Source organism: Peromyscus leucopus, chromosome 4 (assembly GCF_004664715.2).
Source record: "Peromyscus leucopus breed LL Stock chromosome 4, UCI_PerLeu_2.1, whole genome shotgun sequence".
Classification (NCBI taxonomy): domain Eukaryota; kingdom Metazoa; phylum Chordata; class Mammalia; order Rodentia; family Cricetidae; genus Peromyscus; species Peromyscus leucopus.
The window spans coordinates 125,038,692-125,109,881 of record NC_051066.1 but is presented as its reverse complement, the minus strand read 5'-3'; the positions used below and the strand labels follow the sequence as shown (position 1 = coordinate 125,109,881).

General features: G+C 43.2%; 4 protein-coding genes, 1 long non-coding RNA gene and 1 pseudogene across 6 annotated transcripts in view; 1 reads left to right on the top strand and 5 right to left on the bottom strand.

The window, feature by feature from the left end:
- Positions 1-10,595: 10,595 nt before the first annotated feature.
- Positions 10,596-14,778, top strand: LOC114701675 (annotated as a pseudogene).
- A 5,257-nt stretch (positions 14,779-20,035) lies between these two features.
- Positions 20,036-22,960, bottom strand: LOC114701685 (cystatin-9-like). The gene is made up of 3 exons (XM_028881827.2): positions 22,608-22,960; positions 21,007-21,120; positions 20,036-20,324 (listed from the first exon to the last, which is right to left on the bottom strand). The coding sequence occupies exons 1-3, from the start codon at positions 22,788-22,790 to the stop codon at positions 20,247-20,249; spliced, it is 375 nt and encodes a 124-aa protein (XP_028737660.1). The 5' UTR covers positions 22,791-22,960; the 3' UTR covers positions 20,036-20,246.
- An 8,608-nt stretch (positions 22,961-31,568) lies between these two features.
- On the bottom strand, positions 31,569-43,081 carry LOC114701684 (cystatin-13-like). The gene is made up of 4 exons (XM_028881826.2): positions 42,922-43,081; positions 39,276-39,628; positions 34,239-34,352; positions 31,569-31,734 (listed from the first exon to the last, which is right to left on the bottom strand). The coding sequence occupies exons 2-4, from the start codon at positions 39,501-39,503 to the stop codon at positions 31,651-31,653; spliced, it is 426 nt and encodes a 141-aa protein (XP_028737659.1). The 5' UTR covers positions 39,504-39,628; positions 42,922-43,081; the 3' UTR covers positions 31,569-31,650.
- A 2,907-nt stretch (positions 43,082-45,988) lies between these two features.
- On the bottom strand, positions 45,989-51,266 carry LOC119087796. The gene is made up of 2 exons (XR_005091275.1): positions 51,132-51,266; positions 45,989-46,171 (listed from the first exon to the last, which is right to left on the bottom strand). It is a non-coding gene; the product is annotated as an uncharacterized LOC119087796 (long non-coding RNA).
- A 4,946-nt stretch (positions 51,267-56,212) lies between these two features.
- Cst8 (cystatin 8) lies at positions 56,213-64,212 on the bottom strand. The gene is made up of 4 exons (XM_037205274.1): positions 64,074-64,212; positions 62,377-62,697; positions 57,667-57,780; positions 56,213-56,390 (listed from the first exon to the last, which is right to left on the bottom strand). Exons 2-4 carry the CDS (start codon positions 62,605-62,607, stop codon positions 56,307-56,309), a joined length of 429 nt encoding a protein of 142 aa, XP_037061169.1. The 5' UTR covers positions 62,608-62,697; positions 64,074-64,212; the 3' UTR covers positions 56,213-56,306.
- A 3,955-nt stretch (positions 64,213-68,167) lies between these two features.
- Positions 68,168-71,190, bottom strand: part of LOC114701676 (cystatin-12) — a 3,574-nt gene continuing 551 nt past the window's right edge. Inside the window, exons 2-3 of one of the 2 annotated variants that reach the window (XM_037204406.1) lie at positions 69,110-69,195; positions 68,168-68,361 (exon numbers count right to left, since the gene is read on the bottom strand). In XM_037204406.1, coding sequence (XP_037060301.1) covers positions 68,331-68,361; positions 69,110-69,195 — 117 coding nt within the window. In that variant the 3' untranslated portion in view covers positions 68,168-68,330. Of the gene's footprint in view, positions 68,362-69,109; positions 69,224-71,190 lie in introns of both variants that reach the window. The other variant, XM_028881821.2, reaches the window with a different exon arrangement.

The following is a 71,190-nucleotide window of genomic DNA, read 5'->3' as shown; positions in this document are numbered from 1 at the left end:
CAAACCCATCTTGCAGCTTAGATGCTTTGGAGCCATGATCAACTCATTTGCCATCTACCTGATGCGGATTATAATAGCCATGCTTGATTGCATGCACTAAGGACAATTTCCCCATAATCAACAGTGGGGATAGGTATGACAGGTGCTGTTTATGGAGTGTCTGTCCTGATGGGCATTCTGTCAGTGCCATGCTCACCACAGCACCTTCATTTTCACAATTCCCCGAGGGAGATAATTCTAATTTTATGGCAGTGGAAACTGAAGTTAACATGAAGTAAAAGACTCGAGAGATAGGAGTGAGGCTTGAACTCCAGTGCCTCTAACTCCAAAGAACTCCTCATTGTCTACTGTGCCTCCTGCTATGGCCTCCAGAAACTGCAATATATTGACCAGAAAAATCACCTAAAAACTCCAGTCTCTACAAATGGATGCAGTGATAGATATAACAGTTTTCTTCACTGTCAACACAAATCTCTCTCACCAGTTCCCAGGTCGACACTCCTACCCGCTCATAAGAGGTACCCCAATATCTCACCTCACACTCCAGAGTGAATGACTTGTTTGTAATTTCAACTTTCCAAAAAGACAAATGCCCTGAAAAAAAAAACACAGGTTCATAAAAGGATAAAAGACTAAACCTCATGTGCTATAATGTGCATATGGCTTGTCCCCAGCACGGCTCACATTAAGACTCAGTTTACAAATATTGGGAAGTAATGGGACTTTTATGGGGTGATTAGGTCATGGGGCTTCACCACCACGGAGGAATGGAGTTCCAGTGAGAACAAGTTCAACGGGCTAGTTACCACAAAAAGGGCTGGTTATAAAGGAGACCAACCCATCTACCAGTCTGTCTTTCCTTCTCCATGTGACTACTTACCTATGAGCATAATGGCTGGCTGCTGTGAAATCCCTGCTAGAAGTTGAACAGAATGCTAATGTCACATTTTTTGCACTTCCAAAGCTGAATTTTCTTTGAAACTTACCTAGCCTTGTATATTTTGTTGTAGCAACAGAAAACGACTAACACAAACTTGTGTTTCCAAATAATGAAAGACTGAGGTCTATCGACAATTGGGGAACTTGAAATAATTCTTATAGCATCAATTCCAATGACCAATGCATGACATACTGCCTAAAACCTGAGATCCAAATTCAAACCTCAAAGAGAGGACATGGCACAGAGATCCATGCATGAGAGAGTATGGCCAGGAGTCGTGGTGGCACCAGGGAGCAGGCGCCACTGGCAAGGAGGCCCAAGCCTACATTTTTTTCCTGGCATTTCTCTTTTTGAGTGGAACGGAAAATTATAAGCTCCTTCATTCCCCTGGCGAAGCAACCAACACGCTTTTAGGAAACTGAAATACATCAGAAATCCTAGTGGAATTTACCTTTTTCCATTTTCTCTTGATGGTAACAGCACCACAGACAGAGGGTGTTGTAAAAGAGGTTTATTTTACTCTGCAGTTGTGGTCCAAGGAGGAGGGGAGGACACGTACTGATGGCAGAGGCCTAAATCCGTACATATGGATGGAAAGACGTGCTCCAGAGACCAGGCAAGCAAGGTGGCTTTCATGGCAGATCCACTCTCAAGATCATCCATTGACCTATCAATCACATAAACGTTTAGTTCATCCACAATAGCAGAATCTGAATTCCTTTAAAGGCTCTACCTGGTGCCTCTCTCTCTCTCTCTCTCTCTCTCTCTCTCTCTCTCTCTCATTTTGAATTCAGGATTTATCATAAGCTAGGCAGTCATCTACCACTGACCTACATTGCTTGCCTAAATTCTACCTCTTAATATCTCAGAATATGGATTTAATTTCAGCATATGCTTTGGCAGGGACAAGCCATATTCAAACATTTCAGAATCAGAAGCTAACAAAAGTGATTCCATAAACAATCCAGAAAAGTAAGGTCTACATCTGAAGGTGGGCATCCATCTCCCACAGTTGCCTCCCTCCCAACACACATACATTCAGACTCCACATGGAACACACACACACACACACACACACACACACACACACACACAGCAATAAAGCAAAACAACTCCTAATGACATATTGTTATATCCAGAAATCAGTGCATGGCTCAACCCTCACCAGAGAAGCTTCTTCTTGCAGTAGATGCTAGATGGTAATTAACACAGAAAGTCACAACTGGACAATGTACACTCATCCCAAAGTGGGATGTCATCACACCTGAACCCTCCCAGCTCACAGATCTATGCAGGAGAGGAGGCAGAAGGAATGTAAGGGCCAGACATGGTAGATGACGCAAGGAAACTGTTTTCTAGACACAATAGAGCTGGTGTACTTATGAACTTACAGACACTATCACAATATGCATAAGACCTGCATAAGTTCAAGACAAACAATACTCCAGCATGCGGAAGGGAAAGTGGACACCAAGTTCCAATACCAATCGAGAAGCTATTTGCAAATGATAGTTGCTTCGAGAAGGAAAACAAGTTTTCTTCAGTGGAATGACACTGGGTGTATCAACCACATTCTAAGACAGGGCTTGTCCTTGGGAGCAGTTAGCCAACATGAATCAGACTCCATGAAGTGATTGTGTTTTTGTAGTTTTTGTTGTGGTTTGTTTGTTTTAGAGAGAAAGAACGTTAACTTAGGTGGGTAGGGAGAATTGGTGATGAGTTGTAGGAGTGGAAATAATATCAAAATATATTATATGATATATTTTATAAACTTGCTTTTAAAAATAAGTAAATAAAAAGAAAAGAAAGTATTTAGAAGAAAATTTGGAAAACAAAGAAAAGATTTTTTTTAAAAGCTCTAAACAAATTATTGAAATGTTGAACTGTATTTGATCTGTGAGTCTGCCCAGAAAGAAACATCATTAACACAGTGGTCCCTAATAAAGCTAAAAAGGAGGGCCATCCACATCCTTAAAGCTCCCCTATGCCTGCCATGAAGAAACACATGCATGCACATGGATAGTGGGCCAGGGTGCTCTGCATTCAACTCTAAGAAGAAAGGAGTAGAATCCAGGCAACAGGGAATGAGGCAAATGGCTAACCTGCTAGGATGAGGTCCTAGGGAACAAGCAGAGCAAGGATAATGAAGGAGTTCTATCTACAGATGCTGGCATGGTGATTCAGTCATGAGTTGAGTAAAGTATCCAAGCTGTAGGAAACTCAGCATGATTATTTATGCAAATGTTAAAGGCATAAAACTTAATTATGAACACCCTAAGTATTACTTATCTCCAATGCTTGGGACCAAAAGTCTTTTGAATTTGGGGCTGTTGTGGATTCTGGAAAATTTATAAGCACTAAGGTATCTTAGATATAGAATCTGTAAGCTAGGTCACAGTAAAGAAACCACCAAAATGGTTACTCCATGATTTGAGGGGAAGGATTTGTTTGTTTGTTTGTTTGTTTGTTTGTTTGTTTGTTTGTTTTTGGTAATTAAGAAAGAGAGAACATCTAGAGGCAGCTAGAAGTGTTCAGAGTAAAAAGAAAAAAAGCTGATTGGACATGGTCAGGGCTATCTGAGAAAAAAAGTGAGGATAGTAAGAGAGAGAATAGTGGGGACAGGTTGGACCGGATCTTATCATAATAAGGGAGCAGGAAATTGTAGCAGGAATCTTAACAGTTCTTATTAATAAAATCAAACCTGAGGCCAAGTATTGGGGTGTACACTGGAAGATCAGAAAAACAGAACAAGCCACAGCTAACCTCACCTGGCCAACTTCTCAGCTGATCTTGTTTCCTCAGACTGGAAGCCTCTGTGTCCTCATATCCCAATGGCTCTCAGCTGAACTGTGCTGCTCAAAACCTAAAAGCTTAACCAGCCAAAAGCTTAACCAGCCAAAAGCTTAAACAGTCAAATGCTTCTAGTTTCTAGTCTCTACACCTTATATATCTTTCTGTTTTTGCCATCACTCCCTGGGATTAAAGGCTCACTTCTTGAGATTAAAGGCGTGTGTCACCATGCCTGGCTGTTTCCCATGTGGCCTTGAACTCACAGAGATCCCAGATGGATTTCTGCCTCTGGAATGCTAGGATTAAAGGCGTGAGTGCCAACATTTTCTAGCCTGAGTATCTAGTGGCTGTTCTGCTCTCTGACCCCAGATAAGTTTATTAGTGTGCACAATATTTTGGGGAACACAATACCACCACAGGAAATGAGCTGTAATCTGGAACAGTCTAGGAGCTAGCATAGCACAGGAGGAGTGGAGAAGGTGAGAAGAGTCAAGAGGCTAGTGTGGACTTTGGGATGCTTAACAAGCACATGTGAAGAGGGACCAGGGGAGTCTGGAGGCTAGCATTGTTTTTGATACACATGCCAACAGGCAGCCACATGCTTCATCTACCAGATGAAGGAGAGATAGGGAAGTGTCTCTTCCTAGCAAACAGAAGCCTAGAAACAGAAACAACCTGAGGAATGCTGAAGCATTCTCCTGCAATTCTTCTGTTTTTCCTGCCAATGTCCAGTCTGAGCTGAACCCAGGCTGCCATCTTGGACATAGTCAGTGGACCTGTCCTGGTGCTTGGAGATTTCCTTCAGACCTAACAGAAACCAAGTCTAAAATTGAAAATCATTTATACTTCATAAATACCTAATATTCATTCCCCAAGAGTAACTTGATATCAAGTACTAGTGCCCCTGTATTTTGGCCACGGCCATCACATGAGTCAGAGCTGGAATTTTCCACTGTGGCATCATAATGACACTGAAAGTTTCAGGTTTTGAAAAATTTCAGACTTTAGACTTTCAGATACCTTATGCTGCCTGTCTGAAACATTGGTTGACCGTCTCAAGGCTTCAGGAAGCTGATGGATGTGGAGTGCTTAGCCACAGTGCCTGGCAGAGAAGTAAGGCCTAAGGGAGATGCTTCTTTTGGCTCTCTGCCTAGAAACATCATCAGCATAGTGGACCCTAACAAAGCTAAGCAAGAGATGGCTTTACCCTCAGAATAAGACACAATTCCCTGGCTGGATGAGGCCTCTGTAATTTAGATTTTCTATTATAGTAAAACCTATATTTTAATCTAGAAATGTGGCACTGCAACACTTTGGAATTGTTTGTTTGAAACAGAGGTTTGGGGTTGTTGTTATTTAGTACCCAAGTGCTGAGAAAAGAAAACCATATTCGACATGAGGAGAGAATTTGGTCTGGCAATGCTTCGTGATCCACACAGTAAACACTGGCCTGTGTACAGAAAGGCCACCAGGCTTTTGATTTCTGGAAGGGAGGAAAAGATATTTTATCCTTTCGTGCAGTACTAGAGATTGAGTTCAGGGACATGGGCTGATGCCCACAGCAAGCAGCCGACCATGGAGCTATACCCTTAGCCTTAGTTCTTTGAGACTGAGATTCCTATGAAGCCCAGGCTGGCTTTGAGCTCCCAAATCTTCTGCCTCATCCTCCTGAATGCTGGGATTGCAAGTACATGCCACCACTTGGCAAATGTCATTTTAGGAGAAACCTACAAGCAGCAACAAACACATTTAAAAGAGGAACATCATGTTTATATCAGAAAATAGTTTTTACTCTCTCCTCCTTCTAACCATCCTCAAATCCAACTTGTCCACACAGAGCAAAAGTTAAATAGAAATCTTGGTTTCTGTGTAAACGAACACCCAAGAGATGGAATTGTCAGTTCTGAGCAATTGGACAGAAAGGAACAGTGTCCCCAAAATGCATCACTCTTCCATTTGGAAGGGAGCTGAGGCATGGACACCCCATTTACAAGTCAGGGGTGAGGAAAATGTGGCAGGGGAGTAGGAATGGGATCTCCAGGACTTGTGATTTGTCTGAATGATGATTGGTCCCCAGCTGAGGGTTCACATGCCTTTGACTATGTAGTATAACTCCCTCTTGCCATCATTACATGCAACCATTACAAAAACAAAGGGGTGGGGAATGTGGTGGTATTGTGTTCCCCAAAATATTGTGCACTCTAATAAACTTGTCTGGGGTCAGAGAACAGAACAGCCACAATATTAAGCATAGAGGTTAGGCAGTGGTAGCACATGCCTTTAATCCTAGCATTCCAGAGGCAGAAATCAATGTGTTCAAGGGTACAGCCAAGCAAGGTGACTCACAACTTTAATCCCAGGAAGTAATGACAGAAAGCAGAAAAGTATATAAGGCGTGAAACCAGGTGCTGTGGGATGGTCTGTATGTCAAATTGCTCTGATTGGTCAATAAATAAAACACTCATTGGCCAGTGGCTAGGCAAGAAGTATAGGCGGGACTAACAGAGAGGAGAAAAGAAAGAACAGGAAGGTGGAAGGAGTCACTGCCAGCCGCCACTATGACAAGCAGCATGTGAAGACGCTGGTAAGCCGCGAGCCACCTGGCAGGGTATAGATTTATGGAAATGGATTAATTTAAGCTATAAGAACAGTTATCAAGAAGCCTGCCATGGCCATACAGTTTGTAAGCAATATAAGTCTCTGTGTTTACTTGGTTGGGTCTAAGTAGCTGTGGGACTGGCAGGTGACAGAGATTTGTCCTGACTGTGGGCAAGGAAGGAAAACTCTAGCTACAACCAGGAACTAGGCTGGTTAAGCTTTTAGGTTTTTGAGCAGTACAGTTCAGCTGAAATTCATTCGGGATGAGGATTGAAGGCTTCCAGTCTAAGGAAACAGGACCCACTAAAGAATTGACAGGGTGAGGAAGCTGTGGCTTGTTCTGCTTCTCTGATCTTCCACCATTCACCCTAATAACTGGCCTCAGGTTTGATTTTATTAATAAGTACCTTTAAGATTCATGCTACACATTACCCTCTTTTTAGTTCAAATTTACTGAAAGTCTATGTAGGATTCATCGTTTAAATTATCAAAACCGAAGCCACCTGAAGCCTGAGGTAAGAAGGCCACAGATGGAAGAGCTGAGGCAAGGGTGTGCATGCAGAAAACTCCAGAATCTGGGAATCTGGGCCAGAGAGAAGGCTAAGTGGGTAAAAGTGCTTGCTGCACAAGCCTGGTGACCTGAGTTCAATCACTGGAACCCAAATAATTAGCTCCTCAAAGTTGTCCTCTATCCCCTACATAGACCACACACACACATACACACACACACACACACACACACACACACACACACACACATGCATGCAAATACAAAGCAAAGAATCCTAGAATCCCAGAGCATCTCTTGCATCTGTGTCAGAGACCCCTCTGCTCCAGACATACCTCTTTTCTTCTTTTACATTCATGGATGCTGCACACCATCTTGTGTTTCAGCTTGTGGGAGACCCGGAGGGGCTATTTGATGGGGCTGTTTGAGAATTCTCTAAGGGAAGGCAAAGCAGAAAGTACAAGGCCCTGAAGAAGTGGCCTGGAAACCAAGAAGGAGATCCTGGGACCTAGCAGGACCCACAGAACCAGGAGCAGGTGTGGGAAAGCTGGAGTGGGATGCTAAGAGGATGAGGCAACACAAGCCAGGCTGGTAAGACTGGGCCAGGGATGTGCTCAGAACCAGGCACTCTGCCATCCCACTGGAACCCATGAGAGGAGCTTTTTCCCTCCTGAGATGGAGAGCTAGCATTCTTTTCTTTTTTTTTAATTAAATGTCTTCATTTATTTTACATACTGACCAGTTTCCCCTCTCTCCTCTCCTCTTGTTCCCTCTCCCCTGCTGTGGGATGGTCTGTATGTCAAATTGCTCTGATTGGTCAATAAATAAAACACTGATTGGTCAGTGGCCAGGCAGGAAGTAGATGGGACAAGGAGAGAGGAGAATTCTGGGAAGCGGAAGGCTGAGGCAGGGAGAAACTGCCAGCTGCCACCATGACAAGCTGCATGTGAAGACACTGGTAAGCCACAAGCCACGAGGCAAGGTATAGATTTATGGAAATGGATTAATTTAAGCTATAAGAACAGTTATCAAGAAGCCTGCCACGGCCATACAGTTTGTAAGCAATAAAAGTCTCTGTGTTTACTTGGTTGGGTCTGAGCAGCTGTGGGACTGGCGGGTGACAAAGATTTGTCCTGACTGTGGGCAAGGCAGGAAAACTCTAGCTACACTCCCCCATCTCCCACCTACTCCCAACCCCATCCTCTCCTCCATCTCCATTCAGAAAGGGACAAATGTCCCATGGGTGTCAACAAAGCATGGTGCGTCAAACTGAGGTAACTCCTCCTGCATCGAGGCTGGGTAAGGCAACCCAGCGTGGGGAATAGGTTACCAAAAGCCAAGAGAGCTAGCTCTAAAGAGGTTCTGATACTTGGTAATTGCACATATCTACAAATGATGGCTGAAAATGCCCCACTTCATAGAGAAGGTCTGGCAATTTGATCTTTGTCATTGCTAATCCTTTTTGTTATTGATGCTTCCAAAAACAGAACCTTGGTTCTAGAAGTCCTGAGAAAGTACTTAAACTTTACTATGAGACCCATATGGAATATTCAGTGCCAAAAAAATACTGCCTGCCCCAGAGGGAAAGTCAACACCTGCTAGGATATAACTTAGTGAGCCAGAACTCTTACAATGTGAGTCACAGGAGCTTTTATGAAAAGAGGTGATGTTCTTTCTTTACTTATGTCTTGAGAGACCCAAGTCCAGCCAAAGAAAGGAGGCCATCCCAGACCTCTTTTTTTTTTTTTTTTTTTTTTTTTTTTTTGGTTTGGTTTTTTGAGACAGGGTTTCTCTGTGTAGCTTCATGCCTTTCCTGGAACTCGCTTTGTAGACCAGGCTGGCCTCGAACTCACAGACATCCGCCTGCCTCTGCCTCTCGAGTCCTGGGATTAAAGGTGTGTGCCACCACCGCCCGGCAATCTCAGACCTTTACACATACAGCAAAATGTAGACACGTGCTGGTTAGAGTCAGAAGTACCCAGCACAGTCAGTCCGCAAGCATTACACGTAGATGCAGGTCCAGGCTAACAGCAGGAATGTGAACATATGCTGGTTAGAATCAGAAGTACCTACACAATCTCCAAGCATTACCTGTGGATTCAGATGCAGGCTAAAGGCACACTTCACCATGGGGACAAGGCCTCAGTCTTATTCAAAAGAAGAGTGTGGTTCAGATATGCCAGTCCAATTTGCTGCTAGGATTGGAGGCTGTGACCATCTCTCCAGAGCCCCACGTAGAAACCAAACTTTCTGAGCTGTAATGATCCAGGCCACAAGAGGGCACCAATGGCCACCGAACAGGCACATCCCTTATGGCCCTGAGGCACTTCCTCTTCTCCCTCGCCTTTTCAGATTCGCTTGTCCCTGTACTCTAGGGTGCAAATGCCCGCCCCTCTGTAGAACCCCATGAGGAGATTGCTCTGACATGACCAGTTAGGATGCCAGCAGAGTGCAGTGTGGGGCGGCACACTGCTGGGGCTAAGAAGCTGGACTTAAGGAGTGCGCTCGAGGTTGGATGCCTCAACTCTGCACACTTTCAAGGTCGGCACCATCTTCCAGAGGCCTACACCAGAATGCCTGTTCCTGCTGTGAGATAGGTGCAATGCTGAGGCGCAATGAAACATTCCTGGGAACAACAAGCCCAGAGCAGAGACAAGTGCCTTCCTCCATGCGGCGCTGCAGCTCTAGAATAAATAGACATCCAATCAACCGGCTCCAATTCTCCTGAAAGACCCTAGCCCTTCAGGCTTACACCCCCAAGCCTCCGGAAAAGAGAAACTTCAAGCACCAGGAAATGAGAAACTAAAAATCTAGTTCCAAGGGCAACCTGACTTAGCCATTGTTCAATCTCCCCTGCAACCATATAACAATGTAAAAAGATTTCTGTTAAGAGATGTGTTCAACTGTGACTGGGATAGTTGCAGGTGTTCCAGGAAGGACCACTGTGACCTGTGTGTAAACTCCACTCCCGCTCTGATACCCCCCTTGAAGTTTCAGGAAGAATGTACCTGCTGACGTAACTGTACCCCCTCTGTGATCACTCTGTGATCAGACCATGATCTTGTGAAACGAAATTGTATGGGAATTGTAATCTTGTGGGTTTTGTGGGGTTTTCCTTTAAAAGCCTTCATGGGGCTGCAGTAAGATGTGGCTCTTGCTCTTAGGAGCAGAGTTTGCCCTTCTATATAGAAGCTTAATAAAATCCTCATGCTGTTGCATCAACTGGACTGGAGTCTGGGTTCTTGGGGCGCCCACTTGAGGCCCTAAATCTTGGGGTCCATCACTCCCTTATCAAAATGCTCATTCTTCCCACACATCTTTAATTTGTCTTTTTCTGAGTTATTGTCTCCTCTAGTGTCCTGTCCAGAAACTACCTTACACTAAAACCTAGAGCCAGTATAAATCTTTCAGCATCTGACTGTGGAACAACCCTATGAAGGCTCGTCTGTACACTGAGGCACGAGAAACAAGCGTGGCTAGACTCAGATCAGGGCCCCCTCTGCCTCCCTGCTTGCTTGTTCTCCCCAAATCGCCTGTCACGGTCCTTTTGCTCCATCCAGGACAGGAGGTGAATGGACAGTTTTGACTGGGGGAGGTGGTACCAAGTGTGGAAGGAACTCCTTGTGATGATAGAGAGGAGACCCAGAGGGAGGAGTTTGGAGCCCAGGAAATGCACTTTAGGGTTAGACCTAAGCAAGTAGGGCTGTAAGGACTAAGGTAGGAGGCAGAACCTGCAGCATACTGTGCCTAGCTGGGAAAATGACTCCTCCTTGGGCAGTATTGCTGGTTCTCTTGGGTTTCCAAGCCCAGGGAGCTCATACATAGTGTTCTGAAAAGAATGAACCCTACATTGATAAGCCAGTCAGTGACGCTGACATAGTGAAGTTTGCTTTGAGTACATTCAACAATCAGAGCAAAGGACGAGTATGCCTACAGAGTGGTTCACTACACTTGTGTTGTTTCCTGATGAAGCAGACAAGACAGATAAGTTAGTCTTGGTTAGACATTTGTAGTCTGTGGTTGAGTTACATATAATAAATCAGTTGGTTTCAGTGGTTAGAATGCTTTTTAACTTATACTGTCATTTAAATTATGTCTACTTACATAAAAATTACTACTCAACATTATGTTTTATTATAGTACTTAATTAACTAAGGAATGAACTTTAGGTAGGGCATGGTGGTATATACAACTGTGGTTTTAGCAGTTTGGAAGCTGGGACAGGAGGATCTGGATTTATATGTCAAAATAATAATAATTAATAGTAATAATCACTTTAGTTTTGTTTTTGTTTTTCCAGAGCTGAGGACTGAACCCAGGGCCTTGCGCTTGCTAGGCAAGCGCTCTACCACTGAGCTAAATCCCCAACCCTGAATAATCACTTTAGAATAGATATTTCTAGGGAGATATTTCTACTGAGCAAAAAAAATATTTATATAAAAATTCCACAGACAAAGACTGAAAATATGTCAAAAACACATTTTAAAGTTTTTGCTAGTGTATATTTATTATGCACAATAATGGGCTTTTTATGACAGTTCATAAATGTATATAGTGCATTTTCATAGGCTTCCCCTCCCATTACTCTCTCTGTCCCTCTTGTCCCCCTCCCACTCTTGCTTATTTCTTTCCTCTTTCCAACTCATACCTTTCTACTTGTCTATCTCTTTTCATTGTTAATCATATGAGTTTAATTAATTAGAGTTACTTACAGGAACATGGCCGCCAGGTTTTATTTAGAGGCGCATGGGCAACTTACAATGACGTTCAAATATTAAAGCAAAAGGAGCTCTGGGGAGATGGCTCGGCCAGTAACGTGCTTGCCACACAAACATGAAGACCAGAGTTTGGACCCCCGTCACCCATGCAAAAAGCCCGACTCTGGGATGCAGACCTGTAAATCCTGGTGCTGAGAAGGCAGAAACAGGAAGGTCTGGAGAGAGCATGCTTTTGACCAGCCTAATCTGAGCTTCGGTTTCAGTAAGATATCCTGTGTCAAAAAGTAAAGACAGGAGCTGCTGAGGAAAACTCCTGGTGTTACTCTAAGCTCCATGCACTCACATGCATGCAAACAAGCAACTGGAAAACCTGAGAGAGTGGATGGAAGAGAAACAGAAGAGTAGGCATTGAGGACTCGCCAACTGTCTTGTGGCCAGAGACAAGCTGATTGTCCTGAAAGTGACCTACCAACTCAGCTTCATATCTTAGTTTCCTCCTACTCTGGACCCCTGGCAGACTTCACTCAGCTCATTGATCACATCAAACCATCTTCTTCATCCTAAAATGCTCCCTGGTGATGGGATACCTACAGAATGTCTTCAAGATGTCAATACCCATCTCCTAATATCACCCTGTAATTATGGGTGAGGAATACTTTGTTCCTCCTTTCTCAGCAGAGGAAAGGCAGAAGGGTTTCAGCCCTGCACAGCGCTGGGACATCTGGGGATCTCTGCAGAGCACTAGTTGACCCTGTTGTCTGAGCTTATTTTGGGGGCTGGAGTCTCACCTGTGAGCTATGGCTATGGTTTTGCTAGAGCCAGGGTTGGCCTTGTGGGAAGAAAGGTTGAGAAAGGATGAGACTATGAGAAGAATGAGGGAGAGAAAGTGGAAGAAAGCAGGAGGAAGATTTCAGAGCACACACTATAAAAACTTATCCATAAAGCTACCATTCCAATCCTGTGTGCTGGTGCACAGTGACTGAAGTATCTTCTTGATGTAGATCAGGTGACAGTTGTGACAGTATACTGCAGATCTGGCTTCATCTCTTTGGATTGAGTGTGGTGATATATTGTGTATCAAATAAAACTTGCCTGAGGATCAGAGGACAGAGCAAACCACTAGATTAAACACAGAAGCCAGGCAATAGTGGCACACACCTTTACTCCTAGTCCTAGCATTCAGGAGACAGAGATCCATCTGGATCTCTGTGAGTTCAAAGCCACCCAGGACTACATGAGATTGATTCAGTCTAGGAGAGAAACAGAGCTAGGCAGTGGTGGCACACACCTTTAATCCCAGTCTTGGGAGCCACACACCTTTAATCTCAACACTTGAGATCTCATGGCCTTTGCTAACAGTATTTAGGAAGCACACACACCATTACTCCCAGCACTATGAAGGGCGTGAAATGGCTTGGCGGAGAAAGGCATATAAGGCATGAGGAGACAGGAAGTAGGCAGCTTTCAGCTGAGGACTCAAAGGCTTTCAGTGAGAGGATTCATGGAGATAGAATCTTGGCTCCCTTTCAGTCAGAGGATTAGTGGAGTTGGTGAATCGAGAAGTTTCTCTAGTGGCTTGTTCCTTTGTCTCTCTAATCTTTCAATATTTACCCCAATATCTGGCTCCAGGTTTTTATTATAAGACCATTTAGATTTCATGCAACATCCAGCATCTAACTTTTGGGGTACAAACCCACAACCCTGGAATTAAGAGTCCCATGAGCAGAACCACAACCCTCCCAGAGCCTGCCCTCTAGAAATGCAGGTGTTGGTGAAAGCAGCTATTGAGAGTAAAGCCTAGGCCTGACTTGGTAGAGCAGAATATGGAGACTTGAGGTAGATGATGTACTAGTGGTTTATGACTCAGCCTGTGGCTTCCTCTAGCAGACTTCCTCTACCAGACTGCCACCTCCTAACTCTTAACTCTCCAAACTAGAGACCATCCTTTTAACTTTAACCTCCAAGAAAGAGATGCCAGGCCTTGGAGAAGCTCCAAACTCAGGAGAGAGTTTGAGTCCCTCCCCATATTGACCACAGACATGATGAGGCCCATCTGTGAACAGGCAGCAAGAAGAGTCTGCTCACTTCAGTCTTTTTCTGTCTTCAGTAAAAACTACCAGCAACATTCTTCATGAAGCTGAGGCTGAGAAGGACCATCTTTAAGAAATTCGAGGAAAGTCTAGACATCTGCCCCTTTCAGGACAATCTTGAACTGGAAAAATGTAAGGCAGGACACCAGCATCCACCTTTTTCACAGTTGTGGGTGCTGACAGAGGATGGGGGGGTACAAGAGCAGGTGACAGAGCTATGCTTAGAGACCAAAGGAGGTACCAGTGGCAAACTTCCCAGAATTCCTTCCTAAGCCTTAATGGGGAAAGAGTCCCAAAGAGCAGGCAGCCTAGCTGCAAGCTACAGAGACCTGGTCAACCTGTGCCCCCAAATCTGTCCACTCCCAATAGCAGCTGCCTGCTCCTTGAGTGTCATGACCTCATAAATCCCATGTCTTCTTTGATCCTGAATCCTGGACCTAAGTAGCAACTGCTCATTGTTTGGTCATCCTCCTCTTCCCCTGGAATCAGGGTAAAGAGCCTAGTGAATTCTGATGTTATATGTTAGAGACCCTTCACAGATACACAGCTCGAAAGTGAGTGAGAGAAGGGGCCCTACTGTCTTCACTACTGGAATTATGTCCTGCAGAAGCTCCAGTATCTTTTCTAAGGGACAAGAAAAAGGGCAGCCTAATTCTTGGGACAATCCCCCAGGGCTAGTAGACCCCTATAAAGAATAATTAATAACTTAACTAATGACTTAAGTCTGACAGTAATCAACTCCTTCTTGGACAGACATCCCCTGCTATTCCTGGGAGCTTGCATCACACAGTGACAGTCCAAATGTTCTTCTAGGGGACATTTATTGGGTAAGGACAAAAACACAAATGCCTCTGGATCAAGAGGAAGCCCAGATAAAGACAGCTCACCACTCAAGCAGAGTTAGTGGTTATACCTCTAGACCAAAGACCAAAGTCTTCCAACTGCTGGCCAAGAAAGGGATAAGGTTGATTAGACATTGTCCTGACCATAAACCACAGGCTTCCTGAGCCTCTTCCATCCCCTGTCTCATTTTGATTGTTCCCTTAGATCTTTATCTACTCTTTCACCATCAGCATCCCACTCTCAAAACAGTTCAAGATGTTGAAAATGACTTGTTCTATGGGACTTCTCTGACTGGAATCCACCCCCAAAGATCTACCCACAGGCCTGTTCCTTTTTATGAAGATGCCTGTCACTCATAGGAAGAAGCAATTACTGGCTTAAGAAGCTCTGTGATTCTTGCAAGTGTCTGGGGTTTCATGTCCTGGCATTTTAGAAAATTCTCTTTGTACATATTCATCATATAGAATAGATCATTAAACACCAGCATGTAATAACCTTTGTGGGCTATGGGCATGAGGGTGGAAGCTAAGCACTTAAAGGAGTTATCTCAGCAGGATAGCCTGGGGACCCTTCATTTTTATAGACCTTAAGAGATGTCCCAGATACATAACTAGATCCATCTGAGCTGTGGTCTTATGACATGACCCATGTGGCCAAAGATAAAATGATTGTTAGCATCTACCTCCACCAGGGCATCCCACATACACCATAGAGAAAGGCCAGCCCCAAGCCCTTGTCAACACAGATGGTCTTTGCTCTTTAGGAGATTTCCTCACATAGTTTTCCCCAGTTCTCTAAAGTTGATAGATGAAGGGAAGACTGTAGTCTCACTGTCCAGAAGGAGGTCCCCCCACAAAAAACAGCAGCAGAATCTTCTTGGCACCACTTAAAAATGAGGACAACCCTAGGAACATCTGCTCTTGGAAAAGGACCCACATCTCATAATCTTCAGGGGACACATTATACTTAATATTTGAGTAACACTGATGAACCTGAGACCACTACATCTGATCTGGACCACTTGAGTAAGGGCCCAGCATGCATTCCAAAGGAGCTATAGAATTCTGACCTTTTGAAATAGCTGATATCCTTGCCAACTATCTTCATGTTACCTTTGTTTCTTGGGAATCATAGGCTATGTGAAAACTGATGAAAGTGGCCGTGTTCCAATAAGACTGTTGAGAAGTGGTGACTGGTTTGGCCTTTGGCCATAGCTGTGCCTATTTGCAAGTGTTGATCCCATGTAAAGCACCTGTACCTGAGACATGAAATAATATCTTTGGGGGAAGATATAATCATTTCAATGACAAATACAGCAGCTATAGATGCCTTCCCTAGGTCTACACAGGTGCAAGCCCATCAGCCCCGGCATTGACAGAAGGACTCAGAGGTCCTACTCCTCACTGATGAACTATTAGGAGATGAAGAATAATTGCCTTTAGTTGTGTACCTACTGATGACCTTATTAGACTCCAATAGATAGTTGCAACCCAATTGTCATACAAATGTCCCTGGTTAAACTAGATGGGTCACAAAATGAAACCAGAAGTCATGAATCTGATAAAAGGTGGGGATGGTGGAAAGGTGGAGGGTTGACAGGGATGAGAGGAAGAAAAGGACAAAGAAATCAGAATACACCAAACACATGTATAAAAATTTTCAAATAACAAAATCAATAAAAAGAAAAAATATTGTAATCTACTCTATCAACAAAATAAAAACCAGAAATTACCTCAATACATTCAATGAGGTTAAACCACCTTGAAAATAAAGCTTTTCAGAGATTAAATAAATAAATAAATAAATAAATAAATAAATAAATGCCTAGCACATCATGCCATATCAAGTCTAAATACTGCAATTGCCTAGAACCTTCTATTACACCCTAAGACAAACACTTAGGCCCACCTTACACATAGTGGACATATAATCAAATACTTAGTCATTGCAAATTCAGTGTATCTTCAGCTTTCTTCCCCTTTCAGTCTGTAAAGTCTTGTTGGTCATGATGATTATGCTAGCTAGTTTTTTGTTAACTTGACAGAAGCTAGAGTCATTTGAAATGAGGGAACCTTAGTTTAGAAAATGCTTCCATAAGATCCAGATGTAGGGCATTTTTTAAATTAATGATTGATGGGGGAGGACTCAACTCATTGTGAATGATGCCATCACTGGGCTGGTGGTCTTGGGTTTTATAAGAAAGCAGCATGAAGCCGAGCGGTGGTGGCACATGCCTTTAATCCCAGCACTTGGGAAGCAGAGGCAGGCGGATCTCTGTGAGTTCGAGGCCAGCCTGGGCTACCAAGTGAGTTCCAGGAAAAAGGCACAAAGCTACACAGAGAAACCCTGTCTTGAAAAACAAAAACAAAAACAAAAACAAAAAAGCAGGATGAGTAAGCCAAGGATATGCAGCACCCATCCACGGCCTCTACAACAACAGCTCCTCTTTCTGGTTCCTTCCCTGTTAGAGTTCCTGCCTTGGCAGAAACTTTAATGGACTGTGACATTGGATATGTAAGCCAAATAAACCATTTCCTCTCCAAGTTGCTTTTGGTCATGACATTTTATCTCAGCAATAGTAACCCTAATCAAGACAATGCTGGACCACAGCTTTGTCATTGAACATTACCTGATGCATATACATATATTCTTCCTCGCCCAAACGAAGGCTATGCATTTATTTTTGTCTAAACGTTTTCTTTGTCTTAGTTTTTGTCAGTTCTGAATTATCTTGCAGGAATTATTTTAAGTAACAGAATTGCCCAGGACTACCAAGAGTCAGGAATCCCTGAACTGAGACAGTGCATCACTGGTAATTATAGTGAGAACTGGCAATGAGCTGGCATTTGAGCAAGTCCCAGAGCCACCCAGAGGGCTCTTATGAAGGTTTTGGCAACCATGATCAAGAGTTACCTAAGCCACAACATCCTCATGTCAATAGCACATCTTGTTGAAACACAGCCATTCTTCCTTGATCATGATCTATAACTTCATTCTACATATGAGGTCAGCTTAGGGAGATGAGAGGGACACCAAATGTTGACAAATTTTGCTAAGCCATGGTCTGAGGTGGGGCCGGGTCACTAGTTTACTAGTTGTTGGAAAGTACCACAGTTCATACTGCAAGTAAATATGGACTCTGTGCTGTGGGGGTCCTTTCTGGGCTTATCTTGCATATTCTTAAGTCTGGGTGATCACAGATGCATGACAGTACTAGATCTTGCTGCTGAGGTCTGTTGTCCTTGGTGCTGCCTTGGACACTCTCAAAGTTCCTGTGGCTGTAGAAAGCTTTTTCTTCATCACAGAACCACAAGGACCCTAAGCAACTGGTGACAATACAGGAATCGTGTTGTTAGGACTAGAGAGGTGGCTCAGTGGTTAAGAGTACTGGCTACTCCTCTAGAGGAACTGGGTTCTATTCCCAACATCCACATGGTGTCTCACAATCATTTGTAACTCTAGTCCTGTGAGATCAAAAGCCCTTTTCTAGCCTGCCCAGGCACCAGGCACACAGAATGTTATACAGATATACATGCAGGTAAAACCCATACATATAAAAATAAATGTAGCAAAACAAAAACAACAATAAAGGAACATGCTGTCCTTGAGGCATATGTGGTGTTCTCTTGGCCTGAGGTCCTGGTAATGGTGAGGAGTTCATTGGCTATGACTGAAGATGTTTTGGTGACACAGCTGGCCTGGTGGAGCACTATTTCTGACTCACAGGTGATGAAGATACACAAAGATTAGCCAGCTTGTTGTTGCTTTGACACAATAACTAAGCAAGTCAACTTCAAAGAGAAAAAAAGTATTTGAGCTTAGAGTTTTGAAGGTTTGGGTCCACAGTTTTGTTTTTGTTTTTTGTATTTGTGGGGTTTTGATAAGGTAGTACATCACAGTACTTGTGTCTAAACAGGAGTTTGTGTCTAAACAATGCCTCTAAATTCAAAGGAAGTTAGGACACAAAAAGAAAACAAAAAGTTGATGCCCAGATAGCTCTTAAAAGTAAGTATTCCCAGCCGGGCAGTGGTGGCGCACGCCTTTAATCCCAGCACTCGGGAGGCAGAGGCAGGCGGATCTCTGTGAGTTCGAGGCCAGCCTGGGCTACCAAGTGAGCTCCAGGAAAGGCGCAAAGCTACACAGAGAAACCCTGTCTCGAAAAACCAAAAAAAAAAAAAGTAAGTATTCCCATGACTTAGCTTTCATCAGTAGGTTTCACCTCTTAAAGGTTCTACCACCTCCTCACCTAAGCTTGGGACGAGCAAGGTAGAACAGGTGATGGTCTAATTACTGGCCTGAAAAGCTGGGCCTAGTCCATGTCCATATGGTCATTCTGGAATCAAACCCACTGACATGATTGGACAATGGAATCTACTAGGGTAGACCCAGCCCCTATCTGCTGGAACATGATTAGACCTATGATTCTGGTTCTTCTAGGGCCAGGGTAAAGCTTAGATCATGAGCAACAGCCTAGAAATTGAGAAAGATTTGTAACCAAGATCACTAGGGCCAACCTGGTTGACATGATTGGCTAGATTCTTCGTGGGTTGTCCTAGACTCTATAGCCAATAAAAACCATCCTTACTCAGAGTGGGGTTAGAGTTCCAGACTGTGAACCAGTTTGGTACTGAGGTTGGTGTGTAGTATATCCTGGCTGTACTTGGGAGTCACCAAAACAAATCTAGTATTGGCATCCCAAACAGACTCTAGTCTTTTTTTTTTTAATCACTGGAGAGAATGTCTGTTTCCTGAACATGGGGACAGTTGAAAAAGGTGATGTAAAACTGTCCTTCCTGGTCAGTGTGTCTTCTTTTATTTCTGTGTTTACCCTAGATATTGAAACCTCACTTGATTTTTGAGAGTTTGTGAGGATATGTTCATGTGTAAATACTTGCTCAAATTGAGGTTTATATAGATCAATACTATCAAGTCCTCTCCCACCAGCTAGCTGATGTCATGCAGACATTATTTTAAGATTCATTTTATTTTTAATGGTGTGTATAGGGGGTATGTGCAGATGTGGGTACAGGTGCCCACAGAGTCCAGAAGGGGGCCCTGGCTCCAACCCACAGCACAATGATTTTTAGTAAGCATTTAAATGACCTTGTTACTAATCTTGGCAACTGAGTTGTTCAAATGCTATATTTTTAACTATTTTATGAACACCTTGACGGATTAAGAAATTAAGGAATCAGCAATTCTTTAACAAATCTAAGCCCTACTGGTTCCTTTTGTCACCAGGGAAGCAAGAAAGTCACTCTCTGGAGATCAGAGGCTGCACACATATGCTGGGGTAAGAGAGGCAGACGCTCTACCTGGGCCCTGTCTTGGATATTTGATACCCTGGGGGACCACAGCCATTGTGCTTCTGGACTTGTGTGACAACAATTCTCATACATCTTACTTATTTATGTCTCTTCTGTTGCCCTCCCCCCACCCCCCACCCCCCACCCGCCACCTCAGGAACTTCAAGGTAAGTGTCTTAGAAACTCAAACTGTCCCCACCACCAGCCCATGGTACTTCCTCTAAAAATATACATGACAAGTGTTCAGAAATGCAATATTTAATGAACTATTCTAAATGATGAAACAAGAGCAATATGAATTTTTCCTGGTTATTATCCACATACCCAGGCTTGACACTACACAATGTTGCAAAACAAGGAACACGAGCGCATAGAGACCCTGCCAAGGGTAACCACTTCATGGATGCAGAGAGAAGTGCAGGGCCAGTCCATGGATGACTCCAGTCAGAGGAATTATGAGCACTCATGCTTGTAGAGCTTGAATACTGTTGCCCAGGTAAAGGTACCAATACTGAACAGGCAGGTGTAGGTCTGAGGGAAGAGAATAGGAGAGGACGGTGAAAGGAGAAGGTGCAGGAAGCTTGTGGCTTGTGCTCCAAACTTCACCTTTTCTCTTCCATAGACCAATAGGTAGCAGAAGGAGACAAGGGCCTTCAGACATGACTACCCAGTGAACCCTGGGCAAGTCTTGAGCTGTGTCTTGATTCGAAGCTTTGAGGTAACCCAGGGTTTCAACCCCACCCTCAACCCCACCCTCAGCAGACAGACCCTCTAGAGAAATATTTAGGATATCCTTATGTGATGCACATACCTAGCAGTGGGGGTAGAAAGCACCCTGTCAGGATTACCTGCTGTGGCAGTTAATTTTAACTGTCAACCTAACCCAATCGAGGATCATCTGGGAAGAACATTTCAGTGAGAGATGAGCTAGATCAGGTTGGCCTGTGAGAATGTCAGTGGGGGGGATTGTCTTGATTCCATTCATTACAGGAAGACCCAGCCTGCTGTGGGTGGCACCATTCCCTGGGTTTGGAACCTGAACTGTGTTAGAGTGAGAAAAGTGAGCCAAGTACTAGAAACTTGCATGCATTCATTTTTCTCTACTTGTGACGATGGAAGCGGCATGACTAGCTGACCCAGTTCCTACTGCCTCACCCCTGTCCCTAAAGCACCCACAGCTGTAAAAACTATGGAGACTGGGGTCCTGCCTTACATTATTTGCACTGTTGCCATCCTGAAAGGGGCAAGTGTCAAGGCCATCCTCAAACTTCTTGCATATGGTTCTACGCAGCTGAAGCGTCATGGAGTAAACAGCTGGAAAAACCACCTGCAGAAAGAAAAAAGATGAAAGTGAACAGAGACTTCTTGCTTCTTAAGGAGCTCTGCGACTGTGCTCAGTGTGTGAAGAGATCCAGATTCTCTTCCATTTGGAGTTCTTCAAGGCCTGGCGTCAGCTCTGTGAAGACAGAAGCCAGGGAAGTCATCTCTAGATTAGAGAGTTAAGAACCAAGAGTGGGGACCTGCTGGAAAGCAGGGAGGGCAAGGCTAAGTCCACTCCTGCCAGTCCTTGTAGCGCACATTCGACCATAGGAAAACCCAGACATCACCCTCAGCAGATCGGAAGCCACACCTGCATTCCCAGAGAACACAGGACTTGTTCTGGGAGGGAGGTGGCTCTGCCAGTGTTGGCGGGGAAAGTCAGCCCTAAGACCTGGAGCCAGATCTCCAGATACTTCCTCAACTGAGCTACTAGGAAAACAACTGAAGTCCAAGCACAGCCCAGAGCGGTGTTTCAGGAGAGGCCTTGCTCCTTTTACAGTGTGTGCTTCTGGACATCAGCTGGGTGCTGTGCAGGGATCTCAGAGGCCTCAGCACTAGGCAGAGCTAGAGTCCCTCTGCCTTTCCTTGCCAGGGAAGGAGGAACTGAGTGCCCCTCCCCAACGACCAGAAGTTCGACATTGGAGATGAGCATTGCTATACTGACTACATTCTGTAGGGGCATTATAGGATGATGAAGAGGGTCTGATGTGGTCAGTGGGGCGGAGTGGGGCAGCCGGAGGCCCAAGGCAGGAGGGAATAGAGAGGAGGAGCTGCCCAGTGCTCTCAAGACAGGTAGTGGCCACTCTCTATGCTCCATGAACCCTCAGCATCTTTTCTGTTTATCTTTGTTTTACTCTACCCATTTTTTTTTTTTTTTTTTACCAATTACGACTTCATTTTGTTTGTTTTAAACTTTGTGTCTGACATATTTTTCAGCTTCATCTATCGGCACCTTTTCGTGTGTGAATCTTTTACTTACCATATGGTTTTATCTGCTTGGAAATGTCTGTTCTGGGGCCAGTGAGATGGCTCATCAGGTAAAGGCACTTGCCACCAATCCTGGTAGCCTAAGCTCGATATCTAGTATCTCCATGGTGGAAGAAGAGAACTGCCTCCCCAACTGGTTCTCTGATCTCTGCATGTGCCAACACACACACACACACACACACACACACACACACACACACACACACACAAACACATATACACACACACACTGAGTGAATGAATGAATGAATGAATAAAATATAATAAAAAATCTTTAAAAAGAAATGCTCACTCTAAAATTACTCATTTAAAATGTTTCAAAGCAATAAGAATGACATATGTATACTGTATGTGATAGAAAATGATCTAATTTTAAAAGAACTTGTAAGGAAACCGAATGAATTAGGTTATGTGTAACTTGCAAGAGAGGTAAATTGCCCTCTCATGTCCCTCACTGAGTAGCAGGTACATTCTGGCATGACAGATGTCGAGGATGTGGTCACTTACCTTCTCCTCCCGGGAACTCAGGATACGTTCCAGCCTGAAGGCGTATTCATCATGACTTTTCTGGTTGAATGTTTCCACAGCAAACTCCACTGTGGGAAGGAAGTAAGTAGAATAATCATTTTCCTCCGTGGCCTTTGAAATGGGAGTGATGAGGAACTGGAGGCTTAGGAAAAGTAGCAGCATGGCACAAGGCAGAGTTTTCCTTCCCTGGGGCCAGGACGTGGTACCAGAACTCCACAACCACTGCTTTGCCTGTCTCAGCCTGTCAGCCCCGCAAGAGTTTATCAAGTCCCTAATCTCTTCAGCTCAGACACAGACTCCACCTTCTCAGTTGCCTCTCTGATTTACACCCTCTCCTATTCTTGCTTGCTCCAACAAAGGTTTTTCTTTTTAATTTGTTTTTGCTTTTCTTTGTTCCTTTGTTTGTTTTTGAGATGAGGTTTCTCTGTGTGCCCCGACTGTCCTATGTGCCTACGACTGACTATGCAGACCAGGCTCACCTTGAATTCAGAGATCTGCCTGCCTCTGCCTCCCGAGTGCTAGGATTAAAGGCGTGTGCCACCACACCCATCGTCAACAAAGATTTTTAAATCACCCCTAGTTCTGGAAAGAGGAACAGGACACCAAACAGAATGTACTGGAGAGAATCAACCCATGGGGAAGATCATCCTCTTATGTGGGCCAGTCATGTCTGCTCCTGATCTTCAATGAGACAGAGGAGCAGTCATCAGAATGTTCCAGATTCACATGCTAAATTGAAAGCACAACCCCACACATGTTAGTGGAAGACAGTGAACCAAGGAGCAACTGAGATGCTAAGAATCCGAGAGAAGAGTAAGCTTTGTGGCTGAGGAGGCACAGCTGCTAGAGGCTCATGGGACATGCTCAAAGCCTGCCTGAGCACCACTGGCCTGGGGCCTATGAGATTAGGCTGAGAATGAAGACCACTCACTGTCCCAAACTACTTCCTTGTTGCTTCATAGCTTTGCTCCAACTACTGGCAGAGCAGTTGGTGAAGTGGAGACAAAGGACAGGAGCTTCAGTGAGAGACCCTGTCACAAGAAAATAAAAGTAAGTGATAGAGAGACACCTGGTATTGACTATGGCCTCTGTGTGCATGTGCACAATCATACACACACACACACACACACACACACACACATACACACACACACACACACCATTTTTTATTGCTGACCACGAATCTTCCAAACACCCCTAGTGAAAAGGCAATGAAATAGACATCCTCAACCATAGTAATGGTGCCTGATCACGTCTAGTGGGGAGGGCATCCAAGGAAGACAACAGAGATTGAAATTAGGAGAAATAGTCGGGAAGTTATAGTAACGTATAGTATGGTGCATATTATAGTATGGTGCATAACCTGTAATCTCAGTACCATGGGAGAGGAGACAGAATTATGAGTTTATGGCTAGCCTGTGCAGTGTACTGAGACTCTGTTCTCAAAATAAACAAACAAACAAAAAAACAGTAACAGCAAAATCAAAGATGCAGGGAAAGAAGTTACCATAGTCATCATCCCACATGTACCTACCAATGAGTTGGAATATAAAATAGAACCCATGATGATGCTACAGAGAACAGAGCAAGGCTCAGCCATGTTGGGAGAGTCTAATACATCCTTTATTTCTCAAACACTGAGAGCAAGAAGACTGGGTAGGACAGAAGCCAGAGAGGACTGAGCAGGTGCAGTCAGCTGACCTGTAAGTGGTTTTACAGACTGTGAATTACCCCACTCAATGGGAGTATAGAGTACTTTTTATCTTTTGCAAAATAATACAAAATTTTTAACCATCCCCATGTTTTTAGTTCTTTGAATATATATCTATATATATTTAGAAATTTGGTGCTTCATGCTTTTCCCTTCCCATCCCTACCTTTCTCCTGTTCTAGGGCAGGACTTGGAAGAAGGAAGCCCATAGGTGTACACAGAGCAGCTCTAAAGGGACCACCAAGGAGAGCTACCTGGGCTGAGCTGTGTGTACATGGGGCCAAGAAAGCCTTTCTGTGCTCAGCTGAGGTGGGAGGGTTTATTCCATTTGCAGCATCATCTGTTCTCTCCTAACAAAGAGGGAACTCTAACCTTAAGTAGAAAACTAGTCACAAGAGTCGGAAACTGTCCCATGCACCCACATGAACCTGTGTGTATTTCTTAGACCAGGACAAGGGACAAGTATAGGAGGCTACTCACTGGCTCAGACTAACAAGCATTTGGTCAGAAATAGAAAAGCTTATCCAAAATCCAGCAGGAAGGAGGGGATGGTACAGAAGAAGCTAGTCACTCCAGAGCCTAGCAGAGTAAGGAGAAGATGATGAGGGCATCAGAACCAAGAAGGATGGAGCTCACCAGGTTCTAGGAGACCATGTAGCATACATGGCTGTGCTTAGGGCCAAGGGCTAAGGGCTGGGAACAAGTACTGGACCCTTTTGGGGGCAGCCCTGGAAACATTCCCAGGGAGTATGACTCATCCCAGTTCCTGGGCCTTTGATTGCCCATGAAGTCCCTTCTTCATTCATGGAACTCATTGCATAAACAATGCTCACAAAGCATTAGCTCTGCTTCCCTAAACGTCATCCATGCAAATGAGGTCAGGAATTAACATTACCCCTGCTTCGTTCATCCCCCCCCCTTCGGTCCCCCAACTTAGTACTGACAACAGGCCATTAACAATTGATCGATTGGGTCCCTTCATTTTGTCATCCTGCAATCAATGTCTGTGCCCAGCCCACCTCTACCCTCCCCACAGGCTGCATGCACCAGCCCATCCTGTCCTGCCTTATGTATCTTATCTGGCAAGACTCCCTCAGATCCAAGGTCCAGGCACCTGTTGATGTCACAGTACCACATGCTGTCATGCTATGCTGTTTCTCCAGAGTCAGAAGCTCAGCTAAGCACTCAGAACCACCCTAGAAGGGAAGGAAAGGCCTTGCAACTCCATCTGCCTCCTCCAGTGTAGCTAGAGTTTTCCTGTCTTGCCCACAGTCAGGACAAATCTTTGTCACCCGCCAGTCCCACAGCCGCTCAGACCCAACCAAGTAAACACAGAGACTTATATTGCTTACAAAGTGTATGGCCATGGCAGGCTTCTTGCTAACTGTTCTTATAGCTTAAATTAATCCATTTCCATAAATCTATACCTTGCCACGTGGCTGGTGGCTTACCAGAGTCTTTACATGCTGCTGGTCATGGCGGCAGCTGGCAGTGTCTCTCTCCTCAGCCTTCCGCTTCCCAGAATTCTCCTCTCTCCTTGTCCCACCTACTTCCTGCCTGGCAACCTACTTCCTGCCTGGTCACTGGCCATCAGTGTTTTATTTATATAGAGCAATATCCCCAGCACTTTCCCTTCTCAGCATTGTTGGTGCATTCAAATTGGCTACAGGCCTAGAGTATCTGACAGACCATTTTCAGAAGCAGGATTTCTGAAAGACCATCTTACCCTGTCTTGGCAGAGTACAGTGGTCGCTTCCCTTGTGTCCCGCTTGTCCAGAAAGGACAGCATTATATTTGTACTGTCAGCCATCAAGGCAAGGGCAGTTTTTTGCCCAGTAGGCCATTTTGTGCCAAAAAGACAAACTTCCAAATGGAAATGTCTTAGAAGCCCAACATTCTCTCGGGATCAATTGGTGCAGCCAGGAACAATTGTGTCTCACGTCAACAGAATTCTGTTATTTAAATGTCATATCCTCTAGGTCTATGAAGTGTTTGAAGATTACCTATCTATCTGAAATATATCTATGTATACCTAGAAGACTTAACTAACATGGCTACAAATATGATTATCATAGATGACTAATTATTAATCTATTTTTAATTATCCATTACAATTTTAAATGAGTTAAACATAATACCTCAAACAAGAATAGAAATATATATATACAGTATAACAAAATTAACTTCAAGTTTGTATCAATAAACTAAAATTTATACCAATGTAAAACATTTTAAACATAAACTAAAATCTATACCAATATAAAACATTTTAAACAAGTTGTTCTTTAAAAGGTTGATTAATCTACCCTTTTATCTTATCATCTCTATATCCTCCTATATATCTATATCACTCCAGTGTTCACCTCTCATTTCCCTGCACTGCTCCTCTGTTCCTGGTCTGCACTTTGTCTCTCTGTCACTTTGATTTCTGTCCCTTGAGCTTTGTTCTGGCCTCTGGCCTCTGATTTTTTTCCTCCTCATCCTTTCAGTATTCTCAGCAATCATCTCTTTACTAGTGGACTCTCATGTGTCTCGGTAACAAGTTGTTTATATAAACTTTGCTTTCTTCACACACCTTTATGTTGAGTGACCCCATGCTATGGCCACACACAGCCTTTGCCTGTCTCCTTCCTGGAAATGGGGCCCATTTCCCCCCTGCTTTGCAATGGCTGTACATGGTTTTTTCCTACCTTTGTCTTTTACTGTCAGATATTGTCAACTGTGTCCCAAGAGCCATTTCCAGGCCAATATCTGTAATGTGGTATATTGAACTGCAATTATCCTCTTTTGCTTACACATTGCTCATAGCTATTCTCAAGACACAGGAGTAGTACTGAGTTATTGTGAAGGAGATCTTGTGACCTCCAAACACCACTTTGATAAACAATAGTTTACCTTTTTAGTTTTTTCTTCCATAAATAGTGTGTGTAACACTGGATCAGTGTTGATCAGTATGATCAGTATGTTGTTCAGTATGATCTTTGTAGCCTCTGATATATCAGAGTGCCTCAGTTGTTCATGGTAGCTGCATCCTCTGGGCATCTGCGAGCATGAGCATGCAGGCTCTTTCGTGTACCTTGCTCTTCACAGAAGGCAGACCTGGGAACATTTTGACTCATGTCTCTGCCTCTACCCAGAAGAGAGTGGTGTTCCACTGTTCAGAAAAAGAACCGTGCTCTTTCTTCGCTAGTATCTCAGAAGATAGACTCTTTCTATGTTAAGAGAACTAAATGGTGAAAACTGACAAACTTTTCCAGCCTTGTTGCCTATAGTGGGGAACATGCATGAAAGACAGAGCTCCAAGTTCTGAGGCTTAGACTGAGCGTGCCCTGGCCAGCCTAGACAAATTGTTAGGGCAAGGAGAAAGACTTTTTAGAAAGCTGACAAACCAAAAAGATGGAGCCTGTGACCAACAAAGACCACTTGCCTGGACGTTGTGGGTACAAGACTTGCACAGGAAACTGGTAAGATGGCTCAGCAGGTAAAGGTACTTGCTGCCAAACCTGAGGACCTGAGTTTGATCCTCAGAACCCATATGGTGGAAGGACAAATAGACTCCCCCAAGTTGTGCTTTGAGGCATACTCAAGTTCACGTGCTCACACACATATGCACAATAAACAAATAAGCAAACATACATGGAGTCTAAAAGGCATGTCAGATAGGCTGGCTGGCAGCAGAGTGGTTAGAGGCTTCTGGAGGTCTACTCTCCCGATGCTGAGGCAGGGGTGTTATCTGCAGGATATTCTGGGTTCTGTGAATCTCACGGGAACAAATGCTGATTAGAAAGTCATGAGGACTCATATCTTTTCAGTTCCTTTCCCAGGAATGGTTGATTCTGTGGTTAATTGTTCGGAAAGAAAAGGCCTCTTTTCCGTGGAGAAGAGGGAAGATAGCAAACAGCTACTTTTCTAGGAGACAGATAATGAAAAGCTACTCCTCCAGGGTGGACGGAGAAGACAGAAGGAACTTTCCGTGGGAGACAGAACAAAGGGAGACGTTCTCTGAAGAATAGTCTTCAGTTTTCAGGTGGCTTCAGTCAGATGTGTCTTTTCTAACAAAGCCTGTAAAAACCAATAATATATTGCACAGCCACACGGCCTTCAGAATGAGTAATTTTTAAAATAAACTAAAAGCATGTAGCCTAAAGGGTTCACTCATCTCCTCTTGCTAACAGCTCCCCTGACCTGGAACTGGCCCTTTCAGGTCCACAGCCTTTTCTATCTGCTATTCTTCCCTAGTCCACAAGACACATTTACCCAAGACTTAGAACAACACCGAGGACAAATTTAAAAGGATATTTGAATAGCACTCCCCTGGGGAGGATATGTATTTTAGTCCCAATGACATGAAACAGGACTCCTCCTTGGTCCCATGATCCATATGGTTACAGACCAAATGATCTTTTGAACAAGGTCAGAGTGAGACATTTTGCCAGCACATATGTGCCGTTAGTTGGTTGAATACCCTGAAAATGACTCATCTTTGAAAATAGGCCATTTATTTTGCATAAGAATAGGCATTAAGGGCCTGGGGAGATGGATCGATTGGTAAACAGCTTTCCTTGCAAGCATGAGGATCCAAATTTGTACCCCCAGTCAGGCAAGATGGCACATGCCTATGATCCTAGCCATGAGGAGACAAGAAGATTTCTGGAGCTCACTGGCTAGCAAAGTGTTGTCAATTCATTGAGCTCTGGGTTCAATGAGAGACCTTATCTCAAAAAATAAGGTGGATGGGGCTGGAGAGATGGCCTAGTGGTTAAGAGCACTGACTGCTCTTCCAGAGGACCCAGGTTCAATTCCCAGCACCCACATGGCAGCTCACAACTGTCTGTAACTAGTTCTAGGGGACCTGACACCCATGGCAAAACACCAGTGCACATAAAATAAAAATAAATAATTAAAAAAAAATAAATAAGGTGGAGAGTGATAGAAGACAACCTGCATCAGCCTCTGGCTTCCATACACATACATACACACATGCATGTGTACTCACATGATAATATGTATATACCACATACCATCCTAAATATATACAGAAAAGAATTCATGTCAAAAATTAGAGCCAAGATGGATAATACAACAATAAAAGCACTGAGTTTAGCTGACCCAAATACAGTGCACCACCTGATGGAGATGACATTGTGTCGCAGACAGTGAGCTGAGAGTAGTGAACCCCATTTTCTGGGACTAAGGTCACTACTGTGCAGAACCGAGTACTTCATCGAACACGGTTCAGGTCTGTGTAATTCCCCTCTGTGAAGGTCAAAGCCCTTTCCTCCTCCAGCACTGTTTCCACAGCCCCATGCACACAGCATCTGTGGGCCCTGCAGGTTGGACTCAAGTGCCCCAGCTTCCCCCACAGGGAATTCTGGGTGATGCTGCAGTGAGTCTTTCAAAGGCCAGTGACCAGCTCTGTACAGGGACATTAACCCTGGTCTCCCTCTGTGCTCTGTATTACTGGTATATGTAGCCTTGATTTGGGGAGAGCCAGCAGGAACATCACCCCACCTTTCTCTAGGACCAACCAGAAGTCAATATTTTCTGACAAACATTCCAAGAGCTGGCATTCCAAGGCCCATGTCCCCTTCCCATAGGGAAACCTACAGGCTGCTCCCAGATAGCAAATGTGCACAGTAGTGGGAAGAATCCATAAGGAGCAGTAGAGAGCCTGCTCTCAGGGCAGGGAGTCTAATTCTATAAGACTTCCTCTCTTAGAGTCCCACACCCTGTTCCCAATCACCACAGAGCCAGGATCAGAAAGATTGCCATTACATTTAACCCTTCATCACAGCCCAGCATCAAGCCAAAGGAGGCATAGGTGAATTATGCCTGCTGTCTGACACCATAACAGGAGTCTCTGGGTGGCAACCTTACCCACCACACACAGAAGATGGGCAGTGTTAGAAGGTACTGCTCTCCGGAAGCCATGTGTCACCTTGATCTCCCTAAGCTCCAGAAAGACTTTAGAGGCAACATAGATTATCTGAACCTGTAGGTCCAGATCAGCTGACATTGCAAATGAGCTACAATCCAGCTGGGCTGTAAAGTGTAATGCATCTTCTGGTTGACCTCAACAAAGCCATCCTCCCCATATTTGTTTATAGTTAGAGAATATACTACTCAACCAGAATACCAATGGAGAATTCTTGGTGAACTTTGCCAGATTGCGACTTGAGCCACTCAGAACTAAACAGAACTTGGAGGCTAAGGGCGTTATGATGCAAGACTCCAACTGCCTTTCTCCATCTGCCCAAACCCTTACTTAGGATTATAAAAAGAAAGCCTGTCATGCATGAGCTAAGTGGAAACTGACTTTCTCGGGAATGATCAGAAACATGAGATGGGGAAATGGATGACTGCTGTGGGACGGTCTGTATGTCAAATTGCTCTGATTGGTCAATAAATAAAACACTGGTTGGCCAGTGGCCCGGCAGGAAGTAGGTGGGACAAGGAGAGAGGAGAATGCTGGGAAGCAGAAGGCTGAGGCAGAGAGACGCTGCAGCCGCCGCCATGACCAGCAGCATGTGAAGCCACCAGCCACGTGGCAAGGTATAGATTTATGGAAATGGATTAATTTAAGCTATAAGAACAGTTAGCAAGAAGCCTGCCACGGCCATACAGTTTGTATGCAATATAAGTCTCTGTGTTTACTTGGTTGGTCTGAGCGCTGTGGACTGCAGGTGACAAAATTTGTCCTGACTGTGGCAAGCAGAAAAACTCAAGCTACAGATGACCTCAAGGATGGCCATGCAACTGACAGGTGCTTTGCTAATGTTTTGTTAATTCCATATACACGCGTGGACTTGATGAGTGAAGAAGGGGTCCCATGGAGCAACTGTGGACAGTGGAAAAGTATTTATGCTTGAAACTTGGTTAGGCTAGAAACAGCAACTGTTTATTTTGGCAGCAGATTGTCTCTCCTCAGAGATAAAGGAACCACTCTGAGAAGGTTGCCAAACCCCCGAAAATAGCTTCACTCATTCTCAGCACAAGATCCAAAGAACACACTCTCTCTCCCTCTCCCTCTCCCTCCCTCTCTCTCTTCTCTCTCTCTCTCCCTCTCTCCTCTCCCTCTCCTCTCTCTCTCCTCTCTCTCTCCTCTCTCTCTCTCCTCTCTCTCTCTCTCTCCTCTCTCTCTCTCTCTCTCTCTCTCTCTCTCTCTCTCTCTCTCTCTCATACATACACACACACACACACAAAAAAAAAAAAAACCCGAAGTCAGTGGGTCAGAGGTGGTGGTCCATTATCTTGCAAGCATCTTTATTATTTAAAAGAAAAGTGAGAGTGTCAAGGTGTACTGGATGCTGATTAGATTTCTTTGCATTGTTTCTTCAGCATTTTAAGTTCAAATTTCCATGGTTTGGAGCTAACAATAAAAATGCAAAACAGCATCTAAAAAAGAGAAAAAGAACAGTTATTTAGGGAACTATGGAGATGGCATAGTAAAGTACCTGAATTTGGATCCCAAGAACCCATGTAAAAAAAAATTCAGTCATGGTTGCACATATCTATAACCCAAGCACAGGATGAGCAGAGACAGGCAGAGAGGTCAGTGGTCCCCCCAGTCTACCAATCGATGAGCTCGAGGAGAAAACTTATCCCAAAAGATAAGGTAGAGAATAGTCTGCATGTACATGTGCTTACACATTTACATCACACACACACACACACACACACACACACACACACAACACACACACACACGAAAGAAATAAGGAAATCACACAAGTCCCTATTTCCAGGTCCCAGTACTTGACTTGAGAGGACTAAGAGTGAATCAACCATACCCATTGCACGGCATGCATGGTCAACCTTGATCCTTAAGGCAGAGGAGTCAGCCTTCCTCACAAAATCATTCTGAACACAGGAACTGCTCAGCCTTTCAAGTCTGCCTCTAGCTACAACCCATTTTCCTGTGATCCACAGAGGCCTTTTGTTTTATTGGATTCTGCTCTATGGAACCAATAAAACAAGAATAGAACAGAGACATGTGTTCCTTAGAGAGAGTAGAAAAATCTGTCCAGACACCAAGCAAAATCGGCTTCAGGTGGAGAATCTCAGAGAGATGTGTGACCTGGTCTCGGATCTTGAAGAAGTGCAGCTCCATTCTCATAGTGGACAGTGAGCACCCTTGTTTTTCTAGTCTCTCCCCTAAAAATTCACATTAACTTGGAATAAAAATGTAAAGTTGAAACACCTCTATGGCAACCATATAAATGTGAATAACATCCTCAAGCAAAGATGACAAAGAAATTGCAACAAAATATGCAAATAATGCACAGTAATTTAAAAAGCAGAGAGAAGAAAAGCTTCAAGTTATATGAATTTCTATGAAGGTTGACATAGATGATGTTCAAGGAAACTCCTGGGAGAAAAAAATTAGACAATCATCAAGGGTCCCAGAAAGACCCATACTACCATTTTTATCTCTAGTACAATTTCATGTAGTTTTAGAAAACATTTATGTACACTTATACAACATAATTCACTTTTACAGCATAAATTGAGATATAAAATATCTTTGCTTATCAGACATCAGTGTTGGTCCCATTGTGAGCAACTGGCCCCTGTGTAGTATCCATTCGGGCACAAGGTCTGGTTAACACTAGAGCATAGCTATGATGCCCCTCAACTCTAACATGAAAGAGCAAAAGACAGAATGTGGGATACTGTATTAAGCAAGCCTCCCAAGGCTTCCATACAACAGCAGACCTAATAGAATCAGACAAAATGATTTCTTCCTGACACTCCCTGCTTCAAGGATTTCAATGAAGTTGTCATGCCATGCTCTTCATTGGCTGAGCTCCACCCAGTACATGGCACTTGCATCAGGGTCTCTACCAAGATGGCCACTACTCAGGACTGATAGCAGAGTCTACGTACCTCTTCCTTAAGAAAGAAGAGCTGCCAAGATAGCTAAGTGGGTAAAGTGCTCGCTGAACAAGCACGAGGACCTGAATTCAGACTACAGTACCATGTAAAAGCTAGGTACAACATCACACACCTGTAACCTCAGCACTGTGGGGAACAGAGACAGACAGATCCCGGGGGCTTCCTGACCAGCCCATCTAGCCCAAATGACAAGCTCCATCTTCAGTGAAAGACTATGTCTCCAAAAGCAAGATGAAGAGCAATAGAAGATAACCCAGCATCAACCTCTGGCACGCATATGCACAAGCATGTACACATATACTACTACTATTATTAATAATAATAATATATAATAATAAATATTTGAAATTAAAATGGTATATTTCCTTAGGACCACCTATTTATGAAGAAGTGAACGAATACAGGCTGGTGAATTTATGCTAGTTTGGCTGAGATGTCCCTAATTTTAGCAAGAACAGATCCATATGCCAGGACATCCCTCAGTTCTGAAAGAGAACAGAATACTATTTTTCACTCTATGGCTTTGTACCAGAGTAGCCTCAAACAGAGGGAATGAAGTTTGAGTAGCTCCAGCTTTATCATCCATCCTCTGTGAGGCACTAATATGTGATTGTGAGTGACCCACTAGTCTGGAATATTCCTGCCAGTACACACCACAGGAGTAGAAGGATTGCTCAAAATAACCCTGTCCAGAATGCAAAATAGCAAGAAATAGTGAATTGGCTTTGCTTTAAGCCCATTTTTGTGTATAATGTATATGTCTCTCTGTGTATACTTGTATGTATATATGTCTCCCTGGTTGCATGTACATGTATATATGTATGTGTATGTCTTGTAGAATAGGGTAGGATGTTGTTAATGATAGATAATAGAAACAACACCTTAGTTCTGGAATCTGGCTACAACAGCTTCAAACAGAGTAGAGTTTAAATAAGAAACTGGCCTCACAGTGTTCTTTATCACACAGGTGGGACGGGATATTTCCTCTCATGTCAGCTACATACCTTTTTCATTTTAGGATCATTTTGAAACAAGCAGTTTTCATTTTCTCCTATAATTTTCTTGCACATCGTTCGGGCAATATTTACTTCAAGATAGTACTCCAGGCTGTCTGTGACCTGTCAATGAGTCACATAAGTTAAATCTTATAGAAGCAAACAGCACCAAGCATCCCCTCTGAGAAGTCAATATGCCATTGGCTACGTAGGGCTAGACTATCTTCCTGCTCTTCCTTGACTCTACAGCTCCTGGAAGAAGTTTTAAGATTATTTGAAAGAATTCTTACCATGATATCTGTCTCACTTCTCTCTCACAATGGTTTTATTTTTTGTTAATTGACATTGTTTTTATTATATATATATATGGTATATGTATGTATTCATGTGGGTAGGTATATTTGTGCATGAGGGTGCCTATGTGAGTATGCACAGATAGGCCACAAGTCAATGTTGATGTCTTCTTGGATCACATTCACTGAACCTGGAGCTCATTAATTTTGCTAAGCTAGATGGCAAAAGAGGTTCAGGGATCTGTTTATCTGCCCATTGCCCCAAGAGCTGGGGTTGCAGGCGTGTACTGCCACGTCCAACATTTAAGTACACACTGTAGATCAAATTCAGATCCTCCTGCATGTGCAGAAAGCACTTTACTGAGCCTCCTCCTTAGCCCCAAGGTTTTTAATTTTAAATAGCAAATAATAGCAAGTGTTCCCAGAATGAAGCAAGGAAATTACAAAGAGCATTCTCCAGTGAAAACTAACCGTTTATTTATTGTAACTTGAGATTAGGTGATCTGTAAAGAATGGAATATTTAATTTTTGAGATTTTAGAGGCTACACATTCCCAGATCCAGGAGCCCATGTCTAGCAGGAGTCTTCTTGTTACATCCTACCACAATGGAAAGCAGAAGGACAAGAAGGAGCACAAGAAAAAAAAAAGGCAAGAGATTGATTGTGAAGCCTCAAGACCTTTAAAAACAGATCAGTGTCCAAGCTAAGTGCCAGCCAGCATAGCAAAATCAATGAGCTCCAGATTTGGAGATAATGATAGATCACCTGTGGCCTTTCAATGCATGCTCACACAGGCACCCACATGAGTGCACCTACCCATGTGAATACATACACATACCATGTGTGTGTATACACACAATAATAGTGTCAATAAAAATAAAACAATTGTGAGAGAGAAGTGAAATAGATGCCCAAGTTAAGAATTCTCTTTATAGCATAAAAACCTCCCCTTGGGACCACATCTCCATACCCTCACATAAGGGATTACATTTCCAAAGCATGCTTTTGGAGGCAATTATGAGAAAGCCCAGGAACTGACAGACCAAGGAAGAGAATAAAGAATTCTACAGTTATTTCAACCACATCTGAAAATTTAGCCTCTGCTATACCCATCTTTCAAAAATCTAGAGGCTTTTTTTATGAGGAGAGTTCTGGTGATTGCCTCTTATTTTTAGAAAAATGTAAACATTATACCTAGTGCTCAGTCTATAAATAAATCCATGCTAGGTGGAAGAAGGCTTCTTAAGCAAGATGCAAAACCCAAACAGCATATGGGAAGAAAAGAACCAAATGCTTTGTTGCTATGTTTTCAAAAAATCTAAAGACCCTATAAGCAAAATTAAACTTCAAACACTGAATGGGCAAGTACAGTCACACACACACACACACACACACACACACGTACTTAGTTAATTTTATATGCATAACAAATTTATCAACTAACAGATAATTAAATAATATGAGAGAAGAAAGAACTCATAGAAGAAAACACATTGTCCTTAAACTAAATAAAAGACACATTTTTTCATGGGTACTGGAAATACAAAGAGATGTATTTTCACATCTATTAAACAGACAAATATCTAAAAGACAAGAGAGTTCTAATATTGGTATGATGAATGGCAAGAGACACTCACACACCAGCAGCATGGGCAGGAACCTAAATCTCTTTAATTCACAGCCTAACTGAGGCCCTGTGCTCAATGTCCAGCACCACAAAAAATAAGTAAATAAAAATAAATAGATTTAGTAGAATTCAGGGGCTATTTGCCATTATTTTACAAATACATCTTTAATCAAGGAATTAAAATTCTTAATATTGCTATGCTGCATGCAATGGCATGTTCATTGTTCTACTTTTTCTGTTAACAAATCTGCTTATTTGCTAGGATATGAGCAAAAAATAACCATGCTTTATTTCAGTTTCCAAGGTATGATGAAAACTGAGATAAATCTAACAGTACTTAGGCGAATTCCTATGACATTTTGAGTGGCAAAATAGACAGCAGTATGATTTCATGAATACAAAATATACTTAACTGGACCTGTGAGATGGCTCAGTGGGTAAAATCACCTACCACCAAGCTTGCCACCTGAGTGTGATACCTAGAATCCACATGATGAAGGGGACTAACTCCCACAAATTGTCCTCTGACCACACATACAAGCATACAAGATATCATGTCCTCCCTTCCTCCCTCCCCAAACCCCTTCTCTGTCTCTGTTTCTCTGTCTTTCTTGAACACACACACACACACACACACACACACACACACACACACACGAGGGATTTTTTTATCTTAAATCTTTCCACAATGCATGTACATGGAAAGAAAATACCGAGAAGCAAGAACATGTTTCCTTTCATTTTTATTGTGTGTATATGTATCCATGTATATGTGCATAAGTGTGGGTACACATGTGTGGTTATGTATGTGAAGGCCAAAGTATAACATCAGGAGTCTTCCTCAATGCCTCTCTACCTTTTTTTTTTTTTTAATTTTATTTTAAGCAGGAAGTCTCACTGAATCTAGAGCTCTCCTACTAAGCAATACTGGCTGGCCAGAAAAACTCAGGGACCCTGTCTCTGCCTCTTTCAGTAGTAGCATTAAAAGTAAGCACTACCACATCTAGCTTTTTAAAACATGACTGCTGGGGATCAAACTCAGGGCTTCATACTTGTACTGCATCGATTTCCTAACTGAAGCATCTCCCAGCCAGGCTTTCATTTTTAACTCAGCTACCAATCAGAACCCTAGAACTTTTATATAGATCGAGATAAATCAAGTTTCTCAACCTCAGCCACACGGAAATCTTGAAACTGGATCTTTCTTTGTCTGGGAGGCCTGGCTGTTGTAAGATAGTGAGTAGCATTCTAAGTCTCAACTTAATAGGTACCAGAAGTAGCCCTTCCATTCACATCATCAACAAACACCCCAGCCATTGCCAAGAATCCCCTGGGAGCAAAAGCTATCCTTCATTGAGAACCACAGCTATGCATTTAAGCAAAGCAGATGTCCCGTTCAAGAAAAACCACATATTTAAATATTGTAAGTGGAAAATGTGTTAATATATTCAGCCTCACAAATGTCTTAGGTTAGCAATATAGTACCCCAGTCAGTCAGTTTTCTCTCTATGACCATGGGGCTCACTGGGAGCTGTGACAATACCACAAGAAAATATGATACCACATATTGATAGCTCAAGAAAATATCCAAATTTGAAATTCCAAAGCAAGGTTTATATTGAACAGATATTGCTTTCACTCCGCCATAAGTCACAAAATCATAAGTTAAATCATTGCAATTTGGAGAACATCTGTGCTTCTCAAGTTAGAATAATTTCAAGTAGTGTCAATTCACTCAGCCATCAACCAATCACAAGCCTAATGTACCTTCCCAGTTGCTCAGCACATGGGAGGAGATAGAGGGGCTCTTGCATGCTGAGGCAGGCCCTCATTGCTTCTCCAGAGTCTTTTCTCTGACTTTGGATTTTCTAGGAACCTCTCTTTTTCTTTTTGCTGCATGGTTTCCACTATCCAGCACAATTCAGAAGCTGCTCACCTCATCCAGTCACTCAGAGTCACATACTGATTAAAATCACAAGGATCTGGGCTTATGTCTTGACTCTTCTGCTCAGCTATGCAGCATTATATACTTTCTGTGCCTGGATTTCCTACCATAGTACAGAAGAATAACTCCTACCTAGGAAGCTATGCAAGCTGAAGGAGTGAGTCATGAAAAACAAAGCAGACCAAGAGGAAGTAAATGTTCTAGTTGAGCCTCCGTAGTTCAAGGCTGCTGTACAAGCTCGTGTGGACTAGCACTCAACACTGCACAAAATCTGTAGCTGCCCCTTTTGAGCTCTGACCTACACTTAAAAAAAAGATTATTAAGTTGTGGTAAGACTAAGCATCTCCCTTTGTATTTAGGCTGGGCAAGGCAATCCAGTATGAGGAATAGGTTCCCAAGAGCCAGTGAAAATATTAGGGACAGCCCTTGTTCCCATTGTTAGGAGCCTCACAAATAGACCAAACTACACAACTGTCGAATATATGGAGAGGGCTTAGGTCAGCCTCATGCAGGCTCCCTGGTTGTTGGTTGTGATTATGTGAGTTCCTATGAGCCAGGTTAGTGCTTTGCTGATACCCATGGGATACCTGCCCCTTTCTGAACATAAATAGAGGAGTATATTGGCAGGGAGGGAGGAGGGCAGAGGGGAGAGGTGGGGTAAGGGAATGGAAGGAGGTAGGGGAGGAGAAACTGCAGTCAGGATGCAAAATAAATTAAACAAAGATGCTTTGAAATATTTATTTTATTTTATGTGTATGAATGTTTAGCCTGTATGCACATATGTGTACCATGTATGTGCCTAGGGACCACAGAAGCCAGAAAGGGGCATCAGATCCCCTAGAACCAGAGTTACAAAGAGTTGTGAGCTGCCATGTAGGTGATGGCAACCAAACCTGGATCCTCTCTGCAAGAGCAGCAAGTGCTCTTAACTGCTGAGCCATCTCTCCAGCCCCTCACCTATACTTTTAAGGTAAACAATTTTAATTGATATTTTATGCTTTTTCTCTATCTCAGACTAGTAAATAGCAAAATCTGAATATATTTTTCACTTTTAAAGTAAAATGATATATTTTAGATACAGACATCTTTTGACCTCGTTTCCATTCCTATCCCTGACACTGATCTCTGTCCTCAAAAGAAGACCAAGGGATAAGGGAGCAAGGAGCAGACACCGCACCTACCTGCTCCTGAGATTTTAGGATGTCCACCACCTTGAAGTTGTACTGGTCCGTGCTGTCCTTGTTATACTCCTTCATGGCATACCAGACTGCTTGCCGCACATAGACATAGGTTTGGGGGATGTCTTCAAATGGCCTCACAATCTTGGGTGAGCCCCAGGCTTGGACTCTTTTAGACACAAGGCCCACTGTGGTCACCAGGAGCAGCAGAATCTGTAAGGATCTGGCCATGGGACCTTATTCAAGGAGACACATGCTAAGTTCCTTTTTTCTTTCCAGAGCTGGTGTAGATGTAGCCAGTAAGGGCCCTGCTGTCTCTGCAGGTCAATACTCTTTCACCCCAACTCCTGACACTGCTGTGGGTTAAAAGGAAGGGATTTCTGTTGACATCATTAGGATACTGCACTATAATGAGAAATACATATTTGGTTTCTATCTCCCATTTCTGTCATTATAACCCAAGGGATTCCTGAGTGACAGTGAGAGGAAGGAGCATATACACGTTCCATAGCAAGCCCTTTTCAGCCATGTATAAATTAGCTCTTGGTGGACCCTTTGGTAACTAAAAAGACGGAGCTCATTGCCAGAAAAACCAATCAGATTGGACCTTTCAGTTCATCTTTGACCTCGAAGGCATGGAGATTGGGTTAATCACCAATGGGTAATGATTATATTATTTTTGCCTGTATAATGGAACCTCTGTAGCATGTCCGAAAAGAATTCAGAGAGCTTCCAGATTGGTGAAGACGTGGAGATTCGGTGGAAATGAAATGAAATCCCAAGTACCCAAGTACCCGCCTTTCCTGTTGTGCATCCAGCTTCTCACCTGTTCCTTAATAATTGTCCATTCCAAGGAACAGGTGGAAATCTGACTGTAATTAGAATAAAATTAAGATGTGGAATATTTACCCAGAAGATAGGTCACAGTTCCTTCATCGTCTTTGAGTGGATCAGTACTGTTATTGCTGAGGCAGGTTAGTCTTTGCAGAAGTGACTTTGTACCTCTTTTAGTCACTTGTTCCTCCACCATGTTATGATACCATGGAGAGGCCCTCACCAGATGTGGTCCTTCAATTGTGTACTTAGAACCACAAACCTCAGACCCACATTAACCTCGATTATTTTCAATTTATGATATTCAGTCATGACCACAGAAAATTGAATAAGATACCAAAATTGAGGCAGAGGTTGTGGGGGCCTTCCATTGGTAGCAAGGTTCAAAGAAAGTGTGAGCTACCCTGGGGACCTTCCACTGGTGATTGGCATCTAAAGTGGGAATCTTATTGAACCGAGTCTAGCCTGTGTTGCCTTAGGCTGGTGCCAGGTGATGTTGAAATTTAACTGAATCACTGGGTGTCCTTTTGATACCTAGAGAGAATTGGAACATTGCTTGGAGACCGCACACATATGGTTCCAGGGATACATTGTGAATTCTAAATAATGTTTACACAGCAACAATGAACTCTTAGGATTTCTCTCTCCTTCTCCAAAGAAAGTTAATTTAAAAAACCAAACAAACAAAAACCCTCTACTGTTATAATTTAGCCCATTTCCCCATCTCAGCCATTTGTTTCCTGGAAGGACTTACACTTTCATCACTCACCCACCCCTTCACCTCCCATCCCCCACCCCTCTTTTTTCTGAATGATACCATCTCTTTGTTCTCAAGGTCACGATGCACAGAGATGTCTGAATCAGATCTCTGTGCACAGGCAGCATGGGAAGCACTTCCTCAGCAAGAATATATTCTCCAAGTCCTTCACTTTCCATGTACAGGTGTGGCAACCCCCACCTGAGATTGCACACAGGCCTGAAAGGCTGTGTCCCCAGAACCTCCCCATTGACTGAGCAGATTAGAACTCAGATCTTCTTACCATCCTGGGGCTTGTCAGGCCCTCTGCCTCTTACGTCACTCCCTCACTGCCAACCATCTTCCATGGCTGCTGTATACTGAGTAGCTAGCCCCTCTACAAGGGAGGGAAATAAGGCTTATTAAGAAGCCAAGAAAATGCCTTAGGCTACTTGATGGAGGCTTCCAGGCCTAACCACTGTTGGCCTCACCCTGTTAACCTACCTCAATCTAGCAGACATGCACACGTTAAGCCACAGCCTGGAATACACATTTGATTTTAAGGTTATCCAGATTTTACCAAAGATGATAAATTGAGTTGAAATTTCTAACATCTGGACAAACTGGTTAAGGCATGTGCAGTCTCAACAGTGAACAAGCAGACAAATAGCCTGAGACATTGCAGAATTTATGAGAAGTGGAAAGACTGCATTTAGGTGGTGCATAGAATTTGATGGCAGAACTAAGAGACAATGTATCAGGCACTGAGTATGAATGGATACACATAACCAGGGTATTTCTGAGTTCTTAATTCGGCCATTGTCTGATAACATCATTCTGGCCCCGTGTATCCTCTCCACAGGTAATGTCAATCAACTCATGCAGTAGGTTTATCAAGTGGACAACTGTGCCAGCTTGGTGCACTTGAATCCATCCTATAAGTGAGTAATCAAGTGTAACATTGTACCTCACTCTGATTTGGGTTATCGGTTGTGAACTGTGGTCCAAAAGTACCAAATAGAAAATTCCAGAAGTAAGCAACTCGTTAATTTGAAATAATTTTATTGTAGAACACTACAATTGCTCTATTTTGCTGGTAGCTATTGATCATCCTTGCATATATCTATGAATTAAACTATCATTGTATGTCTAGGAAAAAACAGAATATATATGATATTAATACTACTCACAATTCAGGCACCATACTATAAAGAAAAAGGCAAAAAAAAAAACAAAAACAAAAACAAAATCCCCACATTTTAGCAACCCAGCCACAACCACTTTGATCCTGACCCCTAGTGACTTAAGATGTCTTATGCAGGCACCTGGAGCAAAATTCCCAGTGACCTATAGCATCTGACATAGAAGACTAATCTCAAGAAAGACAACGTGTGCTATAAATTTTACTAATTAATAAGATAGTGAGATGCCCATCTCTCTATCCAGATTTGGACCTCATACAAATGTTCTATAAGATCAAGTAGCTACCCCTCACTACTGTAAGACTTCTACATCCTATCAGCAATGAAACTTCCTCTCTGTGGTCTCATCTGCTACCCACTTGTATAGAGTATTTCAATAGATTTTCTGTTTGTGTCCTTGGTAAGTTCCTTTTACTAGCTTCCATTGGCCTTGCCTATCCCATCTTCAGCAGCATAGACTGGTCATCTTAGAAGTTCTCCCCACAAGTAACTGCAACTTGTTTCCTGACACATCACTTGCTCAAATCTCCACTGTGGTCCCATTAACCTACCATCACCATGAAGTGGATGTAGGAGGAGACATAAGATGTAACCCCATGTTCCAGACAATGTGACCTCTCCACCTCCACCCTACTTGCCCCATGCCTTAAGTATGTTAACCAGTATGTTAATCACCTTGGTTCTTACTTGATGTATTACAGGTCAATTTGAACTAACTATTCAATAAGTCTTTCTGTTCTCTAATCTATAGATTACTTTCTTGGTCCTTGAAGACTACCCTGAACACTCTATACTCTGTACCATGTCTAAACCAAGTTCTCAGCGATGTTGCTGGTCTTTGGGCCGTAAAGAAACTGCTCTGTCCCACAAATGGTACCTTTATCTGCGGTGAATAAATGATTAAATGGCCTCTATCCTCAGGTTGCTCTCCACCACCATCACACTCAAGCCATGCTCCTATCTCAGGTTAGGCATCTGTGGTTTTAAGCCCCAGGTGCTTCTGGCCTCTGCACTCTCCTGTCAGGTAGTCATACCTGCATCCCCTTTGTGAGGTAAGCCAGCCTTTCTGATGCTGTTCTAGTCAGGATACCTGAGACAGGTCCTATCAGCCTTTTGCCCACTGCTCTTGTGTTGTGTGACACTATTCCATGGAGATATGAAAAAATGTATGTTCATCCCAGATAGGAAACCAGAAGCAGACTTAAATGAAAACACCACCAAAGGTCAAGTTGGTGAACCAATGAGTTTGATTGGGGTTACCTGCAGAAATATAAGTGAGGGCTTACTCTCAGGAATAGAAATGACTCAGACAGCTGCATCAGATTTCTTGTTACTCATCTTTTTGATGATAGCTATCCTAACAGATAGATGTGAAGCAACTGATAAAGATTTGGCAAATATGTGACAGTTTTTAATTTCTAAATCAAAGAGCTATTATTGACTGACCAAAAAGCTTCATCCCTCCTGACTAGTTTTTGTAGAACTGGAAGGTTCTATGCACTCTTCCAGGGGAGAAAAGTAATCAATAGTCTAACCCAGGTGTGAGTCCTGCAAGTTGTGGTAATGACTGGCCTGGCAAGACATGACTGCTGCTGTAATGGTGGCACAAATGTTACAGAGTAAATAAACACTTTCTGCTTGGATTTAAAACCCACTCTACAGGATGAAACTTATTCCTGGAATCATTAATTGGGTCAAAAACTCCTGGTTGTCTAGGTCATAGTCTTATTATGCTAAATGGATCTATTGATAAACTACTCCCTAAAGTCTCATCTTTATACCCTCATATTAATGGATCTCTCAACCCTCATCAGAGAAGCTTCTTTTATTGGTAGATGATGATTGTCTTAGTTAGGGTTTCTATTGCTGTGATGAAACACCATGACGAAAAAGCAAGTTGGAGAGGAAAGGGCTTCTTTGGCTTTCATATCACTGTTCATTATCAAAGGAAGTCAGTACAAGAACTCAAGATGGGCGGGAACCTGGAGGCAGGAGCTGATGCAGAAGTTATTGAAGGGTGCTGCTTACTGGCTTGCTCAATCTGCTTTCTTATAGAACCCAGGATAACCAGTTCAGGGATAGCACCACCCACAATGAGCTGGGCCCTCCCCCATCAATCATTAATTAAGAAAATAACCTACAGGCTTGCCTACAGCCTGATCTTATGGAGGCATTTCCTTAATTGAGGTTATGTCCTCTATGGTGACTTTAGCTTGAGTCAAGCTGACATAAAACTAACCAGCACAGTGATCAATATAGAGACCTACAACTGGCTAACACAGAGAGAGAAAGAGACCGTAGAGTGCTCAACTCTAAAGGAGACATCTGCATTATGCCCCAACTCCTAAAGCTCAGAAATCATTGGGAAGAGGGAGTAGATAATGATGGTGAACCAATATTTTCCAGACATAGTGGCACTGTTGCACATATGAACTCACAGGTGCTTTGGCTGCATGCACAAGACACCCACACAATAAAGCCACCCCAAATCCCAGTATGTCTTGGGGAAGACCCATGAAGCCTCACTCCTACCTGAGGAGTTATTGGCAGTTGATAGATGCTAAAAGACAATCTGTTTTTTTCAGGAACATGTCTGCTTAGAGAGTACCATACTGCAGTAGATGGTCTTAACACCCATGCACATACAGTCAGTACCAAGTGGACTCAGTGTGTTGAGAGAGGGGGGAGGGAGAGGGAGAGGGAGAGGGAGAAAGAGAGAGAGGAGAGAGGGAGAGGAGAGAGAGAGAGAGAGAGAGAGAGAGAGAGAGAGAGAGAGAGAGAGAGCATGAAATTGGGAGGGGAAAGTAGAGGGAATAAGGGAGAAGTTATAGGGGAAGGAATAGAGGGGTGGATATGGTCGAGACTACATTATATGCATGTATGAAATTCTCAAACAACTTAACAGCTTTTACAGGCAATTTTTAAAAGACAAATCATCTGATTAAAAAAATCTGGACAAAAGTCATAAGCATGCAACTTTTAGAAAAGATACGTAAGTATCTGTGCTACACAGGTAAAACTGTGCTAAGCCTCAGAGCAGTTAAAGTTTAAATTAACTAACAATAAAATGTTACAATTTCTGATACTTTGAAGAAAAGTAAGCTTGACAACATCAGATTAGTTAAATAAACTAGATTCTCAAACAAGCTTCATTCCTCTTGTGAGATGACAGATTCCAGGCATTTCTGAATAGTCATTTATCTAGCCACCCCTGTTGAGCATTTAAAAGTTACTTATTCATCAGTACCTACCACTGTATCTCAAAGAAGTATTGGCAGATGTGCACAGTCAGAGAAAATTGCTACAACACAGTTTACAATAGCAAAAGGAAAAGAAGAAACCACCCAATTATGTGACAATCAAATCAAATATGTAATGTTTACGAAAGAGAACCAACTAAACTATGTGCTTGAACTAAAAGGAAACAGATCTGTTACACATAAGCATTACAAGCTGACTAAAAACACTAAACAAAGAAGGCATGGGAAGGATGAAGACAACAGGTTATGAAAGTCAAAGAGAGAAAATGGGAGGGGTGGACCAGGGTGCGTGGGAATTTCAGTTTCAAAGCTAATTATTCACATCACATTGACTCTCTTCCTGAAAAGAATTGTGTTATTGAAAGGCCCAGAACTCCACAGTAGAATTTTAATGTCTAGAAGAAGCCTTATGGTGATAAAAAGCAAGCACGCCCAACTCTACTCCTGACTTTGTGAAGCTCCGTTTCCCAGGATGCATAAAGAAGGTGATCCTAAATGCAAATGGGGGCTTAGTTTACACAATAATTCTTGATTCTTCTCTTTTCCCTTGACTGTTTTGGTGGATGGATAGACAGACAGATAGACAGGCAGACAATCTTATTATGTAGCCCAGGCAGACCTTGAATTCCTGACCCCCCTGCCTCAGCCTCCCAAGTCCTGGAATTACAATTGTGATCTACTACATCCAGATTTAAAATTTTAATTCAACTTCTCCTTTGGTTCATCAGCTCCAAAAAGCATCATGTGGCACTTTTTTTTTCCAGGATAAAGATGAAAGGAGGTCGAGTCTCTGCTTTGTCAATGTCTTGTCTGTTTTCTTTGTGTGTTTCTTCTCCATGATCAATTAGGCTCTGCCAATCGTATGACCTAAAACATTAAAAACCAAAATCAGACACTTAAGCATGAGGGTCCTGGAGGCACGATAGGATTTCCAACTTTTAGCCATGGCTCTCTGTGTGATGGCTTTAGTTTGGCAAGAATAATTGGAGCTGGGCCTAGGGAATATTGTATTTTAGGGGAGAAGTGACTTCAGCCAGGATGTAAACAACAGAAAAAGAGCCATGTCAAGCTATTTGGTTGGAGTCAAAGGTGATCCCCAGGAGATCATAATGTTATGGTGGAGTTGGAAATGAAGGAGAAGCAAAAAATATAAAGGACTGAATTTGGAATAGGTGGAATGTCAGATACCAGCAAGATCTATCTAACTTAGCTGGTCCTCATGTTGGCATTCAGACATTTACACTGGCCTGCCCTCGGGGACCTAGCAGGACATGTCATCAGTAGCCGTAGCCAAGATGTGACACTATGACTATTGCAGCCACTGAGTAGAGCATTCTCCCTATGTGCATGTGCTATATCCCCTTATAAAAAGCAAGCCCTCCTTGCTCCCTCTCTCTTCCTTCCACTCTTGCCCAGGGGCCACCTCTGCATACCCCCAATAAACTTGGTGTGGCGTTGAAGTGCCCCTTGGCTCCAACCTGCTAAGGTTACCTTCTGCTGTTAAACTATTATACCTCAATCTACCTACCCTTGACATTAATATGTGGCCTGCTGCCCCACTGTACACTCCATTTAGGAATATTAGAGATTATTATGTAATTGCATCATTGGTATATCATCTGTCCTTCCCAATCCTGTAAGAGCTCTTCTACCCCTGATGGCTGAATAATGCCCCATCATTGAACCCTGGCCCCTGTTTTTAACACATATCATTGCATCATTCACATGTATAGTGCAACAACCATTTGTACACATATCCTCATACAAGTTTAATTTCTCACCCAGAACAAACTGCAGAAAAATCAGTCACTAAGCATATAAATTTTGCAAGTGTCATCTCCAACCATGATAAAGAGTTCATACAGGGTAGAGAGAGAGACACACTGACAAACAGATACAAAAAGAAAAAAAAAAAATGGCTGAGTGAAACAAAGAGACAAGTGAATCCGTGATTAGTTTCTGTGAACCAAATGAAGTTGCTGTACACACACAAAGTGCCTCCTGTAGATCTCATTACCACATGAAAGCCAGCAAAGGGAGGTGAGGGGTGCAGATAAGGAAATTTAAAAAAAAAAACAGGAAGAAAATGTAAGTGGGTAGATGGTAGATCAAAGGCTAGCTTTGAGCTGAGACAAGGTGCCAGGTGGGCCCCATGAGTTCCCTGAGGAGAACCACAGAAGGAACCTGCCCACTGGGGCCTCTTCCTCTGCCTCCCACACCTGCACCTCCTAAGGCTCTAAATGTTCTCTCTCTCTCTCTCTCTCTGGGTGGGATCTAGAGGCTGAGCTGTATACTCCATCTATTTTCATCTTCCCTGCCAGGTAGATTTCTTCCATGGACCGTCGTTTCCCGGTTATGAGCTCCGGTCTCCTGAAGAATTGGTTCCTGACTTTCAAATCTTCCAAGGCTGGGCAATAGACTCTGCAAGTGACTCTCAGATGAGTGTGCCACTGTGAGCCATACCTCTTCTGGCTCTTCATGATTTGGGTGTGCAAGCTCTCACTAAGTGATGGAGGGTGTGTGTGATGATACTCATATCCTTGGGATGTGTTCTTGTCACCTGGCAACTCTGCCAACATTTGCTATTTTGAGGCACTAATAAAATGTGAAATACATTCAGATTCAAAATTAATACATCTCCCAAATGAATCATGCTTTACACATTAAACACCAGAATATGCAGTAGTATAAGTATTTGCTGGAGTCTTCTGTTTGTCTGGCCCTGTTCTGTATACAGTGTCAGGGACCCATCGGGTAGCAGGAAGGTGGTGGCACTCACTGTTCAGGTGGTTCACAGGGAGCCCCCTAACTAAGCAGTCCTTTCCACAGGAATCTCTTGGGTTCTGCAGCCCATCAATAACACACCTAAAGATACTTTATCATCTCTTTTATGAAGATTCTTTTAGATCTTTCTTGACTCATATTTTCTAACCCATTCTAGAATAGGACTTATTTTCACCCAGCTCTTCACATATATTCACTCCTGGTCATTTGGTTTTTTATGTTTTATGTTTTATCCAATATATATTATTAGGCCTTGGTTCTGTTTATTCCACTGATTGAGAATAAGATCACTACCATAATTTAAGGTCAAATTTGAAGCAAGCTTTAATTAAATACTAGCCAGTAGATAGGCTCATATCCAGGTTCCTGGGAAATGGCCAAGAATCACAATTTTTAGCTGCTTAAGAAGGAAAACCCAAAATCCTTTGCATTTCCTACCAGGTCCAATTGAGGACAAGCATACATAATACATCCTGACATACCTCCAGCCTGTGCACCTCCTGCCCACATGTGACCAAGCACATCTGTGCAGATGGGTCAAACAAACTTGTTTGGGGGAGTAAAAACATATAGTTTGTTATCTCCCATAAACAATATCCTCCAGCATTTCAGGAACTATCTGTCCTCTATCTGTCCTTGGGCAAGGGGCTTGCAGATCAGAAGCTTTCTGTTTCATAGATCTCTTAGGCACAGTAATCAAAACTTAAAATATAACTTTCGCTCTCACAGTTCCTGTCTTTTCTTGGGGAAATTTATCCCATTCATATCTTTGTGATCACTAATGTCCTTTTAATCCATTCACAGCTAATTATAATAGTTGCTTTTTATTTTCTGTCTCAGCAGTGGTGCTCATACAATTGTTTTCTCTAGGGAACTGGAAATCCTCCATAATAGTTCTTTTCATCTTATTATATTTTATTTTTATTTTATGCATATGGGTGTTTTGCCTGCATGTACACCTGTGTACCACATGTGTGCCTGGTGTCTCCAGAAGACATCAGCTTCCCTAAAACTGAAGTTATAGACAATTGTGAGGTGCTATGTAGGTGCCAGGAATGTAAACCCTAGTTCTCTGGGAAAGCAGGACATGCTCTTAACCTCTGAACCATCTCACTACCCACCCCCAGTACTATTATAGTTCTTTCTACTCACTTAATTCCTGCCTATTATGAAATCTTAAAGATCTTAAGATGGAGGAGACTGTCCAGTGAAAACACAAAAGCACACTGGAGAGGGGAAAATGGTGGAATACAAGAGAAAATATGCCAAATGGTGGAGGAAAGCAAAACCAAGAGACCAGGGTGCCTCAGTGCTGACCTCGGAAGCAGGAGGCCACCTTCAGGCAAGGCCTCTAACTAGAAAAGCAAGCGTCTGCTAGAGCAGGAACTGACAGCACTACCTTCACCAGCTTAGTCAACAAAGATCAAGCTGGACTGATGACACAGGGTTTAGGTGAAGAGACAAAACCCACCGTGAGTAGCTGGTGGACACAGTTTCTTAGTGCCTCAAATGAGGGTGAGAGAAAACACACCAGGAGAGTGTAACCTGGCACTGTGAACTCATTTATTAAATCATCACAGCGGTGCTCACACTGTATGCCCCCAGCAGTTACAGAAGGGAATTTCATAGCAGGTAGGATAGGGGCAAACTTGAGGTTAGCTGGTCAGGCCATGATTGGTACCACATCCAAAAAAGGTTATGGGAACATGCTGTCTGATACCATCCAGTACAAAGACAAAGACGAACACTCCCTGCCCTGCCCCGAGGGAGGGATGTGGTTGTCATAGCAATCAAGACCCATCACCATTGTCTAAGTTAGGGTTTCTATTGCTGTGATGAAACACCATCACCAAAAGAATACTGGGCAGGAAGGGATTTGCTTGGCTTACACTTCCACAACACTGTTCATCTATGAACACAGACAGGGGAGGAACCTGGAGGCAGGAGCAGATGCAGAGGCCATTAAGGGATGGAGCTTACTCGCCTACTCCCTATGGCTTGCTCAGCCTGCCATTTTATAGAACCCAGGACCACCAGGCCAGGTATGGCACTACCCACAATGGGCTTGGGCCCTTCCCATCAATCACTAATTACAGTCGAATCTCATGAAGGCATTTTCTCATTTGATTCCGATGACTCTAGCTTGTGTCAAGCTGACATAAAACAGCCATCTTGTAAGCACCTGCTTTTGGTGGACTGAGACAAAATAGGATCTCTGATGTTAAAACCTGTCATAGGGATATCCTGTAGAAATGGTGAGTCAATAGTGTAATGAATCTAAGGCGGAGCCAGGGCCCCAGTGTTCTTAGTTTCTATCCACCACCAGCCCCTCCAATTCTTGACCTGAACAACTGAAACTTTTCAGGTTTTGTATAAAATGTGGAAAGACAAAAGATCAAAACAAAACCTGCCACCTTTCTTACAACTCAGTCACCATGAGGAATACCTTCTTTGCGGACATTCTAGCCATCTCCAGTCGAAGAGCAAAGCTAAAGTCGCTAAAAAGAATTGTTGCTGCTTACTTCTACCTCTTCACATGGCTCTGTCCCATATGATGACATCCCACATGTCCACAGTCCACCTTGAGCCTTTCTTCATCTGCATGGCCTGGGATCTGCCAGAGACAAGGATTCTGTGCCATTTCTCAAAGAGAAAGAGGTCTCGTGAAAGTTTGCCCAGTTAAGGCTGTAAAGTCAGTACCATTGCTTTTTTTGATTAACACTCTTCAAAAGCCACTGAGCTTGGAAAGGAAAGGGTCACATCATTTATTCCCCAGAGATTTATCATTTACCAGTCACTTCTTTTGTTTTGATTTGTTTTTGTGAGCCAGGATTTCCCTGTGTATGTTTGGCTGTCCTGGAACTTGTTCTGTAGACCAGGCTGGCCTTGAACTCAGAGATCCACCTGTCTTTGCCTTCTGAGAGCAGGAATTAAAGGTGTGTACCAACATTCCCTGGGCACCAGTTACTTCTTAAATAAAGGACTAAGCTGTAAGAGTAGAGAAGTCGAAGCCAGAAACAATGCCTAGCTCAGAAGGACTCACCCTGAGCACAGGAACCAGGGCTCAGGACCACCAGGCTGTCATTCAAGTCAGCTGTCTCTACAGAGAAGATTACATGATTTGTAAACCCATCTAGGTGTTCAGTATAGTCATGGGACCCATCTTAATAATGGGGAAAATTCTGAGAACTGTACCTTTAGGTGATCTCATTGTTTTGTGAACATTCTAGAATATACTTACACAAATGTGGGTGTTGCTAACCATTATTCCATGTAGCCTCTTGGTACTCGTAAAAGATGAGGCAATCAGTTGTGTGAGGCTGCTGTCAATGTCACATGGCAGACTGCTTTACATAAACTTCCTTTAAACAAATAGGAGGACACTGAAATAATGGTAAAGTCTACTACATACAAAACCACTAACAGTCATTCACCATCATTATCAAGTACACGCAGCAATGGTACAATTGATGGTCCCCACCCCCAGCATTACCATAAACATGAGTACAATGAGCATGATTACAAGGTTGTGAAAGGCTATGGCATCACTAGACAGGAGGAATTTTTCAGCTCTGTTAAAGTGTTATGAGACTACCACCCTATGTGGGGTCTACCTGAACATCCTTATGTGGTGCATTACTGGATTCTGATTCATTCGTTATTCTAGCTAGACCAAGAGTCTTGCTACAGAGCTTGGTGACTTGAAAAAGATCCTCAGAAATTGTCATTTCATCATGAATTTCCTTCATTGGAAGGAAGCAAGAGGGTCAGGAGGGGTCCCTCCCTAGGACTTTAGAGCAATCTCTGACCTGCAAACTGGGTCAGTTATGGGTGAAGCTTGTTCCACAGGGTCAAGTTCCTCATCTTAGCTGTGAACAGAAGCTGATATCCCTTTTAGTGCACCGACAAAATGAGGCTGATAGAGGATGTGTAGAAGCCCTCCAGCCTACCCACAGACTGCCCTCGTAAGCATCAGTAGTTTGTGGTAATTTACATGAGCACTGACTTCTGTGAGAGCCCTGAGGTTTCTGGCCATAAGAACAGGCAAGGTTCTAAAAATAGGCATGCTGGTTCCTACACGATGACGTAAATCTGTCAGAAAGCTTGGGGTGTGAAGGGGTGTCTGTGCCACTGCAGTGTCCCTGGAAGGAGGTCTGTAGGGCAGAGAACAGGGCTGTGGGTCAAAAAAGGATCTGCATAATTACCCTCCAGTGACCACCTTTCTGATGCTGGCCCCAGATTTGCATTGCTGATAAGAAAGCTGGAAGGGACACATTCTGTAGATATCTAACTATGGGACTCGTTGGTCAGGACCCTCCCCATCATCCAGAGTCTTCTGTTCTTTGGCCAGAATCTTTACAAGTCTCTGTCTTGCCCTTGCCCTTGGCCTACTTGTACATTGTAACAAACTGTCAGCTCAAAAACAAAAATGACTGCAGAACTAACATTTCAACTTTTCGATGGGACAAGGACCACTGTAGCAGCAGGAGGAGGTAGCAGAAACCAAGATTCTTCTCCTGCCCCCTCTGCCATCTGTCCCCATTGCCCTGACCAAGTGAATCAGTAACTCAGAGGTGCAAGTATACAAACACACCCATAGCCCAGACTCAGTATCCCACCTTCTCCTGAAAGGCACCAGACTGCTCAGTACACCCACTCCCACCCTTCCCTGAACCCATTTCCCCACCTGAGGTACACACATGTGATGTTCCTGGAAGATGCTGGAGAGCTCTAGGTGTTGAGTTACTTGGTAAAAAACATTGAAACTAAGAACAGAATTGGGACAGTATCCCATATCTTGTGAGCTAACTTGGGGCTGGCTTTTCGGGGGTTTGAGGCCTGGAGATACAGAGCTGGTATCCTTGAGGTTCCCACAGAAGTATCAGATATTACTTTCCACTGGTCAGTCTGTCTTTCATCACTTGGCCAAGACACAAAACTCATTTTCTTTGTGCTCTAACATGGTGGAGAAAAACAGTCGTCGGCTAAGTCTCATCAGGAAGTATCCAACAAGGCTGAGGAGGTATCAAAAGGAGGGAGACTCTCCCTCCATCCACCCACCATGCCCCAGTGTCCAATCTCTGTACCCTCCATTCCATTAAATTCCTGGGACTTCAGTCCTTGCAGAAATGCAACAGAGCAGGCAAGAAGAATGACCCTGACACATATCAGTGACTCGTAGGTGCACACATGTGTGTTGTGTTTGTGATGTCGCTGCATAGGAAATTCTTACCCCTGACACGGAACTTTTCTTGATGAGTGGGCCATAATTTAGGAGCAGATAAACATGGCAAGTGTTGTGTGAAGAAGATGGAGCATCTGGGCAGGGTGGTAGCACAAAGCAGATTTCATAGAAAGGGCTGTCCAGGCACCTTCTTTTCCTGAGGATGTTCATCCATAGCAAAGGAGATGTATGAGGGGAGGCCCTCAGAGCCTCTCCAGCCAGCCCTTCATGAGGTCAAGGGTACAGTGCATGCAGCCCTGCAGTCATGCAAGGGTACAGTGCATCCAGAGCAAGGCTGGCGAAGTGGGGCAAGGGCTTCTTTTGGCTGGGACTGTTGAGTCACAGAAAATATCAAGTAATTTAGGGAAAAATGTATGGAGTATGGGGAAATAATATCATAATTCAAATCCACTTTATACTCCTTAGTTACCTGAAAATGGAACTTTGTTTTGGGATCTTCATTTTCAGAACACTAACATGATTGGCAGGGGCTGATGTGGAGGGCCTACTGGCTAGGGACTCACAACACCATTTAAACTTGCTATAACTAGGTGTCTATTTTGCTCACAGGTTCCAAAGACTGGAATATAGACATTTTGGAGCCATTGTTCTGCCTCCTCAACTCACATTTCAGAAGATACAGAAGAGAATATATGTTAGGAGAGAACACCAGGAGCCTGTGAAGACAACTTCTGTGATCTGGAGCTCCTCAGTCAGAAACACTCTAACCCTTACTTCAATTGATCCCATGTCCATCCCTGCTGCCTCACAGGCAACACTGGCCAAATGTAGCATGGGTCAAATGTTTGGCCACCATCAGTGAAGTTTATTCATGGTGGATTCCTGGGACCCACAGCCGCTGGGCAATAAGAGCCATGGAACCAGTACAGTCCAATACCCCAGTGTAAATAAATTCTAGGCACATGTCAGATGACAGGCATGGCTCATTTGTGAACCACACACACACACACACACACACACACACACACACACACACACACAGTGTGTGTGCACGCATGGGCACGCCTGGAGCTCAGGAGGATACAGCACAAATATAAAAGATCTAGTATATGAATAATATGTTAAATTTACCTTAAAATACAAAATCAGGCAAACTGAGATTTTAATGTGTTAAAGAGTAAAAGATATTTGGAGGAAAAAAAACTGGCTTTTTAATTAGTTTTTTAACCCAGCGTCCAATTAGTATGGCAACAAGATGACTTTCAAAAAAGCAAAATGACTTCCTTTGCATTTTTCATGTTTCAGGCTAGCATTTTCTTTTGCTTCTTGGTTGCAAAGAGCCAGGAAGTCAGAATATGGTAAGAGGCTGTGGTACAATAACCTCTTCCACTGAGCCATGGGTTAGTCCCAGAGTTTTGCCCATGGAAGTTGCCCTTCCCATCCTCTACCACACAGAGCCCCACAAAGAATTACCAAAAAAGGATACCCTGGACCTAGGGTTGCTCCCTGAAGCCTCAGGAGCTACCACATGTCCCTCAGTCTTGGTGACCATCTGTCCCTGATTTGTTGGCAGACTACAGATCAATTGATGTGTCTGACAGCACCCACCACTTAGAAGGGAAAGTTCCTCCCCAGATGCTCATTTATGACCACGTATTGCTTCCAGCCCCATCCAACCTCTTAGAACAGTCAGCCCTCATATTCACACAGGTAATAGATGAGCAAACAGGCTTGGCTTAAGTGGTCAAGGCCTTATGTCTTTGAGATCCATGACTTCCTTCTGTCTGGGAAGAAATATTGAAATCCTTGTCAACCCGACAAAGCGGATAAACCCTGGCTCATGTGGGGTACATGGAATATACATTTGGCCTTCTGAATCATGCCTAACACTACATTTCAAACAGATGTGTCACTCAAAGCCCAGGGGTTCCAACCCCAGAACTACAGAAATGAAATAAAAATGAAAAAGTCATTTAATTTTTTTTAAATAGTGGGAAAATATATATAACACAAAATTTATCGTCTTAACCATTTTAAATGTACAGTTCAGCAGTGTCAAGCAAAGAAACATTGTTAACTTCTTTGGGTCGCAGAACTGGAATTCTCTATTCCCCATTAGGCACATAGGGTTTTTTTAAAGATGTATTTTTATTTTGTGGTTATGAGTGTTTTGCTTGCACATATATGTGTCTGTACAGCACGTGCATATCTGGTCTCCATAGAAGCCAGAAGAGAGTGTTGGAGTCTCTGGGCCTGGGGTTCAGATAGTTTTGTGAGCTGCCATGTGGGTTCTCAGAATTGAATTTAGGCCCTCTGAAACAGTAGCAAATGCTTTTAGCCACTGAACCATCTCTCCAGCCCCAATATGATGTCTTTCTGCCAAGGAATCCTACCTCTTGCCATCATCCATGTTTATCCATTTCCATCTTTACCTCTCCCCCTTTTCATTCCCTCTCTTCTCTGTAGTATTCTTCTCACATATACATGCACACACATGAGTGTATGCACCCAGATACAGACAACACAGTTCACTTTTGTCTCCTGTTTTCTCTTTCTGACCTTTTCTCAAATTGACAGAAGAAACAAATGTCCCCCAATTCACAAATCACCTCCCCCCAGGGATAGGCTGCTCCTGCTGACATGGCGATGTCCCACCTGGAACTCTCAAACAAGTAGGAGCCTCAGGTCAACTGAGGCATCTAGAAGAAATCTTTTGAACAATACCCACCAGGTTCAGATCTCCTTAAGGGATTATTATGCCTCAAAATATATTTCTTTTTCCATTGACTATGGGGAACAAAAGTAGTCCACATTCTGGTGGATCCTCAAGCTGGCTACAGGTGAAAGGTCCATCTTGGGTACCTGAGCTAGAGCCCATATTTTACCCCTTCCCTATATTATGAAACTAATAAATAAAAAAGCAAGCAGGGAGGCACACATGAGGAGAGTGTTGGTGACAGCCTTGAACTGATGCTTCTCTTTTATCACAGAGAAAGACAGACCCAGAAATGGGAGGGATGCTTCAAGACACCCTTAGATATTTTTACATTCTTGGTTCAACAGGGTGAACTCGCCAATCCAGGGAAGAGCTGCTACTGAAAAGCTGCAGATGACTTTCTGAAAAAGACAGCAACAATGAACATCAGTAGTATGTCAAAAGGAGAAGAACTACCCTGTTGTTAGGCATCAGCCTAGGAATATGCTGGAATACAGGTCACTAACTGTCCTAAAACTCCAACAATCCCAGTAGAAAATATAAATGTAAAATCACAATCTTCCAAACAACAATAAATGACAAATAAGATACATGATATGACATTAGGACATGCTCAGGGTTGGCATATTTGTCCTGGTGAATACCAACTGTTTTCTGAACATGATAGCCCTTTTTAAAATTCACAATGCAGAGACAACCAGTCAAAAAAATGGGACCCACTCTGTTCATTTTACTGGCATTTTTTTCTCAATATAATACAACAGAGGCTTTCAAAATGTCGCCTGGGAACTTGCTCAGAACGAAAACCCTGCTGAATCAGAAACTACAAATGGGACCCAGCCATCTCCAGGTGGAGCCTCCGTGTGATGCTGGTGTCTTTTCATGTTGGAGAGCCATCCACGTATAGAAAGGAAAGAAGACACCTCTAATGAACCAGGCTCTTCACCAACCTCAGCTCCACTGTAGAATGAATAGTCTAGGGCTCCCCACTAACTTGAAGTTCAAGAAGTAGAGGCTGTATCCAAAAGCCTCATAACCAAGCCAATTATGGCATGGGCTACTCCCTACCTTCACAGAAGCCTGGGCTTGAGCCCAGCTCTTACCAACCGAAAGCCCAGGAAGCTATAAGCCAAGAGCTCTCTGAGAAGCTCTCAGCTGATGCACAAATGATAATGGTAAAATGAATACTGTAGCTTCCTCATCTACAAGGTAACCCAAGTCTGAGATGAAAAGTGAGATGGTGTCTGGTCTAGACATTGTCTAATCTCTAGCACTTGGAATAGGCCTGCTGCAGATAATAGTGCCTGTAATCTATAGGTTTAAATGAGTGTGCCAACAGACTTCCTTTGTGCCTACACAGGCCTGAATGATTCACCTCACCAGCTGGCCAAGCTAGTCTCAGTCCAAGAGGACAGACTTTCAGTGAACATATGTCAATAGTTTCTCCTGCATCAAAAGTCTGGAGTTGATGGAGACTTGCAGTGGGAGTGGCCTTAATGGTATCCTGCATCTTCTACTCTGAGGGCAGCAAGGCAGACCGTATGGGACTCCAAATGAGGAGCAATCCAGACCTCCTAGAGTGTGGGCACCCTAAGGTTTTCCAACTACCTGGAAGCCTTCATAACCCTAGGTTGGACTTCACTTGGGGCTGTCATAGATGCCTCATTCATCACTCACCTTTTCCAGTTTGGAGTTTTTTTGAGGGACGCAGTTTTCAGTATTGTTTAAAGGCTTTTTGCAATTGCTGCGGGAGATCTGAACATCAATGTGGTATTCCATTCGGTCTGTGATCTGTCAATGAACAATGGTGCAATTTTAATTAAAAGTGTTTTGGTGTGATAGATATGGATCTATTTGCATTCTTCTACATGCCACAATCTAGTTATGCCAGTATCATTTGTTGAAGATGCTTCTTTTTTTCCATTGTATAGTTTTGGCTTCTTTGTCAAAAATCAGGTAATCATAGGCGTGCAGATTGTCTTCTACTTGATTCCATTGATCCACCTGTCTGTTTTTATGCCAATACCAAGCTGTTTTTATTACTATAGTTCTATAGTATAGCTTTTCCCATGGAAGATCTTACCCTCTCTGAGGAGTGGATTGGGGTGGGGTGGGGAGAAGGTGAGAGGTAAGGGAGAGGAGGGGAGGGAGGGGGAACTGTGGTTGGTATGTAAAGTGAATAAAAACCTTTTAAATAAAAAAAAAATGTTTGGTGTAACTCCCAAATGCTTCGGTGAACACACAAATCCTTCTTCCTTTATCAGGTCTACAGACCCCAATAAGGTTGAACTTGATTTTTGCTTCCTCTAAAGAAATTGACTCTGGCCTGTGTTAGAGGGAAGAAGCTGGTCACAGGACATCATCACCAGAAGAGCTACACATTGGATTTGGGAGTTAGTGATAGAGAAAGATGAGGATACTGTGGGACAGATCATCCTATTCATGCAATCCTCATCCAAAAGTCTGAAATAAGAAATACTCTAAAATCTGAAACTTTTAGAGCATCAACATGATGCCGTAAGAAAATCCTGGACCTGACCTTTGCCACAGGTTGCAGTCAAGACACAAACACATCCTCTAAATGTTTATTTTATGTCCATAGTTTAGCATGGCTCACCACCTGGGTCAGAGATACTTCTTTTTACAGTGACTGAGAGTTAATACAGAGACCTATACTGGTCAAATGAATTTTCAGTGATCAGCCCTAAACAGGACATCTACATCAGTGCTGCAAAAGCTTAGGGACCATTGTAGAAGAAAGCACAGGAAGAGTGTAAGAGCCAGAGGATAGGGAGGGATGCTGTGAGGCGTTGTCTTCTGGATGTGACACAGCCAGTATGCCCTTGAATTCACAGCAGTAGTAGCTATCCACACAAAACCAACTCAAGACTAAGCCCATCAACATTCCACCGTGAAGAGGAGGAGCTCATGAGGCTCCACCCCTCCCTGGAGAGCTAGGAGCAGTTAATGGCTGCTGGAAGAGGGAAATCATATTCCTCAGTGGTGTAGCCTCTGTTAAGTTGCCCTTGCTTCAGGAAATAATTCCACACTCATATTTGTGCAGTGGGACACAAAAACCAAAAAGAAATGAAAATAAGAGGGGTATTGGGATGGAAGGGGCTAAAAATGATAATGGAGGGATATGATCAAAGTATATTATATATACATATGAGGTTGTAAAACAGTAAACAAGTAATTACCTTCAGGCTATGTGCATAAGATATACATGGAACATGAAGGAATTTTTTCTTTAGATTTGAAACTTATTTCTAAGTTATCTCCTTATGTATATTCAAATACTACAGAATCCAAAATGACTTGAAATTCATCCTATCTCCAACATTTTGGGTAGGAGCTTCTCAGTCTGTAATGTTTTTTGCAGACTTTCATCATGCTGGCTCTGCTAGGCTGTAATTTTAAAATCTCTACCGAGGAGGAGGGAGACCTCAGTGAATCATCAATTCTCCAGAGTAAGTCTGTCACTCTCTTTTTGTTTTCAAGTACACAAAAGGTAGAGAAAGATTGAGTAAGTATCTAGCAGTTGATCCAGGGTTCTAGTGGAAGACTCTCAGCACTAGGACTCACATCATTTGCCATCTCTGCTAAGCCAGAAAAAAATGAGGCCTTTCTGCTTGTGGTTACAAAGAAATGAGAACATAAGCCAGGAAGCTAGACCAAGCTGTCATGTGGACATCCTGACTGCCAACAACCTCTTTCTATAAATAAGTTGATCAGGATGCTATTTTTAAATTTCCAATTTGCGAGCTAGGGACATAACACAATAATAACAAAAGGTGTGGATAGATCATCATGAAGATGCTTGGTTCAACCACAATAACAACAACAATAACAAGAAGCAATAAAGAAAAAGACAACCTTGCAACTCAAATCTGATCACAGGAATCCTAAGTGCTTCCTAACCTAAATATTTGTGTAGTCCTACAACAAATTGAAAATCTTGGGCCTCCCCGAAGGCCAAACATGGCATGGTGCCATGCTGGCAGCCTTACAGAAGGAATCTAGGATGCCTGGCTGCACTTTCCCACCCTCGCATCCCTGGTCCTTCCGGCAGTTCTCTTGCGAAAGATGCTATCAGTATTGTTCCCAAACAGTGCCAGCTCCTGTGATTCTTGCCTGAGACTTCCTGCTTCCAGCAGGAACCAAGGACTCCTAGACAAGCTCAGAGCCATGGACAAAAGGGGGCTGATAAATAAATAGCCTAACTACCCACAGGGTGAACCAGCTTGAGTGTATTCTGTCTTTCCAAGGTCAGGAAGAACAACTCTATCAGTCTCATTAACTCACCTTTGGGTCAGTCACCATCCACTGCCATGTTTCCTTTCCCTTCTACCTTGCCAGTGCCTCCCAGGATGGCCTCAAAAATACACTACCTGTCCTTGAATCCTGTCATGATGCTCTGCTTCTAGGGAAACTCACCTCCCAACAGCCTTCCCCACACCATTAACTCTTGCTCTGACTTCAATCCCTACCTTCAAGGTCACTCCCAAGACAAGGACAGTTCTTGATAACTTTATATACTAGCATCATCTGGAAGAGTTGAACACCTCCTGAGACCTGGACACTGCTTAAAGACTCATTTCATTAGTAGATTTTGTCTGTTTGGTAGGGCATTTACACACACTCTACATGTGGAAAACTTCCCCTGACATTCTGCTCCCCAGTGCTGTGCCACACCAAAAATAGACAGAATCCTCATTCCTGGCTGAGGTTTTTTTTTTTTTAAGTTGGACTTCTGGCTCCCTATAGTCTGAAGAATGTTGTCCATCTCACCATCCCACCTATAGGAGCTAAGACAAAAAGATCTTATGAGAAATTTACTACTAATAACTGTATGTGCTACCTGAGCACCAAAGAAAGTGAAGGAGAGGCTGTAAAAGAGGGACTGTGGAGTACGAGCCATCAATAAAGGATGCTACATCAGCATCACGTCCTAGAAATACAATGTTAATAACATGTTTTCCTGAGACTTGGGGAGCTGTTGAAAAATCACACCACCAACCAACTGAGGCTTCAATTTTCAATTCCTAAATTGCGACATTGGAGGGGTGAGGCTTACTATACTAAAGAGAGCAATAAGCACTGTGTTGCAAATTCCAGGAAGCACTGTGTCCATGGATTTCATGGTGACAGTGTTTCTTAGAGCTGGGCAGTGCATGGCTCTGTGAAAAGGGACACACCTTTGTGATAAAATCAGAATGTCGTCACTCCTACTAAGTGCACATTAGGTTAAAACATTAATACACATAGCTTAGCAGCTCAAAGCACATAGCACTCTTGTAGAGGACCTGATTTCAGCTCCCAGAACCCATATGAGTGGCTCATAACTGCCTTAACTCCAGATCCAAGGGGTCCAATGTCTTCTTCCGTCCACCATTGGCAGTTGTACACTCCTGAAACATAGGCATGCTTACACATAATTAAAAATAAATTTAAGAATTAAAATGAAATGAAATAGTACAGGACACTCCAGTAATTTATCCAATAGACAGTTACATGTCCCTCTGTGTAAGCCATATTCTCTGTTTGATGGAGCACTTGTCTGTGGTAGCAGTATTGCAAAATATTCCTGGTGCTTCATTTTTCTCCTAATCTCAACAACCACAAGAGCATTCCGTTTGCAGTTGAGAGTTAATAAGTTAACATCAGTAGATTAGAACCTGAGTCCAGCATGTGTGGTGTGGTGATATTTTATTTGTGCTGAAATGTGGTGATATTTTATTTATGCTTTAATAAATAAAGCTTGCCTGGAGAGCAGAGGAATGGGAACAGCCATTATAAGTAAACACAGAAGTCATACAACATTAGCACACACTTTAATCCTATCACTTGGCAAGCAAGATTTTTGTGTGTTCAAGGCCACACTGGAAACAGAGCCAGGTGTGGTGGCACCGGCCTTAAATTCTAAAACTAGTTAACCCTAAAGGTCTGGAGGTCTGTACAGACAGACAGGAAGTGACAGAGCTGTGTAGGAAGAGGAAGTGATGTAGCTGAACAGAGAGAACAAATCAGATGGCAGAACAGCAAGGCATATAGGCGTGAGCACTCAGGAAGTCGCAGCATTTTGGAAGCTGCCGAGTTGGTGAGATAAGGTTGGCTGTGGCTTTCCCTATCTCCCTGGTCTCTCCCAGGCTTTCACCCCTATATCTGGCTCCATGTTTTTTATTTAATAAGACCATTTTTGAAATTCATCTACAGGGTGGGAAGTGCCATGTGAGTATATTGCTTCTGTCACTGTAAGTATGTGCATAGCAAGTCACACATTTAGGATTGTGCTGCTACCTTTTATTCTCATTGGTCTACTCTCTCAACCTGGCCTCCACCTGTGCCACCATATGTCAGTGTCCTACCTGATTAGAACTTGCTTACCTGAAGCTTGGCATGCAATGTCTTGTCCACGAGGAAGACGTACTTGTCCCCACTTCCTTTGTTGTATTCTCTCATAGCAAACCATACACACTGCTTCACATTGGCATTCGAGGTACTGATGGAATCAAAGGACCTCAACACCTTCACTTCATTCTTGGACTCATCCACACCAACAGCCAGAGCCACTGGAATGATGAGGATGAGCATGAAGAGCCACAAGTATTTTGTCATGGTCCCTCGGTGAAAAGGCTCAGGAGGTGAGTCCTCTTGGAGCTTGAGCTGCCCTGGAGCAGCTGCAGAGGCCGCTGTAGGTCTGTCAAACTAAATAACACAGACAGAAATGCTCTCTGAAGATTGTTGACTGGTGGGGCCATGAGGATTGCTCAGAGGGTTAAGGCACTTGCTGCTGAATCTGAAGACCTGAGTTCAATCCTGGGACCCACACAGTGGAAGAAAAGAAGCAACTCCTGAAAGTTTTCCTCTAACATCCACATGCATGTTGTGACATGTGTGATGCACACGTTCACACACACATTCACACACACACACACACACACACACACACACACACACACACTAAATGTTTTTTAAAATATTGATTATGGGTCTGGGGAGATGCCTCAATGGGTGAAAGCACTTGTAGTGGAAGCTTGGGGATGGAGGTTCAGATCCCCAGTATCCACATAAATGCAGGGTGGGTGTCATGGCCTGTTTATGAGTCTGGCATACTGCAGACAGACAGAAAATCAAGATAGCTAGCTAAACTAGCCAAATTCTTGAGCTCTGATTTCAAGTGAGAAATCCTGCCTCAATATATAAGGTGGAGAGTGAATGAAAAAATATCTGATGTCAACCTCTTACCTACACACATATAAACACACAGGTGCACAAGTAACACACACACACACACACACACACATACGTCATGAGTATACACATGTGTGAACAGGACCCCCTTATACGCATGCAAAACATCTTCATCATATTTACTTGGGGTAAGCAGAGCCTTGCAATGGGAAGATGTGTTCCTTAAGAAACACTGAGCATATTCAAGGAGGCTGAAACAAAAAATGTTTAAAAGCAAAATGAGGAGGATTATATCAGACTTTGGAAATGAAGTTGTAGTTGCAAGAATCAGTAATGAAGATGGCATCAGTCCAAGGTTAAATACACAATAGTGGGGAGCTGTCCTTCCACATGTATCTTCTGTGGGAGGTTGAAAGGCTTTTGTACAAGATTATGGTCCTGGCAGAATCTCTGAGAACTGTTTCTGTTATCAGCATACAGTACAAGGTCAGCCTCCCCATCAGAGCCTCTGGCTTTATGTTTCATTTGTGGATCTACTTAAGGTTCAACAAAATGACTCCATTTTGCTTCTGATATATTTTGCAGTTTAAGGATGGTACAAGAACCCACCTTCTCAGTATCAGTATAGCTGGATTCTAGACATGGCTCTTTGGACACCCTTGAGAGCCACCTCTCTTTGTCTAAGAAAATCTACCAATGGCACCCCCCAGTTAAAGGGGCTCTGCCACTGGCCTTTGCCTCCATCCTGGGTACAATCCATTCATCTAGAGAAACATCCCCTCCAGGGAGACCCTGACATGTTTTCACACGCCCCATGCCTGCCACCACCTGCTGTATCCTGTAAGCTAGAACTATGAAAGCTGGCATGCCCCAATGTTCTCTGGCCCTACCCTTCTATGACTGTCCAACCCGCTTGTCCTGCTGGACTCCTTCTTTACTCTGGCCACTCCAGCTTGTGGTTCTTCTGGGTCTCTTGCACTCTCAGCTCACGCTTATATCCTGGCCAGGCAGCTCTGTAAGTCCTGACCTTGAGGCCCAGGTCCTACATGGAGGCCATGCTTTATGATGCAATATAACATCTGTGACTATGCCTCATGGCAGCACCCTTCTTCTGTTCAGCCTCTAGCCTTTGGCTGCAAAGCAACTCAGAGGGCTGGAGGAAGCAGGAAAGTACCTTCCACTTGGGGAACTCATGTGACAACTTGTGCCTACCTCAGCCTGTCAGACACCTGGCCCCTCAGCTCCATTGTGCTTGGGCCAACAGCTTCTCCCTCCACTGTTCTACCAAACCTGAGCCTGAGAGGGAGGAGGCAGGCCGCACATATGTGATCTTACAGATTCTGCTTTTCTGTGAAGGTCTGAAATTCATGTCTAGTTAATTCCTGGAGGGACAGCAAAGTGAATATGCACCCCAGGCTGCAAAGACTGAGAGCTTTTTGACCATGTAGTATAGGCAGCTTGTAAAACACTGTTTTTAAACTCTCTTCCACTGGATTATTTGGTGGCTTCTCATTCTCTGCTGTTGCCAAGAGTAATGTGCTGACAGCTTCTTAAGTGTCTTTGAAAAATCACGCAAAGAACTAGAAGGGGATTGTTTACAAGAGCTGCACAGAAATACAAATTTACTATCCATCACCAAATCTCTACTCACTAAAAATGTGTTCATCATTTTTAAATTTTACTCCATTGAAAAATCACATGTGAGACTAGAGAGCTCTCAGCAGTTAAGAGCACTTGTTTTTGAGGACCCAGGTTCACTTCCCAGCACCCACATGATGGCTCACCACTGTAACACAAATCCCAAGGGATCCGACACCCTCTTCTGACCTACTTGGACACCAGGCACACATGTGGTGCATATATTCAGGGAAAACAAACACATAAAATAGTAAGATTATTCTAAAAGAACTGAAGCTCTTGGTACCCCAAGCCACATTTTACCAATAAAATCAGAGGATCTGGAAGTAGAGTCAGAAAACTCATTTTTAAATTTCACTAGGGTGGAGGGGAGGGAGTGTGCTGTCAACTTTGAGAACTGATAGAGTGCACCTTATTTGGGGACTGTTAATGTGAACCCAAAGTCCTGCAGAGCCTGTTCAAATGCAAACACTAATTTATAGATCAGGAGCCAGGCCTGAGAGTCTGCATTTCAGATCACAATTTGAGTAGGGAGATGCTGAGTTGTGACCATCCTCAGCCTATTATCCTCAGTTGTCTAGAAGAACAATGATTGACTTGATTTCTTCTGTACTGTTTGTATTATTCCCAAGGTTAGGCATGTTTCCCACAGAATGACTTCTGCTGCTGATGTCTTATTCATTTAAGCTGTTTTCTATGTGCAGTCTTTGTCCTTTATAAATTAATGTCAAGAACCATAGAGGATAATAGAACAATTAATGTTTGGTTTTTAAATATACAGAGTAAGTCTGCTGTCCAATGTACGTTCCATCTTGTGAATTTATTTGTATTTTATTTTTGTTATTTTTTTCATTATAACTTAAATTTTTAAAGTAATGTTTAATTTTATTCATTTTTGGAAGATCTCATCATGCATAAAATGTATTTTGATCTTATCCACTTCCACTACATCCTTCAAACTACCCCAGAACACATCAATCTATCTCCTTCCCAACCTCATGCCATCTTTTATCATTATTATCATCATTATTAGTCCCCTGAGTCCACTTGGTGTAGATCATGTATTAATTGATGTGAGGCCATGCAGTGGGACATAGGCAACCTGCCAATAGCCACCCCCAAAGATCAGGAACCTTCCTGAAGTGAAATAGGACCCAGCATTCAAGTATATGAACCTATTGGAGCAGCCATTCTCATCCAAACCCCACAATGGGGTAACTACCATCTCATTTTTATCTTTGTTTAGCATGGTGGTCCTTCGGTCTATCAATGTTGTGGCAAATTGAAGAATCTCTTTCTAAGGCTAAATAGCATTCCTTTGTGTGCATGTACCACATTTTCTTGATCTGTTGACTCATTCAAGCATTTCAATCATTTCCACCTTAGCTAGTATGAGTAATGCTTCAATGAGCAAGGCAGTACAGAATCTCTAATAGATAGTCATTTCATCTCCTTTGGGCACATACCCGGAGAAATGACTACGGTGGTAAATGTTTCAAAGCACCTAATAAAATTTAAAACAAAGCTACCATTTAATTGAAGACAAGGGTGACAAATATAGCATGTACCAGCTCTAACAGTGAGCTTCAAGCATGGACTCAGTGAAGGTGACAAGAGGATCTTGTTTTTCACACTGTGAGGGCTATGATCAGTCAAATAGGGACCACAAGCAAACACCACTTGAAGTTACCATAGTTTGTAAGATACTGGGTTTCTTCAGAGAGCTGTCTTACAATTTAGCCAATAAATTAATGTATTATCTACTGGGGATATTGGATCTCTAAATTTTTACTGTAATCGAGACAGATGTCTAGTCTAATCTCTCAAAGAAATGTAAAATGAACCAAGGAGGATTTTGTGTGTATCAAGGCAGAAAGCAGTTGGCATGTCATGAAAACTAAGCAGGTCAGGAAGCTTTCTGAAGTGAAATAAGAGTTACTAATGAAGGTTTTCCTTTCTAGGAGCAATGCTGATCAGAAAGGGCATTGGGTCCATGGACAAGAACGCCACTCTTCAAGTTTGAGAACTCTCATAAGAATCCAGCTGTGCTGACCACACAGCTGCAACTTTGTAATACAAGCATGACAGATGTGAGGTGTTACAAATCCTATACACGTCAGAAGTCCAAAGCCAGCTGTTATGTTGTGCAGAACTCCTTCTAAAACCCTTGTCCATGAGTACTATGACAAACTCACAGGAATAGGAAGACCAGGAAAGAATTGACTCTACCATAGATGGCTGATGTTGAAGTTTCCAGAGACCCAAAGTGTAGAGGAAAGGTCACACAGACTTCCATTCTGAGTATTCCTCCAGACAGTACTGCCATGGCCTTCTCTACTCTGTATGTCCCACCCTCTCACTTGCCAATCTCATGTCTCTCCAAGGCCATTCCCAGAATCTGAAGAGGGAGACTTAGTGTTACTCAGCCTGGAGGCAGCACAGTGCCTCTCTTGAGACAGTCAATGGTGCTGAAAGTTATAGAAGCTAAAATGGGACCTGAGTGGGAACATGGGCTTCCAGAAGCAGGTGGTATTGGTGGAAGTATTAAGGCAACTCCACATAGTTAAAAGGGAGGTTTATTTGGGGGTTTTACTTACAACAAGTAAAAGGATAGGTTACAGGATCCAGGAGCAGTGAAGTGCAGTCCAGTTGTGTTCTCTGGAAAACTCTGCTCAGTCTACCATCCAACATCTGGGATTATCAGGAACAAGAGAGCTTCCGATCTCAGCTCTTAAGGGCTCCTGTCTCACGCCACCTCAGGAGTAGACCATAGGTAGGCGTGACAGTTACCGGAAGCCTCACTTCCAGGTCAAAGCTGGAACATCTACCCACTACAAAGTGGGAACATTGAGACTAAGCTACTGTTTCTTAAGCTGTCATGCCAACCATGAGAAAATATTCTTGTCAGCAGCTATCAATGTCCATAAGGGTAGAATCTGTCATTTTCAGTTTCCAACACACACACACACACACCATGGCCTATCTCCGATCCTCTGCAGAAGGGTCACCCACTGTGATCCAGGTCCCTGAGATTAAAATAGAGAGGAATGCAGGTGGCGCTGCTTCCTAGAAGAATGTCTTCCTGCCTTCTGAGCACATGAATGAGGGACATGGAGAAATTGTAGAATGAATGAATGAACTACACACAAACATGAAAGGGTAGAAAAAATAATGAATGAAACATTGAAATAAAAAAATGAACTATTCACCAAATCTATTCAACACTCTGCACCTGCAGGTACGGTGATAATAATGACAATAAAGTCACCATTGCTTACCAGTGGCAATGGCATCCATGGCAAATAGACAATACAGAAAAACTTAAACACTGTTCAGAGATCCAGAATGTTCTGTGATAAGTTTAATTGTGTTGGTTCTAAATAGACCTTAAGCTACAGGAAGTCACCTTCAGAGGAAAAGGGACTTTGGCTGCAGGTACACAGAGACTCCTGCCCCCACTTAAGTCTGCACACAGGTACTGTTCAAGGTGATGAACTGAGTCTTCCATGCTAGAGACTCCAAAATATAAGTGCAGCGTACCTGAAAAAAAGTTAGAAAGCATAAATTAGAAAAATGCAATGCATTAAGGCTATCTAGATTGTAGGGACTCAATTTGCTCAAAACTAAGTTTAAAAAAAAAAAAGAAAAGGAAACTAAAACACATTGACATAGAGAAAGACTCATAAAGCTCAAAGCTCCACTATGAGAAATGACATAAGTTACAAAAATCTCCCCAACCTGAGCCTTCAGTCTCCTGAAAAAGCACCTGGCCAGGACTATCACCCATCTTGAGGCATTCTAGCCTCACAGCTTCCTTAACATGTATGGTGATAGACGAATGTATACGTCTTCCCAAGGGCCCTGGAAATCAGGCTAAATGAAGGTTGTTAGTTGAAAGGTGAGATGGTACCCTGATAGAGTCCCCCCGATGGGTAACCTGGACGTCCACAATGTCCAAGATCCCATGGATCACATGTCAGCTATACGACAAGCATGTCACCGAGAATCACCCTTAAGACCCTAAAAGGAAAGTCTGCGTGAGCAGACAAACTAAACAGTTCTCATCCCTCTGCCCTGCACCAAAAAATGAACAGTTGAAGACTGAAGACCAAAGGGAAATCATGATCTTCCTGGACCTTCAAAGGTCTCTGGAGGCATAGGGCTGGAACGGGATATGAGCAGAGGGCTGCCCCGGCACTGGGAGATGGGCTCTGCCTGCTTAAGATGGTCCCCTTCTGCACTCTTTCCCAAAAGATTGCCGATAGAAGGGGTTAATTTAATCTCAAACCTTTTTCTCTCCTTGGCCTTCCTGTAATGGGCAATTGTCAATGTCTTCATCATATTTCCCACAAATTGTACGGCCCATCTCCAGGTCTATTAAATATACAAATTTATTACTGCTCTGTCAAGAAGAAAGTGTAAAACGGTTAGAAAACATTTTGTTAGAATAAGTGAAAGAGAACTCCATATAAAAGCAAGCAGATAATGTGAGAGTTCAACAAACAGCAAAAAAAATAGCACACAGCACATACAATCTTGTTTCTCTGTTGTTTTATGGAGAGGGAGTTGTTTGTTGTAAGTTTTTTTTTCTTTGTTAGTGTCGTTTGGCTCTTTTAGACAAGGTTGATAGAGCCCAAGATGACATCCAACTTTCAACTTTACTGCCCCTCGGCTTCACAAGGCTAGGGTTGCAGGGTTGCAGGCATGCTCTTCCACGGCCTGCCTCTTTTTCATCTTTTGTTTTCTTCAAAATTTTCTTTTAATTCTACACAAGAGATATGTCCATTTACCTAGGGATATAGCTCGGTTGGAAAGTGTGTGCTTAGCATGTTCAAAGAAGAAAGTTGGTCCCCAGAGCTGCCAAATAGCTAAAAAGTACAACTGGGGCTAGCACTGAGTCTCCCCTCGGTCTTTTTCCACTGGTGAAAAATACCTAGCAGTCCTAGTGACGGGATGGGAGTATCCGGCATGCCACATAGCCACACAGTCAAGCTCACAGCAAGGACCCTGTACATGGTACAGCCACACACATGACACTATGACAATTATTAGGTTCACCTAAGCAGCATCAGAGGTACCTGCTGAGTGAATGATTCTTTGACCTAAAATAGAACCCTGGTGAGACAGCCTGCCATGAGCAGGCAGAGCAGAGAACACATCAGCCCCTTTAAGTTTCATCTTTCATGTAGGTGCTGACTATACAGAACACTCATCTTGCAAGTACTTAAATGAAGTGGTTATCAAGTATCCCAATAGTATTCTCAGTAACCTATCAAACCCCTATCCAGGGTATTTCCTTAAACAGAGGTGGCTACTCAGATTGCTTCTTTCTTTCCTCAGATCCTCTTGTTCTGTTTTTGCTGTTGTTTGATTGTTTATTTGATGGTGTTCCTGCCCATTTATATCATAAAAAGAAAAAAAAAACCTTCTAGGGTCCCTCCTTGGCACCACTCACTTTTCAGCCAGATCAGCACACACCACATCTGCTCCAACACTCACTCTGTGGTGATCAAGGCACCATGCTTTCTAAGATGGTCTGAAGCTTCCCGTCCAGTGGCAGTGTGGGCCACTACACTCAGTAATCCTTCAATGAAAAGCTTGGTGGTTCACCTGAGCAGCACCACTCAGTGGATTCCTAGTGCTCCCAGCTTGACATCCTTACTGCCATATCTGCTTCTGCACACCTGCGTCTCAGTATTTCCTTCTCCAAGACATGTCATAGAGCACAGTACATCCTGCCAGGAGACTCATGTCTCCTGAGTACACTTGGTTCATCCTCCTTCAAAGGCCTGTCTGTGACAACCTACGCTTCCCACTCGCCCAAAGAGCCATCACTTTCTTTCCTTCTTCAGCTCCCAGGACCCCTGTGTCACTGTACTTACCCCACCTGGACTACTATTTTACTCACGGATTTGGGGTCAGCTTACCTATGTTTTCACTCAGCATAGCAGTCTGCCTGCCTGAGCATCATCTCAGCTGTGATGTAGATGTTACCAGGTACCCAACATACATCCCCACCTTGCTGAGCAATGCCCAGCTCATCCAGCTTCCCAAGGGTACCTGTCACCCTGCCATACTTGCTGCCAACTGTCTACTGTGTTGGGGGGAGGGGGTATTGCTTCTCATTTCTGTGCCTGCGACTCTCATCACCTGTCTCTCTGCTGTCCTGGCTTCCCTCAGCCCTGATTCGATTCCCCTCATCCTGAACTCAGATTGGGACATTGATGCCTCCCTTCTCCTTTGCTTTTCAGAGGCTGCACTCACTTTAAAATAAGCCCCAAATTCTGAGTTTCTCTAGCACTATTTGTTATTTCTTTTTTTTTTTTTTTTTTTTTTTTTTTTTGGTTTTTCGAGACAGGGTTTCTCTGT

What these genes read in the sequence shown, in the direction of transcription:
- LOC114701685 (XM_028881827.2), bottom strand. Translation starts at nt 22,790, where the DNA reads ATGCTGCTACTTTTCCTAAGCCTCCAGTTCCTCATCACTCCCATTTCA. An exon ending in TGAGTTCCCGGGAGGAGAAG is followed by an intron (nt 21,121 to 22,607) that starts GTAAGTGACCAC and finishes TTCTTTCTGCAG; the next exon opens with GTGGTTTTTCCAGCTGTTTA. An exon ending in ATGGCAACAGTGCAAATAAT is followed by an intron (nt 20,325 to 21,006) that starts GTAAGGCAGGAC and finishes CTCTTCCCTCAG; the next exon opens with ACCTACACCTGCCTGTTCAG.
- LOC114701684 (XM_028881826.2), bottom strand. Translation starts at nt 39,503, where the DNA reads ATGGCCAGATCCTTACAGATTCTGCTGCTCCTGGTGACCACAGTGGGC. An exon ending in TCCTAAAATCTCAGGAGCAG is followed by an intron (nt 34,353 to 39,275) that starts GTAGGTGCGGTG and finishes ACTCATTGACAG; the next exon opens with GTCACAGACAGCCTGGAGTA. An exon ending in ATGATCCTAAAATGAAAAAG is followed by an intron (nt 31,735 to 34,238) that starts GTATGTAGCTGA and finishes TCTCTTTTTTAG; the next exon opens with ATGCTGTTTTGCATTTTTAT.
- Cst8 (XM_037205274.1), bottom strand. Translation starts at nt 62,607, where the DNA reads ATGACAAAATACTTGTGGCTCTTCATGCTCATCCTCATCATTCCAGTG. An exon ending in CATTGCATGCCAAGCTTCAG is followed by an intron (nt 57,781 to 62,376) that starts GTAAGCAAGTTC and finishes GTTCATTGACAG; the next exon opens with ATCACAGACCGAATGGAATA. An exon ending in AAAACTCCAAACTGGAAAAG is followed by an intron (nt 56,391 to 57,666) that starts GTGAGTGATGAA and finishes TGTCTTTTTCAG; the next exon opens with AAAGTCATCTGCAGCTTTTC.